Source organism: Wyeomyia smithii, chromosome 3 (assembly GCF_029784165.1).
Source record: "Wyeomyia smithii strain HCP4-BCI-WySm-NY-G18 chromosome 3, ASM2978416v1, whole genome shotgun sequence".
In the NCBI taxonomy this organism is placed as follows: Eukaryota; Metazoa; Arthropoda; class Insecta; order Diptera; family Culicidae; genus Wyeomyia; species Wyeomyia smithii.
The window spans coordinates 162324640-162381517 of record NC_073696.1 but is presented as its reverse complement, the minus strand read 5'-3'; the positions used below and the strand labels follow the sequence as shown (position 1 = coordinate 162381517).

The 56878-nt window shown below is 36.2% G+C and overlaps 1 protein-coding gene and 3 long non-coding RNA genes across 7 annotated transcripts; 1 reads left to right on the top strand and 3 right to left on the bottom strand.

The window, feature by feature from the left end:
• Positions 1 to 7846: 7846 nt before the first annotated feature.
• LOC129729553 (uncharacterized) lies at positions 7847 to 8835 on the bottom strand. Its single transcript, XR_008728692.1, has 3 exons — positions 8636 to 8835; positions 8337 to 8580; positions 7847 to 8281 (listed from the first exon to the last, which is right to left on the bottom strand). It is a non-coding gene; the product is annotated as an uncharacterized LOC129729553 (long non-coding RNA).
• Positions 8836 to 17216: 8381 nt separating this feature from the next.
• On the bottom strand, positions 17217 to 20182 carry LOC129732003 (DDB1- and CUL4-associated factor 6-like). Of its 4 annotated transcripts, none has more exons than XR_008729136.1 (4): positions 19161 to 20182; positions 18801 to 19110; positions 18513 to 18702; positions 17217 to 18451 (listed from the first exon to the last, which is right to left on the bottom strand). XR_008729136.1 is itself a non-coding variant. In XM_055692451.1 (3 exons), the coding sequence occupies exons 2-3, from the start codon at positions 18555 to 18557 to the stop codon at positions 18185 to 18187; spliced, it is 312 nt and encodes a 103-aa protein (XP_055548426.1). In that variant the 5' UTR covers positions 18558 to 18718; positions 18801 to 19466; the 3' UTR covers positions 17219 to 18184. The 4 variants fall into 4 exon arrangements, 2 of the variants coding, with proteins under 2 accessions (XP_055548426.1, XP_055548425.1); XR_008729137.1 differs by having other exon boundaries at positions 17218 to 18451; positions 18801 to 18920; positions 18978 to 20182; XM_055692451.1 differs by having other exon boundaries at positions 17219 to 18451; positions 18513 to 18718; positions 18801 to 19466.
• A 469-nt stretch (positions 20183 to 20651) lies between these two features.
• On the top strand, positions 20652 to 21941 carry LOC129732004 (uncharacterized). The gene is made up of 3 exons (XR_008729138.1): positions 20652 to 21073; positions 21130 to 21383; positions 21439 to 21941. It is a non-coding gene; the product is annotated as an uncharacterized LOC129732004 (long non-coding RNA).
• Positions 21942 to 36250: 14309 nt separating this feature from the next.
• On the bottom strand, positions 36251 to 37518 carry LOC129732154 (uncharacterized). The gene is made up of 3 exons (XR_008729191.1): positions 37267 to 37518; positions 36869 to 37094; positions 36251 to 36802 (listed from the first exon to the last, which is right to left on the bottom strand). It is a non-coding gene; the product is annotated as an uncharacterized LOC129732154 (long non-coding RNA).
• Positions 37519 to 56878: the final 19360 nt, after the last annotated feature.

The following is a 56878-nucleotide window of genomic DNA, read 5'->3' as shown; positions in this document are numbered from 1 at the left end:
TACTCTTTTGTCCGTGCTCACCACGCTTTCTGTGTACGTGCGCGACAATGAGTGTGAAAAAAACAAATAAAAAACTCTCAACACTGGGCTGCGCTACAGCGTAGAAAACTACTCCCAAATTCACCAAGGCGAATGAAGATAAACTCACCGACGCGCGCTCCAGTGAGATTTCTAGCGTTGCAGAGCTAGCTGCACGAAAGTTTCAGACTAATGAATTCATTATTGCCGGTTGATAATTTTTTACTAAAAACATTTTTATTTAGCATTTTACGCGCCGTAATAGCAGACATGAATCCTGGTGTCTTGTCAACTTCAAGAATGAAATTCCTTGATTTTCAGCTTTTACTAAAATGGTGTTTTTTCCCAATACATGCTTTTCTCGAATGTACCAGGAGGAGTCCAAATGAACATTAACGTTAACAGAGTCTAGAAATGAGACATAAGCAATGTATTCGTGAAAAAAAAAAAAACAGCCTAGTCTAACTTAATTAAAATCACAAAATAGACATGTTTTGGCAGATTATTTTCGCAAAGCCAACCTCGTATTTTATATTTTTATGCTTATTAAAAATTTTTTCTTAAACCGTTATGTGCTCGACGGGGTACCCGAATACCATTTTAGGTTTCACAAGACGAAATTTCATACTTTTATTCTGGAAGAATATTCTCATTGCTGGAAATTCGGTTGTTCGGAGATATGTTCCGAAGCGGAAAAATTTTATAAATATTTGACAGAATCTTACTACTATTGGTTCAAAGTTTATAAAATTATATTCACAGGACATATTTATGGTTTTGGGTGTTATGGAGATATGCTCTCAAAATAGTCATACGGAACAGATTCCACGGGGGCTTTTGGTGGCCATAAAAACAATTAAAAAATACTACGTCACATACCAATATGGGTATTTTTGAACCGGGGTGAAATCTAGAGGCAGAATAACGACCCCCGACGCCATTTTGGAATTCCAAAATGGCGGCTTCCGGTTTTCCGGAATCGGTACGATGTCCAGAGACTGGAAATCAACCTCGGACGCCATTTGAAATTTAATATGGTCACTTCCAGTATCCGGCAAACAGCTAAAATCGGCCAAATATCACGTAATATAGATACTGTCGGAATCGGGATGCTGTCCAGAGACCTCAAAACGACATCAAACGACATCAAACGACCCGGAAGTTACCACCGTGAATTTCAAAATGGCGTGTGAAATTAATTTCCGGTCTCTAGGCCTGGTATTCAGCCATTTTTGTATCTATTCCAGAAACCGGAAATCGAGCAAGTCATCGTATGCTCGAATTTCGACTGATATAGTTATTGAGATATAACTCATAAACGTTGGCTGGCAAAAATTATTTTCGATTTCACACTATTTTGTAACTAAAGACAATTTTGCCCTGAGAAAATGTTCATTTTTCTTCTCCCGATTGAATCCGTTTCCGTTTCCGCTTTTCCATTCTTTTTCCGTGCTCTGAATGAGTATGTTCAGAAAGAGACTTTACTACGAGGAAAACATTCTGCAAACATTTTTTTAGCAATCGAATTTTATGTTGTTGTAATCAACAGGCTATCGAATCAATATCTAGTAGAACCTGCCATACAAATATACTTTTTAGCGATTGGATAAGAGTGAGAAAATAAATCGTTGTTAACCAATTTGAAATGTCTTATTCCACTTATGCCACATTAAAATTTTTATGAATAACACTAGCATAGGTGTAATCTGTACTCGGTAATTTTTACAAACCACCAGTAAAATTAACAAGAATGAACAGAAAACTAGCATTCACAGTCATTGGCGTCGAAAAATATTCTTGGCGGAGCACCGATTTAGAATCACCTATGGCGGCGGCGCACACGACTTATCACGTCTCTTACGTACAAAAGAGAAAATAAGCTTTGAATCACTAAGTAGGTACTAGTACACTTTAGTCGATTTGTTTACGGGTATTAAATTTGTTCACGGGTAAATTAGGGCCCCTTATTTATTCTGGATTCACGCGTTTTTTGTACGCGGAGTTTTTATGCGTCACGTATCTTCCGCGTAAAGAGCGAATTGAGTACATCGATCATTCATTTTTTAAATAATAACTTCCATTTTACAATTTTGAAAAGCTTGCCCCCATGATCCAAATCCTGCCTACGCCCATGTCATGACACAAGTGTTCTTCACATCGGTTCATTTTTTGACTGGCGCTGGAACTCGTTAAACAAAAATTGCTGCAATCTGGTCAAATCTGTATGACGTACAAGATAGAGACCAACAACGGATGTTTCTTCGCACCAGTGTACGCTATAGCGCCGCGCACGGGTGAATGTAGACGAGAGCGCAAGAGAGCAACTTTTTGGAAGAGAATGTAACGCACTCGCACTTTGTCTATCAAGCACTAGCGCACACTCTCGTGCGGCATATTTGTTACTAAAAGAAAAGAGTCTCTTTCTCGGTGTGGTGAGTTATGCTCTATCTCCTCTTTGTTCGTACAATTCTTGCACGTCAGTGGATCGCCTGTGCGAAATGCCAACTCTGGTAGCGAATAGGGCTTTATTACAGAAGAGTCGACTCGACTCGCCCATGTATTTCAAATGAGGCGAGTTGCTCTTAGTAGCTACTGTAATATGGCCCTATGATGTGAGATTTCTCGTCATGTACTTTGTGAGTAGAAGATGATGAAAAATAAAATACAGTTGCTAAACCATATTACTCGAAGCTTTCCGCTCTCTTAAGTTAACTCCTGTCCTGTGATTTCATATATGTACATATATGCCCTTTTTTCAAGTATTTAGGCTTTGAATATATGGAACTTTGCCAGTTTTTTTTATTAGGAAGGTGTCTAAGTTTTTTCGCCGTCTCAGGGAACTTTTTCATGCGCGGTTCAGTTTGCTCTTGAAGAGGGAAATTTAACAGATATTTCACGCTCTATTATCTTTGCACCCGAGATGACTATTTCAATACTACGGTTTCAATGACCACATTTTGTAAGAGTGAAGTGTTTGGGAGTGTCTCGTGATGGCCCTCTGCTTAGAACAGTGGTTCCGGGGTCCGCGGCCGGCAAGGGGGTCGCGAGGCTCATCTAGGGGAGCGCGAAGCTCTTGGTAAATTTGACAGGTAATTAAAACATCTTTCTTGGTATCTCTGTGAAAGCGGATTTTCATCTCTTCTGCGTATTAGAACCGAGGCGTGAAACAAATTAGACTTGCAGGACGATATGAGATTGGAAAACGCAGTCTCATATTACACGGTTTGTTGTATGTAATAATTATAAGCTATCATGTTTAACGAGGTGACACCCGCGAAAATTATATACATTTTTTTGTATTGGTTGCAAGATGATTATAAGCAACCTGGGGGTGTCACTTAGTCAAGCCAAGTCAAGTCCTTTTGATACTTGTGGATGATGCAGAGGATTTCTCGGTTTCTAGTAGCAACTAGTGTTAAACTGATACTTCTGAAACCCGCGGTTTCATTTTCACATATAAAGATCGGCGGTTGTTGCACACTAAAATTGGTTTGCAACTCCCAGGTATATTTTTAAAGGTTCCTTGTGCAATTAGAGCTGATCCTGTTTAATCGCGGGCAGCGCTCGAGCAATCAATATGCTTCGCTATGCTAGTTAATTAAGGTGCTTGTCCGAAGGTGATGCTCATTAACATTAGTAAATGATTACCACATTTGGACAAGCAGCACAAAATAAACTAGCATAGCCTTGCATTGTTGTCGTTTTTGTTGTTGTAGTGCCAAAACGCCGTTCAATGAAATCATCATGCGTCTCCGTTGGAAAGTCACTGCATGATGGAGTCGCACCTGATACCAATAAACAATTTTGTTGATTTATAGCCTAGTAGGCGGATTTTAGCTGAATTTTAGCTTAATATGTATATGGATGTAATTAGTGGCACTAAAAATTAGCTAAACTACTAAACTAAACTGAAAACGATTTTTATGTAAAATTTCCTGAGGAATCCAAATAAATCAAACGGTAGGGTCTCCTGGGTCTGGGATCCTTTAAAACGGAGAAATTCGGTTGGGATAATGATTTACGCCGTTATTGTTGTTTAAAGTCCAGTTTGGAATTTTTCCTTGAAAGGCCCATTCATTACCATCAATTTGACGTCGAAAAAGTTAAAATCGATCAAACGGGTCAAAAGTTACAAATTTTTGAAAATTGCAAATTTTTAAAAAAGTTGATTTTTTGAGCCATTTTATTTCAGTAAGTGCCATACTAAGGACCAAATAAAAATCAGTTTTCAACTTCGTAGACTACACACATTTACTTTATATGTACTATATAAATGTGGTTTGGTAAATCATTTTAATGTTTATAAAGCATCTTTATCTCGATTTTTCATGAGGATGGTTCAGTTTTGAGGGTCAAATCAAATCAGCTTTGACGCACCCTTGAACCATGTCCGATTGGGCTGAAATTTTGTACAGGTCATTTCTTTAAATTCGATTATGGAATTATTCAAACATGTCATTGCCACCCCAATATATATATATATATATATGCATCAGGAGAATATTATTTTTCAATGCATGACACTAACAGAAGACGTCATTGATTTTAATTCGACAAATTAGATAGAACAAATGAAGCGTTGATTTTTTAAAAAATTTGAAATTGAATTGGTTGAAATTTTAAAAAATGAGAAAATTTATTAGACAGAACGGTTTATTTGATAGTCTTCGACATGTCGTCCCAAAAAAATATAAATCGTGAGAAAAAATAAAATGTTAGGGAAAGAAGACAAACTATTTAATTAAATTAATTAAATTTAATTACCTAAAAAAATCCGCCTTTTTTAAATCTTTTCTATAACAAAAACTACACACTTTTAGCTAAACAACGATAGTTGACTGAACTAAAGAAATAAAAAATAATTTTTTTTTTCTCTACAGAACTAATTTTTTTTTTTTTGAGATGGCAAAATTATTATCTACAGCTTCATCGAAAGCACTATACGGAAAACGAACCCGTTTTGACTCTGAAAATATTTTTATCATTAATTGATAGGTCCTCGGGTCAGTCAATTGGATTCATATATTCATTCTGTTATCGAGAAATCTAACTTTAGGGGTATTTCCTCAGTCGACTTCCTAATGACTATTGTAATATTTGAAGATTATTATAGTCATTAAGAAGTCGGGTTAGGAAAAAAGTCAAAACGGTTTTTTTAATCGTCATAGTGTGTAAAAAATTAAAAGAGTTTTTTTTCTGACAAATTTTTATATTTACATTTTTTATTTCTCCAAGTTAAGTTGATTGGTGAAATTACAGTGTGCAGTTCTCGTAGAAAAAATTCAGACTCCTTAAAAGCGATTTTTTTAGATAGAGTATCAAACGTCTTCTGTAGTGGTTTTCTTCGATATGTTTTTGCATGAGACTACTGCTGCCAAAAACCTGCCGAAGAAAACCACTAGCGATACCCTATTTAATTTATAATTATATTTTTGGTTCTGAAAAAAATATGTTGTTATACGGTGGATATTTTTTCGAGAAGGACAAATTTATTATCTAAAACTTTGCTCAAGACCTTATACCAATCAAATAATTCGTTCTGGCTTAAATATTTTTTTCACTTTTAATTTTTTTTACTTTTCCTTGATTTGCTCCATGCTGTAGTTTTCCTCAAAAAATAAAATTTTGGACCTTTCATCATTTGTCCTTCGGGTCCTGACAGTTAATTTAACTTATTTTCTGCTGAAGAAGTTTTTTTTTGGGTGTATATTTTTTAGAAAGCTAAAATTAGCATTCACAACTTTGCCGTCAACCGATCAAACGAACCGTTTTGTCTCTAAAAATAAATCCTGGTTTGGTATCAGTGACAAAATGAAGAAAGTGCCAATTTATAATTTAGTGTTTATTTCCCAATTTTCTAAATTTAGACTCAAGAATACTTGAAAACGTGTGTATTCAGGAAATTAACTAAGAATTTTTAGTTTCAAAATAACTGTTAAAATCATATAAGGGAACGTTCATAAATGACGTAGCATTCAAGGGGGAGGGGGGGATTGGTAGTTTTGTGAGAAAATGTGACGAGTGGAAGGGTGGGGGGTTAAGCCAAGCTACGTAGCGAATACGAAACCAAGAAAAAAAAAGATTTTTTTAATTGTTCTTTTTTATCACTTTGTCTGTTTGTTATTTATGTGTGTTTGATGATAAAATTTGCAAATATCTGGGGGTGGGGTGTTTTGTTATAAAGCTACGTGATTATCTAAAGGAAGGGTCTTGATTTTGTGACGAAATGCTACGATGGGGGAAGGGGGAGGGTAAAAAAACCTAGAAAAGCTGCGTCATTTATGGATGTTCCCTAACACCATGAATGAAATTATTCTCGAAATTGTTGAAATTGGAAAAAGAATCTAAAGCTTAACTTTTTTTATACACGGACTAATGGCTGACAATCCCACAAAACTAACCGTCACAGTCGACAAATAGATCTCTAAATTCCCCTCAAAAAACTTCTTTTATTTCTCCATTCTGATTTTTTTGTCAAAAAATTTTGTTTTCATTATTTATGGATCAGTTGCTTGATTTATTGGACAGTACTTTGAAAACTTTATTACTAATAACTGAGATAAGATAAAAAAGGTCTCGTGCAAATGTATTCAAAAACACAAATGAAAAAAAAATGAAGCTGAAAGAAACAAATTTAAACTATTAATTTTGACATATTTCAGTATTTTTGTACCATTTTTCAATATTCTACAAGCATTATGACGCGTTCGTTCTACCGAACAGTTATTTGATACGTGATCTCGATTTGTGACACATGATCTCTGGATGCCAATCAAACTTCAAATTCCTTTAGCAGTAGGAATCGAAAGTTTCGTCGTCTCGAAGGAAATCCCCATGCAAAGTTTTAACTCAATCGGACTTCGGGAAGTCGTCCTTTAAAGCGGTGAAAGTTTCACCTTACCACTCTCATGCAGAGTCACAAACCAACACTATTCATTTGTAAAAAACGTAATGTTCATGTGTATCCTGAATATTTTAAAATTTCAATAAAATCATATTTTTTTATTCACACATTGGCCTACTGTGCGGTAGAACGAACAGTAAAAAACTCGGTTGTGGAAAATTGGGAAGAAGTTTTTTCACTTTTTTTTCTTGATTACAACAATACAACAATACTACAGTCATACCTCGATATAAGGCAACCTCGATATAACGTAACTCGATATAACGTAACTTTTTAAATTGAAATTTAAAATAAATGATACAGCAACTGTTTTGGGCTATAAATTGCTTCAGAAAAATGTTTGTAGTATGTTTTGGAACCAATGCGAAAATTGTCCAAAATGGGCATAAGGAAGGTTTAAAAATACTAATAGGTGATGGAAAATATGTTTTCACGCATTCTTCAGTAACAATTCAGTCTTGCATCAATTAAAAAAAAATTGTTTGCTTGTTGAAATTTTCTCTAGATGGGCATAAGAAAGGTTTGAAAATACTGATAGGTGATGTAAAATAGGTTTTCGCGCATCTGTGAGTAACAACCAACAGTCTTGCATCAATTAAAAAAACTTTTTTTTGCTTGTTGTAAATTTTCCTGATTGGGCATGAGAATGGTTTGAAAATACTGATAGGTGATGGAAAATAGGTTTTCGCGCATCTTTGAGTAACCATTAACAATCTTGCATAAATTGAAAAAAAAATGTTTTGCTTCGATATAACGTCATGAAAATAAAAATAAAGTTGCCTTATATCGAGGTATGACTGTAGTACATAACGGATTAATTTTAAGTTTCTCAAAAATAAAATTTAAAAGAAAAACAACTTTTATCTTCGTAAATAGAAAGAGTATTTATTAAAAATTTTGTTAGTCAAAAATGACACATGAGCTTTTTTAAGTTATTCAAACGTGAGTAAAGTTTAATTTAAACCAAGAATGGTCGATATTCGACGTTAGCTCATTTGGTATAGTTTTCATCTTATATACTAAGCGCTGTTATATTATGCTCTATGACAAATATGCTCTATACAAGCAGAATAATGGTTGATAGCCATAGTGGCCGGTAGTTGCTACTTCGGAGGCCTCAACGATAATTGTTCATCCAGTTGCTTTAGTGGCGCCGTCCACTACCAGAGCCGCCACCACCACTGTTATCGATAAAATTGTTCCACGATTTTCAATTTGATTGGTAACCAAGTCGTAAAAGTCGTTATTTTAAAAAATTGTCTTCGACAATGCCGTTCATGGGTGGTGGTCCTTTTATGAATATGAACAAACTGTGATTGGCATGGTGGGTGGCACGTTAGATGGCATACTGTTTTTCACCTGCAAAAACAACACATGAAACAGCCATAAGATATGTATTATGACAATCAAATACCGTCTGTAGTTATTTTGTATCCTTATCAAAATCAAAGCCCTGTCTGTCTGTCTGTCAACACCCAACTAACGAATGGCAGGTTTCGTCAGCAAACCAAACAAGCCGAAATATCCTCACAATTTTTTGAGAATTGTAACAATTAGCGGTACATTCCGCTGTAATCAGCTCCTACGGCACTGGTCCCCATAAAACGTTGATATTGGTGTGATCGACGAACTTGGAGGTATTTCAACCGGTGCTGGATCTAAAATGCAAATGTTTTAGTTAAAAGAAAGTAGTTTTTTTTCTATCAAGTTAACCTTTTTGTAATAATTTCGGTGTCGCCAACGGTCCTGCATCCTGATCACTGAAATAGGTCTTTTTGCTCATTAGACCTGCCTTGTAAATTTTAATAAGCCATCGTCAATCAGTGATGCAACAACTTTGCTTGTTCGTTGGGTTAAACGTATAAACATTCGCCGTTTTCGTGGGGGAATAATCTAGTCACCCTTATTCTTGTTTACGGCCGTATCGCTTTCGTACGAAAGCAGCAGCGACGTACGAATGCGATACGAACGCATACGAATCCGATTCGTTCTAACCAATTCGAGCTTTCGAACATCGTTGCTTTCGTACGAACGTGTCATTCTTGTTTACGTACGTATGCGTATCCGTATTATTTTTGCTCTCGTTCGCAAACGTCAGTCAAAAGTTGCGAATCGCTGTACGAATTGCCGGCGCCGGTAGTTTTTTTCTGGTTTTTCTGCTGTTTGGTGTTAGTTTTTTGACAAAATTGAATAAGACGAAGAAAATGTATTGTTTTGTGAAGTGTTTAATGCAAAACATTTGTGACAATCGATTATTTTTAAATCCAGTTTTGGTATCGGAACAGCAACGTCAGTCGAAAGTTGCGGATCGCTCTACGAATCGCCGTCGCCGCGGGTTGTTTTGGTTGTTTCGTGTAGAAAAAATCGGTTAAGTTGAATTAAACTTCTTTTTCGTGAAAACCTCCTAGCTTGAAAGCGAAGCACAGAGCGATAGTAAGTGATTGAGGTTTACCACTAGCTACGGGGAAATTCTGAGCGGAAGAAAAGCAAAAAAGTCGCTACCATCAAGAAAAAAAAGTGTTGGTGACGGTGCCGGGTAATTAGATGTTGGTGATATCAGCAAGAGTCGGTCACCAAACAAATTGTGATTAGTGCAAGTAGTATATGGGCAACAGGATACGAACATCACAATGAAAGTAGCTAAGGTTGCTGCAGTGGCCGTCGGAGAAGAAATAGTTTTTACTGCAACTTGTTAACCAAAAAGTACTCCCGGATCTAGCTGCGTTGAATCGATCCATAACCGCTCTTATTGGCCTAGAGAAAATCAAGTTGTTTATAAGCCAGCAAACTACCTACGTTAAACAGTCATACTAGATTATTGCCTCACGTACAACAGCGAAAGTCGTGGCAAACGCTTATACATTTAATGCCAACGAACAAAGTTGTTGTATCACTGATTGACGATGGATTTATTAAAATTTACGAGGCAGGCCGAATAAGCAAAAGGATCGATTTCAGCAGTCAGGATACAGAGCCGTTGGTGAAACCGAATTATTAGGAAAAAGGTAAGCTTAATAGAAAAAACTATTTTTCTGTTAACTAAAAGATTTACATTTTAGATTCAGCACCGGTTGAAATACCTCGTCGATCACACCGATATCGGCTTTTTTTATGGGAACCAGTGCCAAACAGCCGATTATAGCGGATTGTGGCGCACATTGTTACGATTCTCTTCTGACTGGTTCAACAGTTGGAAATAATATTGACGGACCACTAGGAGACTTTCTCAATAACGGTGGCTCGGAAACTTCAACACGTATTCGACTTAGCAAATTAAGTACTTGTCGTAAGCGGGATTTTTTTTTCTAAAAGATGTAAAATGCATTTTGGTACAGACTTTTTCAAAGCAATGTAGCCCATAAACCTTCAATTGTATAAAAAAACTGTCTGAAAATTAAATGTGAAAAACAAATAATGCATAGTAAAAACATGTTTTTGACGTGAAACAAATAAATTTTTATTAATAATTATTAATAATATTTATAAATATTTATTTACAAAACAGAGTTGATTTTTAGTAACTTAGCGTGTTAAAAAAAATTGGCAAAAAATCCAGGAAACAAAACATTTTCCCTGGAGGTTAAGTTTCAGAGCATTTTTCTAATTTCCACATATCTAATGAAAGTTGCATTCCAATGGTATTAGGGGCCATCCACATACCACGTGGACAGCTTGAGGGGGGGGGGGGTGTGTAATGATCACGGTCCATACAAAAGTTTCAGAATTTATATGGGCAGTTGTCTACACGGGGGGGGGGGTTAAATTGTTAAAAATCTGTTCACGTGGTATGTGGATGGCCCTCAAATAATTTCAGCAGTTATTCAGAACCTAAAAGCTTATGATGATTGACTTCCCAAATAAACCCGTTTTTAAGGGGCTTTGAATTTAATTAAAAAAGGAGAATGAACACTAAACTTAAATATTGGAATTGAAACAAAAAAAGCTAATTTCCTCCTAAAATTATGTATATATAGGGTAGGGAACATATTTTAAGCAGTTTTAGGAGCCGCCTGTGTATTGAGATGATATACTCGATATGTGTTGGGTGGAATTCAAACATGAAAATACCAAATTGTTCTTTATCTTTTTGTCTGTTAGCACTTGTTTTCAGATTGTAAAACTGAGTTAGCAAATTTTAACAATAAACCATCAATGTTTCCAATCGAGGGACACTATTCCGTCGAACGAACCTATTCTAAGCAGTTTGCATCGGTTTTGCAGGGGATTTTTTCAGCACCCGAGTTGCCTGCAATTTTGTTAGATTTTTTTAATTGATGTTTATTCAAAGATTTTTCTGTGTTAAACGGTATTTTATGTGTTCGTAAGACAACTAGGTAATCGGAGTGTTTGTTCAAATCATTGAAACTGTCCATATTGATTAAAATTCGGGTGTTTGAGGGTCGTTTTCTTTGACTGATAAAAATAGGCGCCACTGCTTGAACCGTTCCTTACCCTATATACAGGTCGGACACGATTATCCGGAACATCAAATAATTTTTCGTTCCGAATAATCGAATCACAGAAAAAATATTCAAATTTGCTTTTAACGAACATAGAATAAATATGTATTTTTTTATTTTACTTGTATGATGCAGTGACGTAACCAGAAATTATTTCTGAGGCGGAAAGGGGTAAACCCTGAGAAACGGAAAAAAATGGACATTGATAATTTCACTTCATTTGAATATGTCCCAAACATGAAGGGTTGGTAAAAGTAAAATTTCGGATAAAAAATTGAAAACACCAAAAAAAAAAAATCCCGGATAATCGCTGTTCATTGGCCCAAAAAAATGATCTGTGCAAAATTTCAACTCAATCGGAGATGATTAAGGGATGCCTCTAAGCACTCAAAGTTGTGATTTTTCGAATCTCGAAAATCTACCAAGGAGGCAGTACATTTAATTAAAAAAATCGAAACATTTTTCGATGCCAAATGACTTAAAAGCATACAACGTCGAGGTCTAGTGTTACCTAAAAAAAAAATTGGCTGAAAATCGACCACCTTGGACTCTGCCGTTATCTGGGTAACCGAAAAGTTAATATGGAATATTCTAAAACTGGCTTCTAGTCATTTTACCAACTCGTGCTAAACATGATTCTAATGTTCATTAGTGTGGTTCATTTATTTTTTACTATGGTGGTTCCCAAAATAATTAGAACGAAATTTATTGTTATTGAATATGAAAAAGCAATCATAGTAGGAAACTTATGTCATTAACATTGCCGCACGCACCATGACTAGCGATATTTTTTAAATGGGAAATTACAGAGAATTTCGTACGAAATATAACAGCGCGTGTAACGGAAGGTTAAGAGGTGGCTTTTTTTTCGTTTAATTATTAAAAAATGTCATGGTTTTCTTAGTTGACACAACCCTAGTGGTTGTGGTAACTGACTAGTAGGTCAATCTTCGTGGTACATCAAGTATAAGATGTCAAGTAGGCAAATAAACATGAGGGTTTTTCTTACTTCTCAACGTCAAATTCAATTTTAATTTTGTTTGGAACCACCCTGGATAAAAATAAATGAACCACTCTAATGAAAGTCAAGTTTGAGATACCTAATGAACATCATAGTAATTTGCATTTGGTTTGGAACGAGTTGTCATAAGCCAGATCTAAAATATTCCATATTAAGCTTTCGGTTGCACAGAAAACGGCACAGAAAAGTCCCAGAAGGTCGATTTTCCGTTAAAATTTTTTCTCGAGTTTACACCAGATCTAGACGTTTTATGCATTTTTTAGTCATTTGTAAATTTGTAATATATATATATATATATATATATATATATATATATATATATATATATATATATATATATATATATATATATATATATATATATATATATATATATATATATATATATATATATATATATATATATATATATACATATATATATATATATATATATATATATATATATATATATATATATATATATATATATATATATATATTCCCGGCGATGCTCGGGATCGAAAGTTTCAAAATTAGGAATCATTTTTTATAATTCATTGCATTATTAGCACAACTCACTTCAAAAATATTTCACATCTTATACGTCCATCATCACTTTAAGTACTTTAACATTCTGAGAACGCACAGAACGGAAATACCCATATTGGATTGCATATTTTGATATTTTGGGGATGATTTACAGAAACTGGAAATCGCTATTTCGGATTTCAAAATGACGTATGGAGTTCGGAAGTTTCGGAAGTATTGAAATGGCTGGCCAAATACCACTTCAGATTATTTTCCTGAAACCAGAAGTCGTTATTTTGGAAAATGTTATGTGGGGTCATCCCAGTTCCGAATATACCACACTCGGGTGATAACCGGATATTCGTCAATCGTTCACAGTAAAACCTCTTTTTATGTAACTTTTAGAAGTAAGAAATCAAAGTAAGAATAATTTAGCGTGACCATTCATGCTTAGTTCTCCTCTATAATCATATCTAAAGAGATAACATGTGAATTTTATATAACGAAAATGTTTGCTAATGTCCAAGGAACACGTCTGAGAAAAATTTTACGTTTTAATTCACATAACTACGTAGACATTAAAAAAAATTAAACCAATGAAATACGGCCTTTCCTCCAGCCAAATGTCCCAAGATCTAGTTTTGGTAAAAGTAAAAAAGTATTTCGAATCCCGTAATGTGTTACTATTCACGAAAATGAGAAAACATCAGAAATGTAATTTTTTTCTGCTCGGCTCGCACGATGTTGAAGAAACAACGAACATTTTATTAAAACAAAAATTTAATTTACAGGCGAATTGAGCTCATACTCAAAAAGTCAAAAATTTGCATGTATTATATGTATTATATATATAAATTTAAAAAAGAATATTTTAATATGTTTTTCTGTATGCAGAAAATCATCTTCAAACATACGTCGTTTTTTAAGTAATATCTCAACTTTTAGCAATAAGATACCTATTATTTTTCCTCAAATGTCTTTCCCGAACATTAACAAATATTTCAATAAAGAACAATTACATATCATAGCCTTGAATTTCGATTTAGAGGCAAATTGAGTTCAAATATTCATGATTTTGCTTGTTTAACGTAGTGTTGTGAATAATATCTCAATTTTCAGTAATCAAAAATCTGTTATTTTTACTCAAAAGTCTTTCCTGAACATAAACAAACATTTTAATGGAAAAAATCATACATCATAGCTTTGAATTAAGATTTAAAGACAAATTGAGCCAAAATATTCATAATATTGCATGTTTCACTTAGTTTTGTGACTAATATCTTTATTTTCAGTTATCAGATAACTATTATTTCTTCTCGAATGTCATTCCTGAATATCAACGAACATTTTATTGAAAAAATCACGTGTCGTCGCTTTAAATCAGAATTTTAGAGACAAATTGTGCCTAAAAAATTATGTTTTTGCATTTTCCATGTGGTTTTGTGGAAAATATTTAAATTTCGAATAATCAGAAACCTATTATTTTTCCCTCAAATATCTTTCCTAAACACAACGAACATTTTATTATAGTAAAAATCACAGATCACTGCTTCGAGTTTTAATTTAGAGGCAAATTCAGCATAAAAGTCATGATTTTACATGTTTCACATAGTTTTGTGAATAATATCTCGAGTTTTAGTAATCAGAAACCTGTTATTTTTTCTCAAATGTCTTTCCTGAACATTAACCAACATTTTATTAAAAAAAAATCATATGTCATCGCTTTAAATTTTGATTTAGAGGCAAATTTAACACAGAAAGTCATAATTTTGCATGTTTTACGCAGCTTCGTGAATAATATCTCAAGTTTTAGTAATTAGGTGCCTATTATTTTTTCTCAAATGTCTTTCTTAAACATCAACGAACATTTTAATGAAAAAAGAATCACATGTCATCGCTTTGAATTTTGATTTGGAGACGAATTAAGTATAAAAAGTCATAATTTTGCATGTTTTACGTAGTTTTGTGAATAATATCTCAAGTTTTAGTGATCAGATACTAATTATTTTTCCTCAAATGTCTTTCCTGAACATTAACAAACATTTTAGTGAAAAAAGAATCATATATCATCGCTTAGAATTTTGATTTAGAGGCAAATTTAACACAGAAAGTCATAATTTTGCATGTTTTACGTAGTTTTATGAATAATATCTCAAGTTTTAGTAATTAGATACCTATTATTTTTTCTCGAATGTCTTTCCTGAACATCAGCGAACATTTTCATGTTAAAAAACATACATGTCACCGCTAATTATTTTTGATTCAGAACGATTCAAAATGATGATGATTACTGTACACCTCAGAGACTGAGTGAATAATATCAATAAGATCAAACGTTACGGAATTCCATTTTTATATAGTAGATAAGTTAAGTATTAAACATTGAAATTTAGGTTTTTGAAAAACTAAGAATGAAAAACGGACTATTCAACCTCGACTCCACTCTAAGACTGATTTATTTAAGGCAATTCACCTACACTGAACCCTAGCTCCTGAACGAACTGCTGATCTAATCTATCTGTCCAAGCGCGTGTTTCCAGGTACTTATGGTGCTCCGGAATGCGATGCGTCTGCTGATGATGTTGTTGTTGTAGTTGTTGTTGCCGCCGGTGTGGGAAAAGCACATACTGCATATTTGAGTTGCAGCTATATAAGTTATATAAGTTATCACCCACATCCCCGCACACTCCTTAAAAGATCCATCTAGTCATCGTCATCGAACAACGGATTCCAGTTTTGCTTAAGCCAGCTGATCAGAAGTTAGACCAAGTGCCACCCGGCCAACCAATCGACAAATCCACCAAGTAGAACACCACATCATCACTTATGGTGCACCAACTTAACCGCTGCACCATCAGCAAGAGCAAGACCATCGATTCATCGGAACATCAACGCGATCGAACCAAACCATCGTTCGATACATTCTTCCACAAGCTCAGTATATCGCCCGGGTCGGAGTCCGTCGATCGATCGAAAACCTCCCGAAGTCCATCATACTTTAACTTATATATATATATATAAAAAAAAAAAATATATATATATATATATATATATATATATATATATATATATATATATATATATATATATATATATATATATATATATATATGTATGTATATATATATCGCTTGATTTTTTTAGTTTCTTCAGGAAACTTTACATGAAAAATAAAATTTGGACTAATATTTCTATTGTGATTTGCTCTCAATGTGCGATAAGATGAAGTGTGACGTGTTCAATGATAATACATGTAACATGTAACAAATCAATAAGTTTTTTTATGTAACTTGATGGGAAAATTTTATTCTGGAATTTTTAAAATTTTCAATGCCACTAAATATGTCCGATGTATCTCCATTATTTGTTGCAGTGACTCTTCGATAGAGAAGCATGGTGATTTCATTATTCTTACGGATGTTATCCTCCTGACACGCAAGAAATTATTCTCAATGGGGTCATTTTCCTAAGGGAGACATCCGGAGTGAACTGCCCCCTGCCCCCCGCACTCAAAAAGAAACTTATCTGGATCAGCACGGTTGGTGGTGCGATCTTTGCTTTACAAATACGCGCACGATTTGGTTACTGCTTATTCTCTGAGCATCTGCCCCCAGGGAGGCAATAAAATGACACCGTATCATAGCCGCTGTATCGGTATACAAGAAAATCTAAATATCAAATTAATTTCGGTTACCTAATACCCAATCGTTAATAATTTGTATCACAAAAAAATTCCCGTTTAAATTTGTGCACCATCTCACGCATTGATTTTGTAGAACGTAAGCCAAATATTACGCCAAAAGCAAATTATTGGCAATTGTACGGGAAACAAAAATTATAACGGGTTGATTTTGTGATATGATAGGTTATGGGCTTGGAAAACTGGTGAAGTGAAGAATAAACGCGAACGAAGTCACTAACTAGAGAGCCATCACGAGACACACCCAAAAACTTCACTATTACATCATGTGGTCATTGAACTTTGAAGCCGTTGTATTGAAATAGTCATATCGAGCGCAAAGATAATAGAGAGTGAAATCTCTGTTAAATCACCCTTTCCAAGAGTAAACTGAATCGCGCTTGAATGAGTTCCCTGAGACGGCGAAAAAGTTTAGACACCTGCCTAATAAAAAAACTGGCAAAGTTCCATCTATTCAAAGCCTGAATACTTGAAAAAAGGGCATATATGTACATATATAAAATCCAATAGAGTTGACGAACAGGACTTAACTTCAAAGAGCGAAATGCTTCGAGTAAAAGGGTTTAACAACTATGTATTTTATTTTCCATCATCTTCTACTCACAAAGTACATGACGAAAATTCTCACATTGGGCTGTATTACAGAAGCTTCGAAGAGCAACATGCCTCATTTGAAATACATGGGCGAGTCGAATCGATTAAACTTCTGTAATAGGGCCCTATTCCGGTCTACCTTGAGAGCAAACCAACACCGTCTATCCCAAAAATTGTCTGATGCCTGCTGATACAATCCCTTCTATATTTTGTCATTTTTTATTACATGTGCAATTAAACTAAGTCTAACTAACACATTGCTCACGATAAATCGCGGTTTTACTTGTTGTACAATGTCTGATTTGCCCAACAGATCCGAGTTTCCAATCGTTAGTCCATTTTCGTTCCGGTTCCGGTCTGTATTTACATTTGTTGCTTCCTGTACAAAAGATTTTTACGACTACTGCACGTAAAGCTTTCACCAATCCCGTGTTTCACACTGGATCAGCCACCCTTAACAAGGGGAACAGATGCTGTTTTGAGTCGCACTATCTTATTGAACAGCCGCTCGGGTTGTCGAAGCATTTCTTCTGTCGCTGAAATATGGTTAACGCTCAAGTGATCGCGTAGCGTCCTCGCACTTAGCTGTTGTCGTATTGACAACAAAAACTTATGAGGCCCACAGCTTCCGCTCCTTCGAGGTTGTCAACTCACCATTTGAAGTCCAACAATTCTCATACAATATGAAATAAAATCTAAAGAAAGCTTAATGGAACCCAAATTTACGCAAGACATGAAATTGCTAAAACTTAACACTAGTTACATTTGGCTATTATTGGTTTTTATTTATAAAAATATTTATACAACAAAATCACATCATTCTTGCCTACGCTGTCGCCTGAAATGTTAATACACAAACCATTATATAAGCGAATCAGTTTAGATTTCACTTTCCCCTAAGGAGTTGCGAGGGCGAGGCAGTTTTAAAAATTAGAGGCTCCTCAAGCGTGTGTAATAACACATTTCCCGTTCTTAACCTAAAACTGAAGATAGTGTTTCGGCGATCTACCGTCGGACGACGAGTCGGTTCTGGGATAGGTCGCCGCCGTCATATCGTCATTGTTATTGTTGCCCTCCCGTGGGGCATTATCACTTTCACTATCATTGCCTGCCGCAGCGGCTTGGGTCGCACTGCGGCGATTCCGTAGCGAATGAATACACGCCAGCATTCGTATCATAAACGAGGCCGGCGCCGTAATGGTGTCCTTGGCTTCTTCCAGCATCACTGCGTTGCGTTCTATGAGCTAAAAAAAATATTACTAGGCAAAAAACACCTTTTGATTTTTTTTGTATGAAATTATTTACATTGGTGGCTGCCTCCCGATCGAAACGAGTCATATCTTTATCCATTGAGGACCAAACTTTAATTGTCGTAATCAATTCCAGATGTAGCCAGAGCCCATCACCGCTGTTGGGTCTTAAGTCACACGTTGTGCGACGTCGAGATTGCGATCGGGACCTGAATGTAGATGAAGAACGTCGTCGACTGTAGGTTCTGTAACAAAAAAAAACTTAAAAACAGCTGCACACAAGAAAATCGGTATCAGTTTGATTTTGGCTAGTGGAAGTAATCATTTCCATTAGCAAACTTACCTGCTCTTCAGGCCGCTTGTAGACCAGGATGATTTTTTTATCAACCATGCTTATCAGTCTCCTATATGAGAAAAAACTATCACTCCTGCCGAATCACAGTTTGAGTCTATCGGCTCTCACCTGACCACACGTCTAATTATTACAAATATTTACTAGAATTAAACAGAATCAACTTACTTCAAAACACAACCCAAACTGCACAAAAAATGTAAATAGTTTAAGTTTTATTGCTTCACGCAGGCCCATGACGATCTTATGTTTTTGCACCAAATTTGGTTCCATTTTCATATTTCGCTTGCAAATTTCATTTCTGGAAAGGTAATTTTGAGTAGCCGGAATTTTCTTGTGTTTTATGCTTACGTTTACCGACGATATTTTCAAGAACAAAGTATTTTTATGATGCAAATTATAATAAAAAATATATTTAATTTTCATTCAGTGAAAAACTGTTTGCCGTCAGAAGCCTCGCTCAATCGGCTTGACACACTTGACATTTCTCTCCTGACGTTTAAACTTTTTCTAACCCTTAAGTCTAGACATCAACCTTTTTTGCATAGACATCCACCTTTTTCGTATACGTATCGCATTCGTATGCGATACGAATGGATTCGTATGGCCTTTGTACGTAAACAAGAATGGCATTTTCGAACTCATTCGAAACCATACTTTCGTACGAATGTTGGATACGAACGTAAACAAGAATGAAGGTGAGTATGACGTTTCAACTAAGTTTACTGGCTTAAAGGATATTGCTGATAGCACTAACAAAACGATTCAAATATCCGGCAACGATTTCAGCAAATTTTTTCATCATTCAACCCTTCACTAGAAAAGAAACTTTGTCCAATTTATCCGATTTTCTTCACACGAAATAACCAAAACAACCCGCGGCGATGGCGATTCACAACTTTCGATTGCCTTTTCATTTTAGCAAATCGAGTAGCACAAAAGTTTTTTATTTAACAGTTCACTAAAAAACAAATCTTCTTCGGCTTATTCGATTAAAAAAAAAACAATTTACATAAAACAGCAGAAAAACGAGAAAAAACTACCGGCGCCGGCGATTCGTAAAGCGATTCGCAACTTTTGACTGACGTTTACGAACGAGAGCAAAAAGAATACGGATACGCATACGTACGTAAACAAGAATGACACGTTCGTACGAAAGCAACGATGTTCGAAAGCTCGAATTGGTTAGAACGAATCGGATTCGTATGTGTTCGTATCGCATTCGTACGCCGCTGCTGCTTTCGTACGAAAGCGATACGGCCGTAAACAAGAATAAGGGTGATTGTTTTTTATTTTTTTTTAATCGAATAAGCCGAAAAAGATTTGTTTTTTAGTGAACTGTTAAATAAAAAACTTTTGTGCTACCCGATAGGGATGGGAAATATCGACTAAAATGGCTATCGATAATTATCGATAAATTCCCTGATACCATCGATAACTATCGATAATTATCGATAGTTTGACAGCTAGAACTAGATGAAGAAAAACAACAAAATGTTGCTCCCGTTGTGGACAAGAACAATATTTAAAAGTTTATTCGCACTCATAATTCGCACTTCGGCGAAACCTAGTCGTTGTCCGTATAAGGTAGAGTGAGCGAAAATGATTATCCCTCAATTTTCTAACAATTTTAAAGAGGATTTCATGTGAAAGCAAACAATCATCGAATTCTCTTTAAAGGCCAAAGTCTAGGCCAATATATTTTTTAGTTCTGGCATCATTGTGGAGTATAAATGCCAATGCGAGGCAAATATCAATAACTATCGATAACGCGGAAAGCTTAACGATTCTATCGATAGCCGGCAACTATCGATACTATCGATAATTATCGATAGGTTTCCCATCCCTACTACCCGATTTGCTAAAATGAAAAGGCAATCGAAAGTTGTGAATCGCCATCGCCGCGGGTTGTTTTGGTAATTTCGTGTGAAGAAAATCGGATAAATTGGACAAAGTTTCTTTTCTAGTGTAGGGTTGAATGATGAAAAAATTTGCTGAAATCGTTGCCGGATATTTGAATCGTTTTGTTAGTGCTATCAGCAATATCCTTTAAGCCAGTAAACTTAGTTGAAACGTCATATTAGATTATTCCCCCACGAAAACGGCGAATGTTTATACGTTTAACTCAACGAACAAGCAAAGTTGTTGCATCACTGATTGACGATGGCTTATTAAAATTTACAAGGCAGGTCTAATGAGCAAAAAGACCTATTTCAGTGATCAGGATGCAGGACCGTTGGCGACACCGAAATTATTACAAAAAGGTTAACTTGATAGAAAAAAAAACTACTTTCTTTTAACTAAAACATTTGCATTTTAGATCCAGCACCGGTTGAAATACCTCCAAGTTCGTCGATCACACCAATATCAACGTTTTATGGGGACCAGTGCCGTAGGAGCTGATTACAGCGGAATGTACCGCTAATTGTTACAATTCTCAAAAAATTGTGAGGATATTCCGGCTTGTTTGGTTTGCTGACGAAACCTGCCATTCGTTTGTTGGGTGTTGACTGGTGGCGCATTTCAGACAGACAGGGCTTTGATTTTGATAAGGATACAAAATAATTACAGACGGTATTTGATTGTCATAATACATATCTTCTGGCTGTTTCATGTGTTGTTTTTGCAGGTGAAAAACAGTATGCCATCTAACGTGCCACCCACCATGCCAATCACAGTTTGTTCATATTCATAAAAGGACCACCACCCATGAACGGCATTGTCGAAGACAATTTTTTAAAATAACGACTTTTACGACTTGGTTACCAATCAAATTGAAAATCCTGGAACAATTTTATCGATAACAGTGGTGGTGGCGGCTTTGGTAGTGGTCGGCGCCACTAAAGCAACTGGATGAACAATTATCGTTGAGGCCTCCGAAGTAGCAACTACCGGCCACTATGGCTATCAACCATTATTCTGCTTGTTATAGAGCATATTTTTCATAGAGCATAATATAACAGCGCTTAGTATATAAGATGAAAACTATGCCAAATGAGCTAACGTCGAATATCGACCATTCTTGGTTTAAATTAAACTTTACTCACGTTTGAATAACTTAAAAAAAGCTCATGTGTCATTTTTGACTAACAAAATTCTTAATAAATACTCTTTCTATTTACGAAGATAAAAGTTGTTTTTCTTTTAAATTTTATTTTTGAGAAACTTAAAATTAATCCGTTATGTACTACAGTCATACCTCGATATAAGGCAACTTTATTTTTATTTCGTGACGTTATATCGAAGCAAAACATTTTTTTTTTCAATTTATGCAAGATTGTTAATGGTTACTCAAAGATGCGCGAAAACCTATTTTCCATAACCTATCAGTATTTTTAAACCTTTCTCACGCCCATTTAGAAATATTTTCAGAAGCAAAATAAAAATATTTTTTTCAATTGATACAAGAGGTCACAAAGATACTGGAAACCTATTTACCATCACCTATCAGTATTTTCAAACCATTCTCATGCCCATTCAGGAAAATTTTCAACAAGCAAAAAAAAGTTTTTTTAATTGATGCAAGACTGTTGGTTGTTACTCACAGATGCGCGAAAACCTATTTTACATCACCTATCAGTATTTTCAAACCTTTCTTATGCCCATTTAGAGAAAATTTCAACAAGCAAACAATTTTTTTTTAATTGATGCAAGACTGAATTGTTACTGAAGAATGCGTGAAAACATATTTTCCATCACCTATTAGTATTTTTAAACCTTCCTTATGCCCATTTTGGACAATTTTCGCATTGGTTCCAAAACATACTACAAACATTTTTTTCGAAGCAATTTATAGCCCAAAACAGTTGCTGTATCATTTATTTTCAATTTCAATTTAAAAAGTTACGTTATATCGAGTTACGTTATATCGAGGTTGCCTTATATCGAGGTATGACTGTAGTATTGTTGTATTGTTGTAATCAAGAAAAAAAAAGTGAAAAAACTTCTTCCCAATTTTCCACAACCGAGTTTTTTACTGTTCGTTCTACCGCACAGTAGGCCAATGTGTGAATAAAAAAATATGATTTCATTGAAATTTTTAAAATATTCAGGATACACATGAACATTACGTTTTTTACAAATGAATAGTGTTGGTTTGTGACTCTGCATGAGAGTGGTAAGGTGAAATTTTCACCGCTTTAAAGGACGACTTCCCGAAGTCCGATTGAGTTAAAACTTTGCATGGGGATTTCTTTCGAGACGACGAAACTTTCGATTCCTACTGCTAAAGGAATTTGAAGTTTGATTGGCATCCAGAGATCACGTGTCACAAATCGAGATCACGTATCAAATAACTGTTCGGTAGAACGAACGCGTCATAATGCTTGTAGAATATTGAAAAATGGTACAAAAATACTGAAATATGTCAAAATTAAAAGTTTAAATTTGTTTCTTTCAGCTTCATTTTTTTTCATTTGTGTTTTTGAATACATTTGCACGAGACCTTTCTTATCTTATCTCAGTTATTAGTAATTAAGTTTTTAAAGTACTATCCAATAAATCAAGCAACTGATCCATTAATAATGAAAACAAAATTTTTTGACAAAAAAATCAGAATGGAGAAATGAAAGAAGTTTTTTTGAGAAGAATTTTGAGATCTATTTGTCGACTGTGACGGTTAGTTTTGTGGGATTGTCAGCCATTAGTCCGTGTATAAAAAACGTTAAGCTTTAGATTCTTTTTCCAATTTCAACAATTTCGAGAATAATTTCATTCATGGTGTTAGGGAACATCCATAAATGACGCAGCTTTTCTAGGTTTTTTTTTACCCTCCCCCTCCCCCCATCGTAGCATTTCGTCACAAAATCAAGACCCTTCCTTTAGATAATCACGTAGCTTTATAACAAAACACCCCACCCCCAGATATTTGCAAATTTTATCATCAAACACACATAAATAACAAACAGACAAAGTGATAAAAAAGAACAATTAAAAAAATCTTTTTTTTTTCTTGGTTTCGTATTCGCTACGTAGCTTGGCTTAACCCCCCACCCTTCCCCTCGTCACATTTTCTCACAAAACTACCAATCCCCCCCCTCCCCCTTGAATGCTACGTCATTTATGAACGTTCCCTTATATGATTTTAACAGTTATTTTGAAACTAAAAATTCTTAGTTAATTTCCTGAATACACACGTTTTCAAGTATTCTTGAGTCTAAATTTAGAAAATTGGGAAATAAACACTAAATTATAAATTGGCACTTTCTTCATTTTTTCACTGATACCAAACCAAAACCATAAAAAAACAATTGCACAAAAATGTCCCAGTTTTAATTTTTTCCATTGTCATTGTTGACTTGGTTGAAATTTTGCATAGATGTTTGTTTTTATTTTTAAGGATTTATTTTTAGAGACAAAACGGTTCGTTTGATCGGTTGACGGCAAAGTTGTGAATGCTAATTTTAGCTTTCTAAAAAATATACATCCAAAAAAAACTTTTTTAGCAGAAAATAAGTTAAATTAACTGTCAGGACCCGAAGGACAAATGAAGAAAGGTCCAAAATTTTATTTTTTGAGGAAAACTACAGCATGGAGTAAATCAAGGAAAAGTTAAAAATATTAAAAGTGAAAAGAATATTTAAGCCAGAACGAATTATTTGATTGGTATAAGGTCTTGAGCAAAGTTTTAGACAATAAATTTGTCCTTCTCGAAAAAATATCCACCGTATAACAACATATTTTTTTCAGAGCCAAAAATATAATTATAAATTAAATAGGGTATCGCTAGTGGTTTTCTTCGGCAGGTTTTTGGCAGCAGTAGTCTCATGCAAAAACCTATCGAAGAAAACCACTACAGAAGACGTTCGATACTCTATCTAAAAAAATCGCTTTTAAGGAGTCTGAATTTTTTCTACGAGAACTGCACACTGTAAGTTCACCAATCAACTTAACTTGGAGAAATAAAAAATGTAAATATAAAAATTTGTCAGAAAAAAAACTCTTTTAATTTTTTACACACTATGACGATTAAAAAAACCGTTTTGACTTTTTTCCTAACCCGACTTCTTAATGACTATAATAATCTTCAAATATTACAATAGTCATTAGGAAGTCGACTGAGGAAATACCCCTAAAGTTAGATTTCTCGTTAACAGAATGAACATATGAATCCAATTGACTGACCCGAGGACCTATCAATTAATGATAAAAATATTTTTAGAGTCAAAACGGGTTCGTTTTCCGTATAGTGTTTTCGATGAAGCTGTAGATAAGAATTTTGCCATCTCAAAAAAAAAATTAGTTCTGTAGAGAAAACAAAATTTATTTTTTATTTCTATAGTTCAGTCAACTATCGTTGTTCAGCTAATAGTGTGTAGTTTTTGTTATAGAAAAGATAAAAAAAAAACGGATTTTTTTAGGTAATTAAATTTAATTAATTTAATTAAATAGTTTGTCTTATTTCCCTAACATTTTATTTTTTCTCTCGATTTATATTTTTTTGGGACGACATGTCGAAGACTATCAAATAAACCGTTCTGTCTAATAAATTTTCTCATTTTTTAAAATTTCAACCTTTTTTGTTTCTCATTTCTTCATGTTCAGATAACTATCAACGCTTCATTTGTTCTATCTAATTTGTCGAATTAAAATCAATGACGTCTTCTGTAATTGTCATGCATTGAAAAATAATATTCTCCTGATGCATATATATATATATATATATATATATATATATATATATATATATATATATATATATATATATATATATATATATATATATATATATATATATATATATATATATATATATATATATATATATATATATATATTGGGGTGGGAATGACATGTTTGAATAATTCCATAATCGAATTTAAAGAAATGACCTGTACAAAATTTCAGCCCAATCGGACATGGTTCAAGGGTGCGTCAAAGCTGATTTGATTTGACCCTCAAAACTGAACCATCCTCATGAAAAATCGAGATAAAGATGCTTTATAAACATTAAAATGATTTACCAAACCACATTTATATAGTACATATAAAGTAAATGTGTGTAGTCTACGAAGTTGAAAACTGATTTTTATTTGGTCCTTAGTATGGCACTTACTGAAATAAAATAGCTCAAAAAAAACTTTTTTAAAAATTTGTAACTTTTGACCCGTTTGATCGATTTTAACTTTTTCGACGTCAAATTGATGGTAATGAATGGGCCTTTCAAGGAAAAATTCCAAACTGGACTTTAAACAACAATAACGGCGTAAATCATTATCCCAACCGAATTTCTCCGTTTTAAAGGATTCCAGACCCAGGAGACCCTACCGTTTGATTTATTTGGATTCCTCAGGAAATTTTACATAAAATCGTTTTCAGTTTAGTTTAGTAGTTTAGCTAATTTTTAGTGCCACTAATTACATCCATATACATATTAAGCTAAAATTCAGCTAAAATCCGCCTACTAGGCTATAAATCAACAAAATTGTTTATTGGTATCAGGTGCGACTCCATCATGCAGTGACTTTCCAACGGAGACGCATGATGATTTCATTGAACGGCGTTTTGGCACTACAACAACAAAAACGACAACAATGCAAGGCTATGCTAGTTTATTTTGTGCTGCTTGTCCAAATGTGGTAATCATTTACTAATGTAAATGAGCACCACCTTCGAACAAGCACCTTAATTAACTAGCATAGCGAAGCATATTGATTGCTCGAGCGCTGCCCGCGATTAAACAGGATCAGCTCTAATTGCACAAGGAACCTTCAAAAATATACCTGGGAGTTGCAAACCAATTTTAGTGTGCAACAACCGCCGATCTTTATATGTGAAAATTGTAACATGGTCACATTTTGACTTATATAGATATTGTACAAATGCATGATTAGAGTTATTTCAATGTTAGGAATTATTATTATAGTATGATTGTTATCCGTATTGTTCACCAAAATCTTCGTTGTATTCTGGTTCACTATTGTGGTGATAATTATTACACCAACTTCAAATCGAATATCTAGATAAGAATGGCACAAGACGCAAGTATGCAAATATCTCAGACACGCACCTTTTCGAGCGAACGTACAAAGCTTATGCGGCTCTCTGCTGCGGTTCGCATAGCTTCTATGAAAGTCCCTGCTGCGTGAACACTTAACCAGAGGATACTCGGTTAATCTTTATTCCGTCTTTCCACGGTATTCTCTCCGTCGGGCAAGATCTCTCTTAGTAGGGGAATTCTTAGTAGTCGGCAGAATCTGAGATGGCTTAATTTAAACGGCTTGAACGAAAGAGATGCCAGTCCGGATTAACAACGAACTGGTTTTTGGGAGAACCTGTCGTTTGGAAAGGTCGTTGTCCTGTTTCGGCTAGATAACGTACTTCCGGTTCAAATTTCCCGAAGATTGCTCACTATTTAACTGAGGGATTCTCGCAGCGTCCAGCTTTTTTTAACCTGGTTCGCGAATGTAAGTGGAGTGTTGGATCCGCGCGTTGTCGAGTGATATAAAATATTTAGGAGACAGAATTTAGTGCCTAGGATATTTTGTGCGGTATCGTGTGCGTGAAAGGCCTGAGAATATAAGCCGTTCAAACGGCTTTTTGTCTACTAGCGAACAATACCCACCACCGTTAAGTGAACCATAGGAAACGGTTCTATCGATGCACGTGGAACGTGCTGCTTTGTCGACCACTTCTAGCGAAACCAGGATCGCTTTGCCCGCCACGGCTTAGAATTGGCTAACGGTCATCCACGGTTCAGTCCGAACCCCGTCGATTCTTCAAGCGTTTTCAACATATCGACAGGAACGAAACTTACCACGTCCCTCGTCGGCGTCATCGCAACCACCAGCGACGCCATCGTTTCGTCGCACCGCCGCCATTGTTTCGTCGCACCGTCGTCATCATCGAGGTATGCTCCCGAGCACTACAAAAGTCTACGGTCAGTGAGTACTCAAACCCTTTTTAATAACATGCGCATGTAAAGTGTAATAGAAGATGATATAATGAAATAACCCGTTCGAAGAGGCCCGATTAGAAATCGATAGAACTAAAACCGCACACGATAGGTCAGTAGACAGAGAGGGGGAAAGAAGTGAGAGATGAGACAGTAGGTAGATTGGAGGAGAGGTCGGCAAAGGCCGAAGATATAGATGCGTGTAATTTAGCTACAAATAAACCAGTGCACTATGTACCGACGTTACCGATAATGTAAACCCACAAATCAGTTGAGATCATTTTGGCGAATATGAGAAGCTACCCCCATTGATTGGTTCGGTCTGTTAGGAACTTCACGTCGCTTGTCCAGTTGCGGTTCGTTCGTTTTCTTCTTTTTTACTCCAAGTAAGGATTGCTTGGGAATCTCAATCCCCTCCACCCACCTTACCGACCGAAACGGTTAGTTTGATTGGTGTCTGTTCCCCGTGATGATAAAGTAGTGGGTGGTGGATTTTTGCTAACTGGCCGAGCGACGGGTTGTTTCAAAGACCTCTTCTGCGTTTTTTTCCACTGGCGTTGAATTTTCAGATAGCCGTTTAAGTTGGTTGTTGTTGGCCATACCTTCCGCGATTCACAGCTCGGGTTCTTTTACTGAATCCGCCCTGAAAGGAGATCTCTTGCCGGGCAAATACAACACGACGGTTGATCCCCTCCGGGGGTGGCGCATTGAAGTCAACCGTTTGAGTTCCTTCAGAACGAGAATCACCGAACGCGTGACGATCGTCCGCGTTACATTTTGGCGCCCAACGTTTAAAAGGCGAATATTTAAGAATTTGCGCTAGATTTGGAAATTCGTTGCACGATTTTGAATTATACATTATTCGATTGCGATTTTTTTTTCTCTCGCAAAGTTGATTTCGGATTGTTGCTAAGAAAAAATATATATAACTCGTTGATTCGAAATTTTTATTTGCGTATGCGTCTTACCCTTGTGCCTAATTAAAATTGATTTCTTCGTTATAGTCAGTACTTAAATTATGTTTATTTTCTACGTTAATTTATTTATTTATTCATTCGTTTATTTAAAATTAATATTTGCAATTTGTGTTTTGCAAACCCCATAATTTATTTATTTGATAGAACATAGTGCAATTTATATTATTTATTATTGGTGTTAGTGAACATTTTTCTTTGGTGAACGGATTTTTGTGATCATTGTTATATTTTGAATTTGGCGAAATGGAATACCCATATGCGAACCACTTATCAAATGAGGAAGTGGATTATGAATTACTGTTACGTTGTCGTTTAGAGAAGAGACAGAAGGACACGCAGACGAAAGTGAGACTTTTACATTTATTTTTGGTGGACCAGAAAGAAGGGAAAAATTACCGACCTCCATACAAATTCGAACAGGAGGCAGATGTCATTCGGCATCGAGTCTCCCAGATCGAGCTGGCGTTACAAGACGGGACAAATAGAAAATTAGTCTCTCGGTTGCGGCACTATTTTCAAAGCTATGTAACTCTACGGAGAGACCACAACTAAAGTTTAAAAACATCCTTGTAGATAAAATTATGTTAAAAATTTTGTTCAATGTGAGAGACCGAATTCAAAGAGAAGCCAATATTTCGAAAATGGTCATTGGCGTATTTCGAAGTTCACTGTGCAATTGAGAGTAGGGAAGAAGAAGTATTGGCCATGTTGAACTCAGGCATGAAGCATAAGAACGAGCCTGGGCGATGACCTGTACAAAGTAGTGGTAACACGATTTAGAAGCGAGCCCAGAAGGCGATGACTTCGCTTAGGAAATAGTAATGTCTTCGTCCGACATAATAGTTTTTCGTCAAACGTTCGAACATTGCATAGAGAATAACAAAATATAGCTGATTCACAGCCTCACATTTGGAAAATTGAATGAGAAACTTTTTTCTAGCTATGCACACTTCAATGGAAGCAACAAATATCAAAACAAAAAAAACACCAAAAGGGAAACAGACAACAAACAAGGGAAGCGGATTTTCATATCCCACCCACTGTAAATTTTTTTTTGTAGATAGTTATGTTAGTCGCGCCTATCTATTCTTAATCTAGGTTAGTACTTAATCTAAGGTTAGTCGATAGGTAATAGTTACCAATTTCATTTATAAGTTGTTGTTCGATGTTGCACTGCTGCAAAAATCCTCTGTCGTTGTACCGTTCTTCTTGGTAATTTTCGACTTGTAATAGATGTTTAGCTCGTAGATCCCTTTGTACATATTTTTCTCCAAAGTTATATTGCTTCCTTGTAAATATTTAGCCATAAGTATGATAAATAGATGTTCCTTGTATATTAGGTCATGTTTATCCAATTCATTTGTTTTTCTTGATTTTTTTTTTCTTCGGTCAAGTCCTCCGTTAAACCTCGAGTAGAAGATATATAGTACACCGACCCTGAAAATATAACGCAACACATTTTTTTCTGTCCATCTTTAACGTCACTACTTTGTTTATTTTCACGTTGACGTTTAGTCTAATCTGAGTTGACAATAAAACGGTATGAACATGTAACGCTCGAGTGACGACTCGGCGAGTACAAGTGTGTGAGGGGTGTTTGAGTTGTGATTTAGTTTGTTTTTTTCTCGCAATATTTCTGAAGAAATATTGCAGACGAATTTTGATGATGTTATTTAATGTGGAAAACGCTTGCTGTCGATAACTCGAGATTTATTTTGGGGTGATAGCAACCGAGATTCACAAGTTTTGTGGGAAATTTAATGTGGAAAAGGAACATGAGCCGTACATTACCGGGCTAGCTGTCTGGTGGGGAACATGATTCTGGATTCACAAGTCTATTTTTTTTCAGATTCATGTCTTAAAGTTTCGGCTTTCACTGCTGGAGTATAAGACATGGTCTAGTTATGGCTACTCCTCTGGAATGCGGCCAATTCCAGACGGAAGTATTTTAATGTTATCGTTTATTGTAGAGTATGAGAGTATTGAGAGTGAATGAGGTTTATGTCAACATATTTCATGGGTTCTTAAAATTCCAATAGCCGAAATCAATCAAATTTTTCAAATTATTTCTCCTACGAAAATTTGATTGAAACTTTTAATTTTCAATCAAATTTTCGTACCATTAGTATGGGATGATGTAACATGGTCACATTTTGACTTATATAGATATTGTACAAATGCATGATTAGAGTTATTTCAATGTTAGGAATTATTATTATAGTATGATTGTTATCCGTATTGTTCACCAAAATCTTCGTTGTATTCTGGTTCACTATTGTGGTGATAATTATTACACCAACTTCAAATCGAATATCTAGATAAGAATGGCACAAGACGCAAGTATGCAAATATCTCAGACACGCACCTTTTCGAGCGAACGTACAAAGCTTATGCGGCTCTCTGCTGCGGTTCGCATAGCTTCTATGAAAGTCCCTGCTGCGTGAACACTTAACCAGAGGATACTCGGTTAATCTTTATTCCGTCTTTCCACGGTATTCTCTCCGTCGGGCAAGATCTCTCTTAGTAGGGGAATTCTTAGTAGTCGGCAGAATCTGAGATGGCTTAATTTAAACGGCTTGAACGAAAAAGAGATGCCAGTCCGGATTAACAACGAATTGGTTTTTGGGAGAACCTGTCGTTTGGAAAGGTCGTTGTCCTGTTTCGGCTAGATAACGTACTTCCGGTTCAAATTTCCCGAAGATTGCTCACTATTTAACTGAGGGATTCTCGCAGCGTCCAGCTTTTTTTTAACCTGGTTCGCGAATGTAAGTGGAGTGTTGGATCCGCGCGTTGTCGAGTGATATAAAATAATTAGGAGACAGAATTTAGTGCCTAGGATATTTTGTGCGGTATCGTGTGCGTGAAAGGCCTGAGAATATAAGCCGTTCAAACGGCCTTTTTGTCTACTAGCGAACAATTCCCACCACCGTTAAGTGAACCATAGGAAACGGTTCTATCGATGCACGTGGAACGTGCTGCTTTGTCGACCACTTCTAGCGAAGCCAGGATCGCTTTGCCCGCCTCGGCTTAGAATTGGCTAACGGTCATCCACGGTTCAGTCCGAACCCCGTCGATTCTTCAAGCGTTTTCAACATATCGACAGGAACGAAATTTACCACGTCCCTCGTCGGCGTCATCGCAACCACCAGCGACGCCATCGTTTCGTCGCACCGCCGCCATTGTTTCGTCGCAACGTCGTCATCATCGAGGTATGCTCCCGAGCACTACAAAAGTCTACGGTCAGTGAGTACTCAAACCCTTTTTAATAACATGCGCATGTAAAGTGTAATAGAAGATGATATAATGAAATAACCCGTTCGAAGAGGCCCGATTAGAAATCGATAGAACTAAAACCGCACACGATAGGTCAGTAGACAGAGAGGGGGAAAGAAGTGAGAGATGAGACAGTAGGTAGATTGGAGGAGAGGTCGGCAAAGGCCGAAGATAAAGATGCGTGTAATTTAGCTACAAATAAACCAGTGCACTATGTACCGACGTTACCGATAATGTAAACCCACAAATCAGTTGAGATCATTTTGGCGAATATGAGAAGCTACCCCTATTGATTGGTTCGGTCTGTTAGGAACGTCACGTCGCTTGTCCAGTTGCGGTTCGTTCGTTTTCTTCTTTTTTACTCCAAGTAAGGATTGCTTGGGAATCTCAATCCCCTCCACCCACCTTACCGACCGAAACGGTTAGTTTGATTGGAGTCTGTTCCCCGTGATGATAAAGTAGTGGGTGGTGGATTTTTGCTAACTGGCCGAGCGACGGGTTGTTTCAAAGACCTCTTCTGCGTTTTTTCCACTGGCGTTGAATTTTCAGATAGCCGTTTAAGTTGGTTGTTGTTGGCCATACCTTCCGCGATTCACAGCTCGGGTTCTTTTACTGAATCCGCCCTGAAAGGAGATCTCTTGCCGGGCAAATACAACACGACGGTTGATCCCCTCCGGAGGTGGCGCATTGAAGTCAACCGTTTGAGTTCCTTCAGAACGAGAATCACCGAACGCGTGACGATCGTCCGCGTTACAAAATGAAACCGCGGGTTTCAGAAGTATCAGTTTAACATGAGTTGCTACTAGAAACCGAGAAATCCTCTGCATCATCCACAAGTATCAAAAGGACTTGACTTGGCTTGACTAAGTGACACCCCCCAGGTTGCTTATAATCATCTTGCAACCAATACAAAAAAATGTATATAATTTTCGCGGGTGTCACTTCGTTAAACATGATAGCTTATAATTATTACATACAACAAACCGTACGCCAAACGCAAATTATTGGCAATTGGACGAAAAGCAAAAATTATAACAGATTGGTTTTGTGATATGATGAATCATGCGCTTGAAAAACTGATGAAGTGAAGAAAATACGCGAACGAAGTCTCCAACCAAACCTTTTTGGCTCTGCGGCCCTCTTTTGCTAAACACAAGGAGCTTCGAGGCCCCCCAAAAGAATTTCTTATACAAATTTTGCAATATGAGACTGCGTTTTCCAATCTCATATCGTCCTGCAAGTCTAATTTGTTTCACGCCTCGGTTCTAATACGCAGAAGAGTTGAAAATCCGCTTTCACAGAGATACCAAGAAAGATGTTTTAATTACCTGTCAAATTTACCAAGAGCTTCGCGCTCCCCTAGATGAGCCTCGTGACCCCCTTGCCGGCCGCGGACCCCGGAACCACTGTTCTAAGCAGAGGGCCATCACGAGACACACCCAAACACTTCACTCTTACAAAATGTGGTCATTGAAACCGTAGTATTGAAATAGTCATCTCGGGTGCAAAGATAATAGAGCGTGAAATATCTGTTAACTTGCCCTCTTCAAGAGTAAGGCCTGTAGTACACTCTTTGACCGAGCGTCAAATATTTGTCACTTTTTGACAGATAAAAATTTGGTCAAAGATAATTATTTGTCACTCTCCATGTCAGAAGGTCAAATATTTGACCATTAGACAAAGAGTGTACTACAGGCTCAAACTGAACCGCGCTTGAATGAGTTCCCTGAGACGGCGAAAAAGCTTAGACACCTTCTTAATAAAAAAACTGGCAATGTTCCATATATTCAAAGCCTAAATACTTGAAAAAGGGCATATATGTATATATATAAAATCCAATAGAGTTTACGGACAGGAGTTAACTTAAAAGAGCGGAGAGCTTCGAGTAATATGGTTTAACAACTGTATTTTATTGTTCATCATCATCATCTCACAAAGTACATGACGAGAATTCTCACATCATAGGGCCATATTACAGTAACTACTAAGAGCAACTCGCCTCATTTGAAATACATGGGCGAGTCGAGTCGACTCTTCTGTAATAAAGCCCTGTTCGCTATCAGAGTTGGCATTTCGCACAGGCGATCCACTGACGTGCAAGAATTGTACGAACAAAGAGGAGATAGAGCATAACTCACCACACCGAGAAAGAGACTCTTTTCTTTTAGTAACAAATATGCCGCACGAGAGTGTGCGCTAGTGCTTGATAGACAAAGTGCGAGTGCGTTACATTCTCTTCCAAAAAGTTGCTCTCTTGCGCTCTCGTCTACATTCACCCGTGCGCGGCGCTATTGCGTACACTGGTGCGAAGAAACATCAGGTGTTGGTCTCTATCTTGTACGTCATACAGATTTGACCAGATTGCAGCAATTTTTGTTTAACGCGTTCCAGTGCCAGTCAAAAAATGAACCGATGTGAAGAACACTTGTGTCATGACATGGGCGTAGGCAGGATTTGGATCATGGGGGCAAGCTTTTCAAAATTGTAAAATGGAAGTTATTATTTAAAAAATGAATGATCGATGTACTCAATTCGCTCTTTACGCGGAAGATACGTGACGCATAAAAACTCCACGTACAAAAAACGCGTGAATCCAGAATAAATAAGGGGCCCTAATTTACCCGTGAACAAATTTAATACCCGTAAACAAATCGACTAAAGTGTACTAGTACCTACTTAGTGATTCAAAGCTTATTTTCTCTTTTGTACGTAAGAGACGTGATAAGTCGTGTGCGCCGCCGCCATAGGTGATTCCAAATCGGTGCTCCGCCAAGAATATTTTTCGACGCCAATGACTGTGAATGCTAGTTTTCTGTTCATTCTTGTTAATTTTACTGGTGGTTTGTGAAAATTACCGAGTACAGATTACACCTATGCTAGTGTTATTCATAAAAATTTTAATGTGGCATAAGTGGAATAAGACATTTCAAATTGGTTAACAACGAATATGAAATATTTGATTTATTTTCTCACTCTTATCCAATCGCTAAAAAGTATATTTGTATGGCAGGTTCTACTAGATATTAATTCGATAGCCTGTTGATTACAACAACATAAAATTCGATTGCTAAAAAAATGTTTGCAGAATGTTTTCCTCGTAGTAAAGTCTCTTTCTGAACATACTTATTCAGAGCACAGAAAAAGAATGGAAAAGCGGAAACGGAAACGGATTCAATCGGGAGAAGAAAAATGAACATTTTCTCAGGGCAAAATTGTCTTTAGTTACAAAATAGTGTGAAATCGAAAATAATTTTTGCCAGCCAACGTTTATGAGTTATATCTCAATAACTATATCAGTCGAAATTCGAGCATACGATGACTTGCTCGATTTCCGGTTTCTGGAATAGATACAAAAATGGCTGAATACCAGGCCTAGAGACCGGAAATTAATTTCACACGCCATTTTGAAATTCACGGTGGTAACTTCCGGGTCGTTTGATGTCGTTTTGAGGTCTCTGGACAGCATCCCGATTCCGACAGTATCTATATTACGTGATATTTGGTCGATTTTAGCTGTTTGCCGGAAACTGGAAGTGACCATATTAAATTTCAAATGGCGTCCGAGGTTGATTTCCAGTCTCTGGACATCGTACCGATTCCGGAAAACCGGAAGCCGCCATTTTGGAATTCCAAAATGGCGTCGGGGGTCGTTATTCTGCCTCTAGATTTCACCCCGGTTCAAAAATACCCATATTGGTATGTGACGTAGTATTTTTTAATTGTTTTTATGGCCACCAAAAGCCCCCGTCGAATCTGTTCCGTATGACTATTTTGAGAGCATATCTCCATAACACCCAAAACCATAAATATGTCCTGTGAATATAATTTTATAAACTTTGAACCAATAGTAGTAAGATTCTGTCAAATATTTATAAAATTTTTCCGCTTCGGAACATATCCCCGAACAACCGAATTTCCAGCAATGAGAATATTCTTCCAGAATAAAAGTATGAAATTTCGTCTTGTGAAACCTAAAATGGTATTCGGGTACCCCGTCGAGCACATAACGGTTTAAGAAATATTTTTTAGTAAGCATAAAAATATAAAACACGAGGTTGGCTTTGCGAAAATAATCTGCCAAAACATGTCTATTTTGTGATTTTAATTAAGTTAGACTAGGCTGTTTTTTTTTTCACGAATACATTGCTTATGTCTCATTTCTAGACTCTGTTAACGGTAATGTTCATTTGGACTCCTCCTGGTACATTCGAGAAAAGCATGTATTGGAAATAAAACACCATGTTAGTAAAAGCTGAAAATCAAGGAATTTCATTCTTGAAGTTGACAAGACACCAGGATTCATGTCTGCTATTACGGCGCGTAAAATGCTAAATAAAAATGTTTTTAGTAAAAAATTATCAACCGGCAATAATGAATACATTAGTTTGAAACTTTCGTGCAGCTAGCTCTGCAACGCTAGAAATCTCACTGGAGCGCGCGTCGGTGAGTTTATCTTCATTCGCCTTGGTGAATTTGGGAGTAGTTTTCTACGCTGTAGCGCAGCCCAGCGTTGAGAGTTTTTTATTTGTTTTTTTCACACTCATTGTCGCGCACGTACACAAAAAGCGTGGTGAGCACGGACAAAAGAGAAGCGCTCTCGTTACAGTTCGAAGAGTGTGAGGTGAAATTGGAATTTCTCTTCACCGCACAGAGGATACGGACAACTCTGTTCGCTACAATCACACATCAATCCACTAGGACACAACTTCGTTCACTAGGCCCTTTTTGGGGTAGAGACAGCCAGACTACCACCGGCCGTGACACCAGCTGCACACAAGTTCGCAAGAATATCGGCATCAGCTTCAGTTCTGGCCTGATCCAGGATGTCTTAAAGCACTTTCCAAGAATAACTGAAACGGTCAAAATTTAAATAAAAATGAGTAACGTTTAATTACTAACAAATAGATACAACATACCTGTGCAGTAATGTCATCTTTTTTGTCCTGTTGTTCCGCGCTGTTTGTACTTGCCATTTGCGTGGCTTTTCGAGTAGCAGCAGCAGCAACCAAGCCATCATGAGATCATTCACATCATCGCTAACATTTGACCCATCTTTGTCATACGTTGTGCGACGTCGAGATTGCGATCGGGACCTGAATCTAGATGAAGGATGTCGTTGACTGTAGGTTCGACCTGTTTGTTCTGTAACAAAAAAAAACTCTTAAAAACAGCAGCACACAAATTTGCAACTTTTTTTCAACTTTATTAAGGTGGCTTTCAGCCACAGGCTGGTTCGCCACCATAATTTGCAACAAAATCGGTATCAGTTTCAGTTTTGGCTAGTGGAAGTAATCATTTCCATTAACAAACTTACCTGCTATTCAGGCCGCTTGTAGACCAGGATGATTTTCTTATCGGCCATGCATATTAGTCGCCTATATAAGGAAAAACTATCACTCCTGCCGAATCACAATTCAAATCTGTCGGCTTTCACCTGACGACACGTTCAATTATAACATATTTACCAGAATTAAGCAGAATAAACTGCCTACAAAATACAACCCAAACTGCACAAAAAATGTAAACAGAAATTTTATTGCATCATGCTGGCCCTTGACGTGCTTATGTTTTTGCATCGGAGTTCGTAAATTTGGTTCCAATTTCATATTTCACCAAATAAATTTCATTCCGGAAATGAAAATTTTAGTAGCCGCGTTTATCTTACATTTTATGCATACGTTAACTGTCAATGTTTTTCAAAAAAAGACCTTTTCATTATGCAAACTATTATAAAAACATATTTATTTTTTATTCAATTAAAAAATGGTTTGCCGTCAGGAGCCTTGCTCAATCGGCTTGACACACTTGACATCTCCCTCCTTATGTTCAAACCTTTTCTAACCCTTAAGTCTAGACACCAACCTTTTTTGTATAGACATCCACCCGTTTCGCATACGTATCGCATTCGTATGCGATACGAATGGATTCGTATGGTCTTTGTACGAATACAAGAATGGCATTTTCGAACTCATTCGAATCCATACTTTCGTACGAATGTTGGATACGAACGTTGTAACGCGGACGATCGTCACGCGTTCGGTGATTCTCGTTCTGAAGGAACTCAAACGGTTGACTTCAATGCGCCACCCCCGGAGGGGATCAACCGTCGTGTTGTATTTGCCCGGCAAGAGATCTCCTTTCAGGGCGGATTCAGTAAAAGAACCCGAGCTGTGAATCGCGGAAGGTATGGCCAACAACAACCAACTTAAACGGCTATCTGAAAATTCAACGCCAGTGGAAAAAAAACGCAGAAGAGGTCTTTGAAACAACCCGTCGCTCGGCCAGTTAGCAAAAATCCACCACCCACTACTTTATCATCACGGGAAACAGACTCCAATCAAACTAACCGTTTCGGTCGGTAAGGTGGGTGGAGGGGATTGAGATTCCCAAGCAATCCTTACTTGAAGCAAAAAAGAAGAAAACGAACGAACCGCAACTGGACAAGCGACGTGAAGTTCCTAACAGACCGAACCAATCAATAGGGGTAGCTTCTCATATTCGCCAAAATGATCTCAACTGATTTGTGGGTTTACATTATCGGTAACGTCGGTACATAGTGCACTGGTTTATTTGTAGCTGAATTACACGCATCTTTATCTTCGGCCTTTGCCGACCTCTCCTCCAATCTACTTACTGTCTCATCTCTCACTTCTTTCCCCCTCTCTATCTACTGACCTATCGTGTGCGGTTTTAGTTCTATCGATTTCTAATCGGGCCTCTTCGAACGGGTTATTTCATTATATCATCTTCTATTACACTTTACATGCGCATGTTATTAAAAAGGGTTTGAGTACTCACTGACCGTAGACTTTTGTAGTGCTCGGGAGCATACCTCGATGATGACGACGGTGCGACGAAACAATGGCGGCGGTGCGACGAAACGATGGCGTCGCTGGTGGTTGCGATGACGCCGACGAGGGACGTGGTAAATTTCGTTCCTGTCGATATGTTGAAAACGCTTGAAGAATCGACGGGGTTCGGACTGAACCGTGGATGACCGTTAGCCAATTCTAAGCCGTGGCGGGCAAAGCGATCCTGGTTTCGCTAGAAGTGGTTGACAAAGCAGCACGTTCCACGTGCATCGATAGAACCGTTTCCTATGGTTCACTTAACGGTGGTGGGAATTGTTCGCTAATAGACAAAAAGCCGTTTGAACGGCTGTTCAAACGCGTTAGGGCGCGGTGTACGAAATTATTTTTTTAAATCAATTTTACCTTATATTCTCAGGCCTTTCACGCACACGATACCGCACAAATTATCCTAGGCACTAAATTCTGTCTCCTATTTACGGGGGGAAAAACATCACTGTTACTGGCTAGACTGTAAAAACTTCACTCACTTTACCTAATTATTTTATATCACTCGACAACGCGCGGATCCAACACTCCACTTACATTCGCGAACCAGGTTAAATAAAGCTGGACGCTGCGAGAATCCCTCAGTTAAATAGTGAGCAATCTTCGGGAAATTTGAACCGGAAGTACGTTATCTAGCCGAAATAGGACAACGACCTTTCCAAACGACAGGTTCTCCCAAAAACCAAATCGTTGTTAATCCGGACTGGCATCTCTTTTTCGTTCAAGCCGTTTAAATTAAGCCATCTCAGATTCTGCCGACTACTAAGAATTCCCCTACTAAGAGAGATCTTGCCCGACGGAGAGAATACCGTGGAAAGACGCAATAAAGATTAACCGAGTATCCTCTGGTTAAGTGTTCACGCAGCAGGGACTTTCATAGAAGCTATGCGAACCGCAGCAGAGAGCCGCATAAGCTTTGTACGTTCGCTCGAAAAGGTGCGTGTCTGAGATATTTGCATACTTGCGTCTTGTGCCATTCTTATCTAGATATTCGATTTGAAGTTGGTGTAATAATTATCACCACAATAGTGAACCAGAATACAACGAAGATTTTGGTGAACAATACGGATAACAATCATACTATAATAATAATTCCTAACATTGAAATAACTCTAATCATGCATTTGTACAATATCTATATAAGTCAAAATGTGACCATGTTACATCATCCCATACTAATGGTACGAAAATTTGATTGAAAATTAAAAGTTTCAATCAAATTTTCGTAGGAGAAATAATTTGAAAAATTTGATTGATTTTGGCTATTGGAATTTTAAGAACCCATGAAATATGTTGACATAAACCTCATTCACTCTCAATACTCTCATACTCTACAATAAACGATAACATTAAAATAATTCCGTCTGGAATTGGCCGCATTCCAGAGGAGTAGCCATAACTAGACCATGTCTTATACTCCAGCAGTGAAAGCCGAAACTTTGAGACATGAATCTGAAAAAAAAATAGACTTGTGAATCCAGAATCATGTTCCCCACCAGACAGCTAGCCCGGTAATGTACGGCTCATGTTCCTTTTCCACATTAAATTTCCCACAAAACTTGTGAATCTCGGTTGCTATCACCCCAAAATAAATCTCGAGTTATCGACAGCAAGCGTTTTCCACATTAAATAACATCATCAAAATTCGTCTGCAATATTTCTTCAGAAATATTGCGAGAAAAAACAAACTAAATCACAACTCAAACACCCCTCACACACTTGTACTCGCCGAGTCGTCACTCGAGCGTTACATGTTCATACCGTTTTATTGTCAACTCAGATTAGACTAAACGTCAACGTGAAAATAAACAAAGTAGTGACGTTAAAGATGGACAGAAAAAAATGTGTTGCGTTAGCTTCAAACTGCAAAAGTCGGATAAGTATAAGGAAATACTATAATTCACTGTATAATATTCGGTAAGCTGATAGGAATCTTGTTTATATTTTCAGGGTCGGTGTACTATATATCTTCTACTCGAGGTTTAACGGAGGACTTGACCGAAGAAAAAAAAAAAATCAAGAAAAACAAATGAATTGGATAAACATGACCTAATATACAAGGAACATCTATTTATCATACTTTTGGCTAAATATTTACAAGGAAGCAATATAACTTCGGAGAAAAATATGTACAAAGGGATCTACGAGCTAAACATCTATTACAAGTCGAAAATTACCAAGAAAAACGGTACAACGACAGAGGATTTTTGCAGAAGTGCAACATCGAACAACAAATGGACTTATAAATGAAATTGGTAACTATTACCTATCGACTAACCTTAGATTAAGTACTAACCTAGATTAAGAATAGATAGGCGCGACTAACATAACTATCTACAAAAAAAATTTTACAGTGGGTGGGATATGAAAATCCGCTTCCCTTGTTTGTTGTCTGTTTCCCTTTTGGTGTTTTTTTGTTTTGATATTTGTTGCTTCCATTGAAGTGTGCATAGCTAGAAAAAAGTTTCTCATTCAATTTTCCAAATGTGAGGCTGTGAATCAGCTATATTTTGTTATTCTCTATGCAATGTTCGAACGTTTGACGAAAAACTATTATGTCGGACGAAGACATTACTATTTCCTAAGCGAAGTCATCGCCTTCTGGGCTCGCTTCTAAATCGTGTTACCACTACTTTGTACAGGTCATCGCCCAGGCTCGTTCTTATGCTTCATGCCTGAGTTCAACATGGCCAATACTTCTTCTTCCCTACTCTCAATTGCACAGTGAACTTCGAAATACGCCAATGACCATTTTCGAAATATTGGCTTCTCTTTGAATTCGGTCTCTCACATTGAACAAAATTTTTAACATAATTTTATCCACAAGGATGTTTTTAAACTTTAGTTGTGGTCTCTCCTTAGAGTTACATAGCTTTGAAAATTCTGGTACTACAACGGTTGGTACCACCTGAGTCACATGTTTATATGTGTACGGTATGTTTAAATAGCCAATGCACGAATACGCGGTGTTATCGGCCGTACAAACCCTTAATTTTGTTGGCTGAAGTTTCAACCCGTATTTCTCGGCAAGCTCTAGGGAATTAACTACACTTATTCCGGCTCCCGAATCCAGTAGAGCAGTAAATTCTGTGTCGAAAACCTTTACTTTTAGGTACGGACATTTCCTCGTTTCGATTTTTATTGTATGTATCTGATTCATCGGGTCAAAATTTATTTCATTATTGGGAACTACTTCTTTTTGTGGAATGCTCGGATTCCCTAACGCGCATTCCCACTTTAGTTTCCCTGTCTCTGAGCTACCGGTCTTGGATATGTACTTGAGCATTTAGGACACCGTCTAATAGTCTGCCCTAATGCACCACAACCATAGCAAAATATCGATTTTGGCTCTTGGCAGTCCCGCCAGTTGTGTCCTACTTTGCGACAATTCCAGCATTCCCCCAACTGGTTTTGTCCTCTCTGCTGAATTTCACCTGTCTTGTTCCTAATCGGTCTCGCTACTCGGTTCTCATCTCTACCTTCCCACCGTGGCCTCAAAACATTAACGTCTTGAGCGTCATCGCTCCCGTTTTCGTACAACTCGCAATCCACGTTGTGTATTGGTTTGTGATTGCGCGTGTCAGAAAATTGTTGTAACATAGGATCGGCTGCATCGATGTTATGGTTCAACCAAATTAAGTGATCCAAGTCTCGGACACGTATAATTGTAATTTTGCTTCGATAATGCTGCCGCATGTTATCCCAAACCACCTCGAATTTTCGTCGTTTTGACAGCGGTGTAGAAAGCATCTTGTTCAACCGCTCAATTTCCGTTACGAAGGCAATAAAACTCTCTCCCCTTATCTGTTTTCGCTCTTGAATTCGTTGTCTTATACCTTGATCCTGATTAGGATTACCGAAACGGTACCGGATTCTTTCTTCGAAATCGTTCCAATCGATAAACTCATCCACGTAGGTGAAAAACCAGTCTGATGCTATACCCTCTAAAATAAGGTGAATATCACGTAGCAGGGCTGAGTTTGAGACTCCCTCGCGGGAAGCATTTTTTTTGAGTTTGTACAAAAAATTCTCAACAGAAACCGATTTTCCCTCCCCTGAAAAAGATAACTTCCAATTTTCAATCCTACGATAGTGTCTTTGACCCTGAATTCCATGATCCCTATGCCTCTGAGGCGATCTACGGGTATTTACCCTGCTTCCGGTATCGGATCCTACGCTTCTAGCGCTATCCTCACAGTCGCTTCGATTGGACAGTCTTCCGTTGGAATTATTTTGCGAATACCCGTCAGAATCTGAATTATCATCAACCCTATTCTGCTCTCCTATTCTACTCCCCCACCGTGAATTTCCAGTTAGTGATTCCCTTCTGTTGGTGTTTGAATTTACTTGTAACTGACACAATTACGATTGCAATTCGGCAATTTGCCTTTGCAGTTCACCGTACGAAGGTTTAGTTAATCGTTCCGAATCTTTATTATCTGCTCCCTGGTTCGTTTTGGGTACTGCTCCTAAAGAACTCTTCCCATTGTCAACAGCTTCCTCATCTATCGTTTCACCTTACGCCCCTTTCTTGCTATCTGTCGATTCAAAATCGTTTTCAGACTCAGAGATTTTTTCTTCTTCCAACGGACACTTTGCTGTAGCCTTTTGCAACAGTTCAGAAATATTACTAAGTAGTTCTTTGCGTAGTTCCTCCCCACTTTCGCTGCTTGCCTCTCCCCTGCGTACTCTAAGAAAATAGTGCCGCAACCGAGAGGCTAATTTTCTATTTGTCCCGTCTTGTAACGCCAGCTCGATCTGGGAGACTCGATGCCGAATGACATCTGCCTCCTGTTCGAATTTGTATGGAGGTCGGTAATTTTTCCCTTCTTTCTGGTCCACCAAAAATAAACGTCGTAAAAGTCTCAATTTCGTCTGCGTGTCCTTCTGTTTCTTCTCTAAACGACAACGTAACAGTAATTCATAATCCACTTCCTCATTTGATAAGTGGTTCGCATATGGGTATTCCATTTCGCCAAATTCAAAATATAACAATGATCACAAAAATCCGTTCACCAAAGAAAAATGTTCACTAACACCAATAATAAATAATATAAATTGCACTATGTTCTATCAAATAAATAAATTATGGGGTTTGCAAAACACAAATTTCAAATATTAATTTTAAATAAACGAATGAATAAATAAATAAATTAACGTAGAAAATAAATATAATATAAGTACTGACTATAACGAAGAAATCAATTTTAATTAGGCAGAAGGGTAAGACGCATACGCAAATAAAAATTTCGAATCAACGAGTTATGTATATTTTTTCTTAGCAACAATCCGAAATCAACTTTGCGAGAAAAAAAAATCGCAATCGAATAATGTACAATTCAAAATCGTGCAACGAATTTCCAAATCTAGCGCAAATTCTTAAATATTCGCCTTTTAAACGTTGGGCGCCAAAATGTAACGCGGACGATCGTCACGCGTTCGGTGATTCTCGTTCTGAAGGAACTCAAACGGTTGACTTCAATGCGCCACCCCCGGAGGGGATCAATCGTCGTGTTGTATTTGCCCGGCAAGAGATCTCCTTTCAGGGCGGATTCAGTAAAAGAACCCGAGCTGTGAATCGCGGAAGGTATGGCCAACAACAACCAACTTAAACGGCTATCTGAAAATTCAACGCCAGTGGAAAAAAACGCAGAAGAGGTCTTTGAAACAACCCGTCGCTCGGCCAGTTAGCAAAAATCCACCACCCACTACTTTATCATCACGGGAAACAGACTCCAATCAAACTAACCGTTTCGGTCGGTAAGGTGGGTGGAGGGGATTGAGATTCCCAAGCAATCCTTACTTGGAGCAAAAAAGAAGAAAACGAACGAACCGCAACTGGACAAGCGACGTGAAGTTCCTAACAGACCGAACCAATCAATAGGGGTAGCTTCTCATATTCGCCAAAATGATCTCAACTGATTTGTGGGTTTACATTATTGGTAACGTCGGTACATAGTGCACTGGTTTATTTGTAGCTAAATTACACGCATCTTTATCTTCGGCCTTTGCCGACCTCTCCTCCAATCTACCTATTGTCTCATCTCTCACTTCTTTCCCCCTCTCTATCTACTGACCTATCGTGTGCGGTTTTAGTTCTATCGATTTCTAATCGGGCCCCTTCGAACGGGTTATTTCATTATATCATCTTCTATTACACTTTACATGCGCATGTTATTAAAAAGGATTTGAGTACTCACTGACCGTAGACTTTTGTAGTACTCGGGAGCATACCTCGATGATGACGACGTTGCGACGAAACAATGGCGGCGGTGCGACGAAACGATGGCGTCGCTGGTGGTTGCGATGACGCCGACGAGGGACGTGGTAAATTTCGTTCCTGTCGATATGTTGAAAACGCTTGAAGAATCGACGGGGTTCGGACTGAACCGTGGATGTAAATTTCGTTCCTGTCGATATGTTGAAAACGCTTGAAGAATCGACGGGGTTCGGACTGAACCGTGGATGACCGTTAGCCAATTCTAAGCCGTGGCGGGCAAAGCGATCCTGGTTTCGCTAGAAGTGGTTGACAAAGCAGCACGTTCCACGTGCATCGATAGAACCGTTTCCTATGGTTCACTTAACGGTGGTGGGAATTGTTCGCTAATAGACAAAAAGCCGTTTGAACGGCTGTTCAAACGCGTTAGGGCGCGGTGTACGAAATTATTTTTTTAAATCAATTTTACCTTATATTCTCAGGCCTTTCACGCACACGATACCGCACAAATTATCCTAGGCACTAAATTCTGTCTTCTATTTACGGGGGGAAAAACATCACTGTTACTGGCTAGACTGTAAAAACTTCACTCACTTTACCTAATTATTTTATATCACTCGACAACGCGCGGATCCAACACTCCACTTACATTCGCGAACCAGGTTAAATAAAGCTGGACGCTGCGAGAATCCCTCAGTTAAATAGTGAGCAATCTTCGGGAAATTTGAACCGGAAGTACGTTATCTAGCCGAAACAGGACAACGACCTTTCCAAACGACAGGTTCTCCCAAAAACCAAATCGTTGTTAATCCGGACTGGCATCTCTTTTTCGTTCAAGCCGTTTAAATTAAGCCACCTCAGATTCTGCCGACTACTAAGAATTCCCCTACTAAGAGAGATCTTGCCCGACGGAGAGAATACCGTGGAAAGACGGAATAAAGATTAACCGAGTATCCTCTGGTTAAGTGTTCACGCAGCAGGGACTTTCATAGAAGCTATGCGAACCGCAGCAGAGAGCCGCATAAGCTTTGTACGTTCGCTCGAAAAGGTGCGTGTCTGAGATATTTGCATACTTGCGTCTTGTGCCATTCTTATCTAGATATTCGATTTGAAGTTGGTGTAATAATTATCACCACAATAGTGAACCAGAATACAACGAAGATTTTGGTGAACAATACGGATAACAATCATACTATAATAATAATTCCTAACATTGAAATAACTCCAATTATGCATTTGTACAATATCTATATAAGTCAAAATGTGACCATGTTACAACGTAAACAAGAATGAAGGTAAATATCCCGACTTTAGCAAACCGTTTATCTTAACAACGGATGCCAGTAACTTTGCTATAGGCGCTGTGCTTTCACAAGGCCCTATCGGCAAAGACAGACCTGTTGCTTTCGCTTCCAGAACCGTAACGAAGACAGAAGAAAAATATTCTGTCATCGAAAAGGAACTCCTCGCGATTGCATGGGCCTGTAAATATTTCAGGCCTTATCTATTCGATAAGAAGTTTACCCTCTTCACGGATCATAAACCGTTAACATGCATGTTTAGTTTGAAAGACCCTAACGATAAAATGATCAGATGGCGTCTTCGATTAGAAGAATTTGATTACGATATAAAATATCGCCCTTGCAAACAAAACGTTGTAGCCGACGGACTGTCTAGCATAAAACTAAGCGAAATTAATGCCAACGAAGTCGATTGCCCATCTGACTCTGCCACTTGTCATTCTGCAGGTACAGATGATAGCGAGTTTATTAGTATGACGTTACTACCAATTAACTATTTTTCAAATCAACTGATGCTAAAAACAGATCTAGAAGATAAAACCCAAGTAACACACAAAACATGTTAGAAAATAAGTAACAACGAAAGTAGTCATATAAGTGTACTACAAGCGCAATTGAAAACTTGTGTTAATGTTTTTAGAAAAGAGAGGTTTTTAGAAAAGAGGGTCTCACAAACAAATTTGCCCCGAGCCCCCCAACGTTTAAATCCGGCCCTGATCACGATTCAGAGTTACGTAGTTTGCTCGACACTATAAGTTCCAAACCCACTCTAGCTATCTTCGATCCCGATGCTCCGATAATTGTTCAGACCGACAGCTCCAAGGATGGTCTTGGTAGTGTTATAACGCAAAAGGGGGCACCTGTAGCTTATGCCTCTAAAACGTTGTCTAAATCAGAACAGAAATGGGCTCAGATAGAAAAAGAATTGCTGGTGGTAGTGTTTGCTTGTGAGCGTTTTCACTATTTTATCTACGGGCGCTATTTCCTAATACAATCCGATCATAGGCCACTTGAAACACTAGTACGTCGCGATATTGACGATGTGACTCCTCGTTTACAACGCATGTTCTTGAACTTGTTGAAGTATCCAGGAATGTGTATAACCTATACACCAGGTGAAGAAATGTTAGTTGCAGACTGCTTATCGCGTGTCCCACTTACAGAAGACGTTGACTATAGTGAGGAATTGTCTGGATTGGTCCATGCAATCTCCGAAAGAGTGTGTCTTTTATATGAAAATCGGAACCTTTATATTGAAGCTTTGAGAAACGACGAGCGGTATCAGCGTGTAGTTAAATATGTTAAAAATGAATGGTCTTCATACCATTATTTAGATGATTTGAGCCAGTTATTTCACAAGTATCGCGACTGTTTGCATTACGAAAATGGTTTGCTACTCAAGAATCATCGTCTGGTAATTCCAACGGCGTTACAAAAACTCATCTCGAAATGGTTACATGCTCCGCATTTAGGAATAGAAAAAACACTTGCACGGGCTAGAAATAGTTATTTTTGGCCAGGAATGACAACTGATATCGCCGAGCTGGTTTAAAATTGTGGCCAATGTGAGAAATTCACGCGGAATCTACAAAAAGAGCCTTTGGTTCAAGAGGCTGCCTCACTGTATCCTTTCAACCGCGTAGGAACTGATCTTTTCGAGTATGCTGGAAAAGATTACGTAGTCGTTATCGATGCCTTTTCCGGTTACGTGTTTGCTGAAGCGTTACATGAGAAGACTGCTCGGCATGTTGCTGATACGCTGGACCGAATTTTCCTTCGATATGGATATCCTACATTCATACGGTGTGATAACGTCCCTTTCAACTCGTCCGCCTTCATAGAATATGCCAATCTCACCAATGTTGAATTCGTTTTTTCGAGCTCCCGTTTCCCCCAAAGCAACGGTTTAGCAGAGAAAGGAGTGGCGAAGAACATTTTAAAACGATGTATTGAAATGCGTGAACCGGAAAGTATCGGTTGCTAGAATACAATACAACACCATTTGCTTCTATGGGCCTCACACCAGCTGAGTTGTTTTTCGGTCGTCAGCTGAAAACGCGGCTCCCAATAGCACGTGAGCTTTTAATGAGAAGCAGTGAATACTTACGAAGAAACTCTGATCAAATTGATACACATTTTCAAACCGTTGTTCCTTCCGTCCCAACTCAAGCTGCACACGCTCAAAGAACGCTTCCAATGTTGATTGATATAGCCTCAGCTAACCATCCACATGCTGAATCATCAGATTCATCAATATATTTTGATGCTAATATTGACTCAGACAGCTCTTTGGAGTGTCCCCGAAATTCTGATTCTTATGATGATATTGACTCCACCTTGTAACACCTGCTACCATTCAAACTGGGCCTTAATTGCCCTGAAGAGAATGCGTAAATGCGCAGGCCCACCGACAAATTAAAATCACAACGTAGGGTCGGCTATGCGTGAAGAGCGTTTTTGTCAAAAATAAGTTGCAGTGTTTCAATGTCCCCAACGACTGGAAGAAGGATACATTCATTTTCTGAGTAATGAATGAAATTTTCATGGCGTTGGATAAAGTCTCCATAAATATGGATTTTAACTTCTGGAGGAAGCTGTGACAACATTTGTTCAGTAATTTGGAAGAAGGTTTCATAAGTGGTTCTGTGAGCATGGTCAGGAGGAAAATACACTGAGGCAAACACGTGTATTTCACCTGCTATGTGTGATTTAACCCACACATGCTCAAATTCTTTAACTCTTGTTGTCTTGATTTTTTTTTTGATTTATTTATGTACTTAAATATTTAATCAGAATTAATATTGTGTGTTCTGCCACAAATGGTGACATTTCAACACAATTATATATATATATATATATATATATATATATATATATATATATATATATATATATATATATATATATATATATATATATATATATATATATATATATATATATATATATATATATATATATATATATATATATATGCAACCACTTATGTTGCAATTGAGGATTGCAACGATTTTTGTCGGAATTTGTTGATAATTTGGCTTGACATATGTTCTAATGTTTCTACATTAGTGAGCCTATGTAGCTCATTCGTGCTAAACCAGGGAGGACGCTTCAAAATCATTTTCAAAAGTTTATTCTGAATCCTTTGAAGTGTCTTCTTCCTGGTTGCACAACAGCTTGTCCAGATGGGAACTGCATATAACATTGCTGGCCTGAAAATTTGTTAGTAAATTAACAGTTTATTCTTGAGACAAAGTCTAGGTTTCCTGTTGATAAGAGGATATAAACATTTTATATATTTATTGCACTTTGTTTGGATATTCTCAATGTGCTCCTTGAAAGTAAGATTCTTACCATAAATTAGCCCTGAGTATTTAACTTGATCAGCCAATTTAAGACCACACCGTTCATCTCAATAACGTGGTTATGGGTGGGTTTGAAAAATGAAACTCTTGGCTTATGAGGAAAAATAATTAACAGTGTTTTAGAAGCATTAGGGGAAATTTTCCATTTCTGCAAGTATGAAGAAAACATATCTAAACTTTTTTGTAGCCGACTGCATATAACACGAAGGCTTTTTCCTTTTGCGGAAATGCTTGTATCGTCACAAAACAGAGATTTTTCACAACCTGGTGGTAAATCAGGAAGATCAGAAGTAAAAATGTTATATAAGACTGGGCCCAACATACGCCCCTGAGGCACACCAGCTCTAACAGGCAATCTATTAGATTTACCATTTAGATAGATGACCTGAAGAGTGCGGTCAGTTAAATAACTTTGTATCATTTTTGTGAGGTAAAGCGGAAAACTGAAATTTGCCATTTTAGCTATTAAACCTATATGCCAAACACTGTCGAATGCCTTTTCTATGTCTAGAAGAGCAGCTCCAGTCGAATAGCCTTCAGATTTATTAGTTCGAATCATATTTGTTACTCTAAGTAACTGATGAGTAGTGGAATGCCCATGGCGAAAACCAAACTGCTCATTTGCAAAAATTGAGTCCTCATTTATATGTGTTATCATTCTATTAAGAATTATTCTTTCAAAAAGTTTGCTAATAGAGGAAAGTAAACTAATTGGTCGATAACTTGATGTCTCAGCTGGATTCTTTTCGGGTTTTAAAATTGGAGTGACTTTGGCATTTTTCCATTTCGTAGGAAAATGAGCTAGTGCAAAGCATCTGTTAAAAATTTTTACCAAGAAATTTAAGGAGGTTTCGGGAAGTCTTTTGATGAGGATATAGAATATCCTTCTATATAGATATAGAAAATCGTATATAGTAGTATTATTATTAGTATTATGATTAGTATTATTATTAGTATTATTATTAGTATTATTATTAGTATTATTATTAGAATTATCATTATTATTATTATCATTATTTTTATTATCATTATTATTATTATCATTATTATTATTATTATTATTATCATTATTATTATTATCATTATTATTATTATCATTATTATTATTATCATTATTATTATCATCATTATTATTATTATTATCATTATTATTATCATTATTATTATTATCACTATTATTATTATCATTATTATTGTTATCATTATTATAATTATCATTATTATCATTGTTATTATTGTTATTATAATCATTACTATTATTATCATTATTATCATTATGATTATTATTATTATGATTATGATAATTATTATGATTATGATTATTATTATGCTTATGATTATTATTATGATTATGATTATTATTATGATTATGATTATTATTATGATTATGATTATTATTATGATTATGATTATTATTATGATTATGATTATAATTATGATTATGAGTATTAATATGATTATGATTATTATTATGATTATGATTATTATTATGATTATGATTATTATTATGATTATGATTATTATTATGATTATGATTATGATTATGATTATTATTAAGATTATGATTATTATTATGATTATGATTATGATTATGATTATTATTATGATTATTATTATGATTATGATTATTATTATGATTATGATTATTATTATGATAATGATTATTATTTTGATTATGATTATTACTATGATTATGATTATTATTAAGATTATGATTATTATTATGATTATGATTATTATTATGATTATGATTATTATTATGATTATGATTATTATTATGATAATGATTATTATTATCATTATGATTATTATTATGATTATGATTATTATTATGATAATGATTATTATTATCATTATGATTATTATTATGATTATGATTATTATTATGATTATGATTATTATAATGATTATGATTATTTTAATGATTATGATTATTATTATGATTATTATTATGATTATTATTATTTTTATGATTATGATTATTATTATGATTATGATTATTATTATGATTATGATTATTATTATGATTATGATTATGATTATGATTAGGATTATGATTATTATTATGATTATGATTATAATTATGATTATGATTATGATTATGATTATGATTATGATTATGATTATTATGATTATGATTATTATTATGATTATGATTATTATTATGATTATGATTATTATTATGATTATGATGATTATTATGATTATGATTATTATTATGATTATAATTATTATTAATATTATGGTTATAATTATGATTATCATTATGATTATGATTATGATTATTATTATGATTATGATTATTATTATGATTATGATTATTATTATGATTATGATTATCATTATGATTATGATTATTATTATGATTATGATTATTATTATGATTATGATTATTATTATGATTAATATTATGATTATGATTATTATTATGATTATGATTATGATTATTATTATTATTATTATGATTATTATTATGATTATGGTTATTATTATGATTATGATTATTATTATGATTATCATTATTATTATGATTATGATTATTATTATGATTATGATTATTATTTTGATTATGATTATTATTATGATTATGATTATTATTATGATTATGATTATTATTATGATTATGATTATTATAATGATTATGATTATTATTATAATTTATATTATGATTATGATTATTATTTTGATTATGATTATGATTATGATTGGTTCAAAGTATCCAAAGACAGAGCGGTGGAACGGCGTTATAAACATTTCATCCAGTGATCTGCGTTAAATTCGACCAGGAGCATTCAGGGAAAACTTGCGTAGAAGAGCCGGGCAGTCGATTTCACCAAGAATAACTTTAGCAGCAACCATTGCCTGCTGAATTTTTCTTCTACATTCCAGAGAAGCAATCCCTAACAGATTACAACGGTGTTCATAAGGAGGAAGGTTCAGCCTGTCTGTCCAAGGAAGTCCACGAAGTGCAAAACGGACAAAACGCTTCTGCAGTCTCTCAATCCTATCAATCCAAGTTGTCTGGTATGGTGCCCACACTACAGCTGACGACTCCACAATCGATCTTACTAACGCCGAATATAACGATATCAGGCAATGGATATTAGTGAAATCTTTAGACACCTTCATAAGAAATCCTAGCTGACGAATTGCACGGTGAATAATATTGGCTCGATGCGGCCCAAAAATCAATTTATCATCAAGTAGTACCCCAAGGTCGTTAATTTCATTGACACGAGCAAGAGGTGTACGTCCGATTGTATAAGTGGCTTTTATGGGATTACTACATCGATGAAATGAAATTACAGCACATTTCTGGACACTGATAGTCATAAGGTTTTTTGACACCAATCCTCAAAAATATCCAACAAATCTTGCAGTCTTTGGCAGTCGGAAAATTTGTCAATGACCATAAATATCTTTAGATCGTCAGCATAGAACTGTTAACATCCTCTTCCAAGACGGGATGCGACATCATTTATAAACAAAACGAAAAGTAGCGGTCCAAGATTACTCCCTTGAGGAATGCCGGAGGTGTTTGTGAATCGTCGGGATGTGCAGGATCCAAGTTTGACACTCAGGCTTCTACCACTTAGGTACGATTGCAACCATTTAACCAGGTCGTCGGAGGCACTCATTCTAGCGAGTTTTTCGAGTAATATTCGATGATCAATTTTATCAAACGCAGCTTTCAAGTCTGTGTATACAGCATCGACCTGCTTCCCGTTTTCAATATGAGCGATACAGTCCGAAGTGAAACAAAGCAAATTAGTTGTCACAGAACGACCAGGATAAAAACCGTGTTGATCACTTGAGATGATGCTTTTTGTGTGAAACAGCAGGTGATCACTTAGAATCATTTCAAATAATTTGGAGCAGGCGCTTAGTGATGTTATACCTCGATAATTACGAACATCTTGTCTGTTTCCTTTTTTATGAATCAGAGCAATATGCGAGTTTTTCCAAAGAGCCGGGAATTTGCCTTGTCGTAAAGACCAATTAAATATTTTTACTAGTGGATTAGCAAGCTCACTGATGCATTTTTTGAATACGACAGCAGGGTTACCATCAGGTCCTGGAGCATTGGAGGTTTTCAACCTTTTCGCCGCCTTTAGAAGCGCTTCCTCGGTTATCGCAGGAACGTCAGCCGAAATCATGTTTATTGGGATATCGGAAGCGGCGAGTGCAGCTTCATCAGTAGTAGCAGTAGTTGTGTTGAAAACAGTAGAAAAATGATCAGCAAACAATTCACATTTGATCAATGGGTCCATAGTGGATTTATCATCTAGAAAAACTTTCGCTGGGATTCCATTATTATTCCTTGCTTTGTTCTAACAAACTGCCAAAAACTCTTTGGGTTTCGCCGCAGATTACTTTGCGTGTTAGTAACGTACTGTTTATATAAGCGAGTACTCAATCTATATATATATATATATATATATATATATATATATATATATATATATATATATATATATATATATATATATATATATATATATATATATATATATATATATATATATATATATATATATATATATATATATATATATATATATATATATATATATATATATATATATATATATATATATATATATATATATATATATATATATATATATATATATATATATATATATATATATATATATATATATATATATATATATATATATATATATAATTTTAATTTAAGGAGTGAATGTAGTAATGAAGATAAAAAATTAAACTAACTGAAAATATGATTGTAGAAACTACGAAAAATATAGTTCAGCAGGTTGGAAGTTGTGGGTTCGTCCCACCTGCTGAACTATATTTTTCGTAGTTTCTACAATCATATTTTCAGTTAGTTTAATTTTCTATCTTCATTACTACATTTACTCCTTAAATTAAAATTAAAAAATAGCATGACTTTGCTTAGAGTCGAAAAAAGAAAAGTATATATATATATATATATATATATATATATATATATATATATATATATATATAATTTATTTATTTATTATTAATTTATTTATTATTTATTTATTTATTATGATTATTATTTCATTATTACTATTATTATTATTATTATTATCCGAATTTCGCACTTCTTAGCATATTGCTGGAACATTTCACCTACCCCGGGCTATCTTGAATGCCAAAGGGGTTAGGCGCGGTGGATTCGTTAAGTTTGATCCTAATCCTAATACCGTCTGCTTTAGTTGGATGTGTTGTGGTGGTTCAGAAACCTGAATGCCATTAGAAGGGATTGGGGAAAGAATGGAAAGGTGTTTGAGCGTTTGAAAAAAAAAATAAATAATTAAATGAATAAATAAATAAATAAATAAAAAATAAATAAAAATATTGAAGAAAAAAGAAAAATAATAATAATAATAATAATAATAATAATAATAATAATAATAATAATAATAATAATAGCATAGCATAGCATAGCATAGCATAGCATATTTGATCGCCCGTGTGTTGCCCGCGATTGACCAGAATCAGCTGAAATTGCACAAAGAACCGTCAAAATGGTGCTAGCAAGCCATTTTCAGTGTACAATTCCTGGTAATCTTTCTTTTTACTGATCAATAACGTAGCTGGCCACGCCCAATGCAGATCAATCGAGGAAGGGATATCGGGAATGTTAGTTTAATACTTGTTGCTACTAGAGACCGAGGAATCCTCTGCATCATCCACAAGTATCAACGGAAGGAATTAGTGTTAGTGGAAAGGAATTGATCTGGATCCATCGAGGTTGATGGTGCGATCTTTCCTACACAAATTCGCGCACGATATGGTTACTTCTCTGTCTCTGGACAACCGGCCACCAGGAGACGATATAAATAGAACCACGCCACGATCGCTGCATCGGCATACAGGAGAATTGAAGTTTCTAGTTATCTTCGGCAACCTACTAATCATTAACAGTTTGTATCACACTAAACTTCGCGTTTCATCCTGTGAGCTTTTTAAATTTACCTTGAAACGAATGGATTTCGTAAAACGCAACAACCGCACGCCAAACGCAAACTAAGCAAACTACTGGTACCAGTGAAAAATATCATACCGCGTTGTTGCGTGACATGATGGATAAGCGCTCAAATAACCGATAAAGCGAGTAAGGGGGAAAAGTCTCTGACCAAAGAGCCAATACGAGGCACACCCGAGCGTTGTACGATGTAAGATCATTGATGCGTGGTTATTGGACTTCGAAACCGATGTATAAGGATAGTCACACTGAGCGCGGTCAAAATACCGCGCGCAAATCCTAATGTAAAACTAGGTTACTCATGCACCATTCTTGTCTTGAGTAATAATGCGGTTCGGGGAAGAAAACCGACCAGGGTTACCGGCTAAGAATATTTGCCTAAAAACGTGGACTTCGCGGAAAATTTTATATAAACTATAATACCTACTGAGTATAAAAACTGGCAGAGTTGCATGCCTTCAAAGCAAGAAAACTTAGAAAAATGCCAATATGCATATCAAACAAAACAGAGTTTTTTTTTTTTTTTTTTTTTTTTTTTTTAAGGGGGGATTTGTTAGTAGCTTAAGTATTTATGATAAATATTAGTAAATAATGAGTATGTGTGTCCAATCACAAATGGTGACTTCTCAACACTGTTAGAAATTTGTAATTTTAATTGTTAGGATTTGTTTGCTTTCGCAATTAGGACTTATCATTCGTAGGGATTTAAACCTACTTGTCAAGAAAGGAAAGTAAACTTACAACTAACTTAAATGCTAACTTATTGGCTATAAAGAGAGCTTATCGTAGCAATTGAGGATTGCAACGATTTTTGTCGAAAATTGTTAATAATTTTATTTGACATAGCTTCTAATGGTTCAACACCAGTAAGTCTATGTAATTCGAGTGTACCAAACCAAGGAGGACGCTTCAAAATCATTTTCAGAATTTTATTCTGAATCCTTTGGAGCGTTTTCTTCCTTGTTGGACAGCAACTTGACCAGATCGGTACAGCATAAAGCATTGCTGGTCTAAACATTTGTTTGTAAATCAAAAGTTTGTTCTTTAAACAAAGTTTAGAATTCCTGTTAATGAGAGGATATAAACATCTCGTATATTTGATGCACTTGGCTTGTATACTCTCAATGTGCTCTTTGAAAATAAGTTTTTTATCATAAATTAGTCCCAAGTACTTAACCTTGTCGGACCAACTTAAAATAA

Excerpts from the sequence above, each read along its gene's own strand:
- LOC129732003 (XM_055692451.1), bottom strand. The coding sequence starts at position 18,557 with ATGGATAAAGATATGACTCGTTTCGATCGGGAGGCAGCCACCAAT. Across the intron at positions 18,452-18,512 it reads ATCGGGAGGCAGCCACCAAT|CTCATAGAACGCAACGCAGT; the intron begins GTAAATAATTTC and ends TATTTTTTTTAG.